Here is a 60,948-nt window from a genome sequence, read left to right as displayed (position 1 = left end):
GGCAGAAAGGACACATGGAAGCAGGTATGTAGCAGGTACTGAAAGCACTGGCAGCCACAGGCAGACAGGACACATGGAAGAAGGTATAGAGCAGGTACTACAAGCACTGGAGGCCACAGGCAGACAGGACACATGGAAGCAGGTATGGAGCAGGTACTAGAAGCACTGGAGGCCGCAGGCAGACAGGTCACATGGAAGCTGGGATGAAGCAGGTACTAGAAGCACTGGAGGCCACAGGCAGACAGGACGCATGGAAGCAGGTATGGAACAGGAACTAGAAGCACTGGAGGCTGCAGGCAGACAGGTCACATGGAAGCAGGTATGGAGCAGGTACTAGAAACACTGGAGGCCACAGGCAAACAGGACACATGGAAGCAGGTATGGAGCAAGTACTAGAAGCACTGGAGGCCAAAGGCAGAAAGGACACATGGAAGCAGGTATGGAGCAGGTACTAGAAGCACTGGAGGCCACAGGCAGACAGGACACATGGAAGCAGGTATGGAGCAGGTACTAAAAGCACTGGAGGCTGCAGGCAGACAGGACACATGGAAGCAGGTATAAAGCAGGTACTAAAAGCACTGGAGGCTGCAGGCTGACAGGACACATGGAATCAGGTATGGAGCAGGTACTAGAAGCACTGGAGGCTGCAGGCAAACAGGACATATGGAAGCAGGTATGGAGCAGGAACTAGAAGCATTGGAGGCCACAGGCAGACAGGACACATGGAAGCAGGTATGGAGCAGGAACTAGAAGCACTGGAGGCCACAGGCAGACAGGACACATGGAAGCAGGTATGGAGCAGGTACTAGAAACACTGGAGGCTGCAGGCAGACAGGACACATGGAAGCAGGTATAAAGCAGGTACTAAAAGCACTGGAGGCTGCAGGCTGACAGGACACATGGAAGCAGGTATGGAGCAGGTACTAGAAGCACTGCAGCCAGACAGAGCACATGGAAGCAGGTATGGAGTAGGTACTAGAAGCAATGGAGGGTTCTGGCCCACAACTACAAATTGGGAATTTTTCACTTTTATTCTTGGAGCAGCTCTCCAGCTAATATCAAACCACAGAAAAGGAGTCATCCTCATGGGACTTATGGGTGCATGTCCCCCTCTAACACATACTTTATTACACTCCTGGATGAGTTATCACTTCACATCTGTTAATAATCTCTGCAAAGCATCATAATGTTCACGGGGAAGAATCCAGAGAAATACAAGGTTACAAGTGACAATATCTGAATGTATATAACTCTACACCCCTCCAGTTATCTGCACACACCAGGCTATATGGTGACATTACACAAGTATCTATACACACTGCAGGTATATAGAGGATGACACGGCCTCAGTCTCCTCCCGGCCGCACACTGTGACTGTGACTGTTGTGCAAGTTTCATCATTAGAAGCAAAACTGAAAGTAAAGACAGACGAGAAAAACAAACTGCGAAAAGCAGAGGACGATGGAAAGAAGAGAGACAAAAAGAGGTAAGATATCCCAAAACTATATAGAAAACTATCCTATAACTATATAGTGATCATAAATAACTATATATAGAGGGATCCTATAACAATAGAGATGGATCCTATAACTATATAGAGGGATCACATAACTATATAGAATGGGATCCTATAACAATATAGAGGGATCCTACAACTGTATAGAGAGGGATCCTATAAAAATAGAGGGGGATCCTATAACTATATAGAGAGGGATCATATAACTATATAGATAGGGATCTTATAACAATAGAGAGGGATCCTATAACTATATAGAGGGATCATATAACTATATAGAGAGGGATCCTATAACAATACAGAGGATCCTACAAATGTATAGAGAGGGATCCTATAACTTAATATAGAGTGATCCTATAACTAGAGAGGGATCCTATAACTATATAGAGAGTGATCATATAACTGTATAGAGAGGGATCCTATAACTATATAGAGAGGGATCATATAACTATATACTGTAGATAGGGATCCTTTAACAATAGAGAGGGATCCTATAACTGTATAGAGAGGGATCCTATAACAATAGAGAGGGATCCTAGAACTAGAGAGGGATCATATAACTATATAGAGGGATTATATAACTATATAGAGAGGGATCCTATAACAATAAAGAGTGATCCTACAACTGTATAGAGAGGGATCCTATAAAAATAGAGAGGGATCCTATAACTATATAGAGAGAGATCATATAACTATATACTGTAGATAGGGATCCTTTAACAATAGAGAGGGATCCTATAACTGTATAGAGAGGGATCCCATAACAATAGAGAGGGATCCTATAACTATATAGAGGGATCATATAGCTATACAGAGAGGGATCCTATAACAATAGAGAGGATCCTACAACTGTATAGAGAGGGATCCTATAACTTAATATAGAGTGATCCTATAACTATATAGAGAGGGATCCTATAACAATAGAGAGGGATCCTATAACAATAGAGAGGGATCCTATAACTGTATAGAGAGGGATCCTATAACAATAGAGAGGGATCCTATAACTACATAGAGAGGGATCCTGTAACTGTATATAGAGGGATCCTATAACAATAGAGAGGGATCCTATAACTGTATAGAGAGGGATCCTATAACTATACAGAGGGATCCTATAACTATATAGAGTGGGATCCTATAACTATATAGAGAGATCCTGTATCTAGAGATAGTTGAGATTGCAGATTGCTCCTCTGATATTTGATGCTTTGGACTTTTTTGGCTTCGGATTTATGAACTTCAGAGCAGAAATCTCGTCGCCCAGATAATTCTCAGCAGCTCAACTCCATCTTTTATGTCTAGGTTGGGGTGAAGGATCTGAGATGATAAATTCGGAGAGTGAAGAAAAATCATCAGCAAAACATCCAAAACTCTCAGGTAAGACATGGGCTACATACGTGAGACACAGAAGATCGCTAAGGGTGAAGGTTCTCCTGGTGGAGAGCGGGAAGCTGCCGTCTTGCCATAGGACTTAGGATGAAAGCCAAACCAGAAGCTCCATTTGCAGACATGTTTCATGGTGTTTGCCCCTCATCAGTGCACAGCACTGTCCAAAAGCAGAAATGTTCCTCCTTAGATCCCTATCAGAAGCCTCTCATCCAGTCCTCTTGCTTTGCGCTGAGGAGGGACAAACACCCGAAACATATCTTCAGAACTGGAGTATTTGGTTTGGCTTCTTATTCTAAGCCACGTGACAAGACTCGTTAAATGGTCAATACTGACTTTTGGGAGAACTATATCCAATAGATGACGCTAGATCTCTAGAGCTATTAACCTCACACAGAATGGAGGAATGACCGAATCGCAGGGGATTGATGCTTCTTTAGGAGGAGCATAGTGACCGTGCCCGTCCTTGTCTTCTCAACCCCCAGATGTTACTCGCTGTGTGTCACCCACATGTTCACATTGCATCCACATTTCTTACTGGTTCTCAGCATGATGGAAAATGTAACCATCAGAAGAGACGGCCTCCTATTGGTCCTTGGTCCAGGTCTAATGGTCACCGTCTCATTGTAGGTGCCTGTCATGGAGGACGGGAAGATTATGGTATTCTTACATTATCAGTAGAGATTAAGGCATCTTTTAAAATGTGAGTTTGTAATCTTTGACAAATTGTTCCCCCAAACTTGATTTACTGTGAATCGAGGAAGCTGCGATTGCCCTGGAAAGACAAGTGTAACACTCTGAGGTCTCCTAGGACTGTATACAACCCCTTTAAAGCTTGCAAAAATATATATGACTATAGATAAAGGGACAGCAGCTGTTTATCACTGCTGTGCTATCACACGCCATCTGTACAGTTTCTTCAATGTTTTATGACTTTCTACCTTACTGCCGAGGTTTGAGCTGTAATGTCCATTCACTATCCAGAGTCACCATAAAAATGGCAGCTGCATTCCCAGCTTTGGCTTTTCTACAGGCTCTGACAGTCTTTCCTGACTTGCTGCACTATACCATGTGACAGCTGCAAGGCATTATGGGGAAGCTCATGTGGTCTCACCTGGGGTCATTTAATTCTTTTCTATGTATTGTGTAAGATAGCACGGGGCATTTGTAGCGATTCACACTAATTGGATCACAAATTGTTTGACTTTTCTGGGTCTGGAGAATATTCAAAATTTAGACTTGAATAAAATTTTCATTGAATCGATTAAGTCTCCTCTAATTATCAGTAATTTGGGGTATAGTGACTCTTCTGTGGGAATGGAGCAGATGCCTTGGCTTTCACCACCCAAACCCATCAATGGCTCCTCGGGGACACATCACCAGATCTATCATGTAACGGGAGAAGCAAACTTATACCGTGTCCCCGATCTCCCAGTCGTCTAGGCATCAAAATTTGGTTCTCACCAAGTTGCTCAAATCCTTACATTTGCCCAACTCTCCTCAACTCCAATAAAGTCCTAATCTCCTCTCACCCAAACCAACGGGCACCATTGTCACCGGATAATCAGCATCGTTCACTTCACCAGTCAGCGGTTTTATTGTTATGGCTGATGGTTTATATACACATTGCTTTGTGACGGTTGTTTTGTGGAACCCTAAACCTCCAAAATGTGAAAGGCCAGGATTATTCTTAGGTTTGACCGGTGATATCAGGCTTTCTGATTTTCTTCTTTTGTTTGTAGAACGTGGGATGGTGAAAATAGATGAAGACGATGATTTTGAAGATCTGACTCCAGAATGTTCTGAACGACCAGGTAGGAGATTTTTCACTTGGGATCCTGAGAGCGATGGTAACAGATCACACAGAGCCGTGGTAGGAAGCTTCCACCCGGGGGAGGGAAACCTACGTCTATTCATACAAGAGATATGGGGGATGCGCTTGGGACCACTCAGACTTTGATGTTACAGACAGTCGTTTCCTGATAGGTCATCTGCTCATTGTTTGGGGTCTGTGCCCTGTGACCCCCACAGATTGACTAAACAAAGGAGCTGACACTCCATACACATCTCTTCTTCTGACTGTTGTATCAGTGAAAAGTGTGGACCCTTGAGACATCTTTTCATGGAATTGTGTTCTGGGCACTTCAGTTCTATGTTATGAAGAGTGGCCTCCACCATGAAGGGCATTTCTAGCAGATGGCGGCCTCTCAGCTCTGTTTGGGGTGTTGCGCTGTTTTGTAAGGGGTGGGAAGGGGGTCATTATGCGCTAGACATGTTCCTGCTTGCTGGTTCCTCATGTGAAGAGTTGAATATGAAGAGGTGAAGTCTTCTGCCGCCATCATTTGTTATTTTTTTACTCACTGCTCTTGCAGACAGCAGAATTTTTGGTCTGAGTATGACACGACAAAACCTCAGATTGCACTCGGACCAATGTCAGTCTATGCGGCCGTGCAAATATCCAAATATTTCCTTAGACAAAGTCTGCCCGAAGGAAAAGTCGCTGAGTTTATATTCGTACATCGGATTGCACTCAGTCGTGCAATTCAACCAGTCCATGGAAAAAAAGCATCCATTCTTCACGCACTGATAGAATTGAGACGATGGAGACAGTTTTTTTTTTACAATTTCTCATCTGAAAAAATTGGATCCCACTGTGCTCAACTCTGATGAGGGTCTGATCAAAGTGTGATTATGAAACCAAAACGAAAAAGAATCATTTTTACAAAGTAAGCAGCGTATATTAATACAATCATAATACCTTTATTAGCTACAAGTAGGTATGTGGCGGCACAGAAGACGCTCACACAAATACATTAATGCATTCTAAAAAGTGTAATCTAAGGCAGCATGTACATATTGCATAAAGTACAAACAGTGTATACAAACATGATGTCAACATACACAACCTTCATTAAAGTACTATAGTACAAGAAATTCAAACCCCTACTGATAGGGCTGTAGTGCAAGACCAATATGTGTATCCACACCAGCAATGTATGTAAATTGGGCGCCCATAAAACATACAATGAAATGTGCTTAAGTATAGAAAAGCTGCATGTCCCAATGGGTTAGGTAGAGATAACTGTCATAAATATGTATAAATCCATGTATACCACAATGGAAAAGGAAACAGGCATTTTTGAATATTACATACCAATAGTGATGTAGTGCTGCTGGTGTGATGACAACCCTGACGCGCGTTTCGGAGCAAGCCTTCATCAAGGCACTGTTCAGACATCATCATCATTGCCCCCATTGGGCCTGTCAATCTACGTTCTTCATCAGTACTGTAGAGACACAGGGTATGTAGGTCATCTCTTATCCGCTGGCCCAGATGTCTTTAGGAAGACTGCATAGATCAGGCAGGACTCATACCACCGAACGCCCGCTCTCTTCCCGTGGGCAGAACACTACTCAGATAACAATGGGTGAGGGTAAAACAGGGTGGCAATAATTTATTGAACCACCAACACACAATAGCATAAAGAACAGTCTCAGCAAATACCCAAGATGGTGCAAATTACAGAGTTTCACCCTTCTGCTGACTTGCTGGGATTAGAGCTGCTTCCAGTGCCGAATACCCCCACCCGTGGCTCCCCCAGAGAGGAGTTAATGACAAGCATAGGAAGCTAACTGAGAGCAGTGAGGTATGTGGCCAGGTGACCTGATTGTCCCAACCTGGATTCTTCAAGGCATCTCTGGGGTTTCAGTGATGATCAATGAAGAAATCTTGTGTTCTTCCAGCCGGGGCCGTGGTCCCCTAAGCTGACTTCCTGGTGAGTCTTTTAGAACAGGGGAAAAGGTATCCTTGTATAGTTCACAACTGTCCTTTAACCAGCATCCAGAGGTCAAGAGAAAGATGTGATGAGGTTAACTTGCATTGTTTGATTATGTAATCTATTTCCATAGTCTTCCACTCCTGTCTTGCAAGTCAGCAAACTAGCTGGCCTGGACAATGTGTAATCAACATACCAGCAAACATCATTGTTCAATGACCTTTTATCATTGTCTTGCAACTATAGTAGACAATAAGTTGTAGAAGCTGATGCAAAACCTTAGCCATTCATCCATTCAGTAATATCAATTTAGCCTACCAGAAGAGTCAATACTCCAGACAACAGTTTATGATTCTGGGCCTACTGAATTTATCTCTGGCATAATTAAGAAGAAGTGCTGTGTCGTCACATGTACATCTTATGCGTTTGATACTGCTCCAATCAAGATTTTCAGAACTCAAAGGTTTTAGAGCATGTTTCATATCTGTCTCTAACATAAACTGTCCGTCTAGAGGCCTCGTGTTGTGAATTCTGTGGCTGAATTCACTCCTGTGGTCACAAGGGGTACTGCAGCTTCTGAGCTTCCTCCCTCAGGTGTTCCGGGGAGCTCGTTAGCTGCTTCATTATTTAACTCCACATGATTCTGTTTTCCTTGCTCCTGATCAATGTTCCAGTTTGGATCTGAGCTTCTGGATCTTTCCTGTGACCTGCTGCTCTGCTTGGATAAGTGCATTTTTGCTTTTTGTTGCTTAATTTTCTGTCCAGCTTGTCTTTTGTTTTGCTGGTAGCTCTGAGACGCAAAGGGTGTACCACCGTGCCGTTAGTCGGCACGGTGGGTCTTTTTGCCCCCTTTGCGTGGTTTTTGATTTAGGGTTTTTTGTAGACTGCAAAGTTCTCTTTACTATCTTCGCTCTGTTTAGAATATCGGGCCTCACTTTGCTGAATCTATTTCATCCCTACGTTTGTCTTTTCATCTCACTCACAGTCATTACATGTGGGGGGCTGCCTTTTCCTTTGGGGTATTTCTCTGAGGCAAGTCAGGCTTGTTTTTCTATCTTCAGGCTAGTCAGCTTCTCAGGCGGTGCCGAGTTGCATAGGTAGTATTTGAGGCGCAATCCACTGCCACCTTTAGTTGTGTTTAGGATAGGTTCAGGGATTGTGGTCTACAGAGATTCCACGTCTCAGAGCTCGTTCTTATATTTTTGGGTTACTGTCAGATCACTATATGTGCTCTGATCGCTGGTACACTGTTGGTCCTCTGTGTCACTGGATTGCGTTCATAACAGTATCAGGAGCCAATACTAATGATTCTCAATAGAGGGAAAAAAAAAGAAGTTCTGACATCATTTTTTTTTTTTTTTTTTTTCTATCAGCTCTGTGTTCAGTCCTTTTTTTTTTTTTTTTTCCCCTAGACATTTGGGTAATTCTGGACACAGGTTTGGACATGGATTTTCAGGGTCTGTGCTCTTCAATGGATAATCTTGTTATAAATGTACAAAAGATTCAAGATACTATTGATCAGAAATCTATGTTAGAGCCAAGAATTCCGATTCCTGATTTGTTTTTTGGTGATAGAGCTAAGTTTCTGAACTTCAAAAATAATTGTAAGCTATTTCTGGCCTTGAAACCTCATTCTTCTGGTAATCCTGTTCAACAAGTTTTGATAATTATTTCTTTTTTGCGCGGCGACCCGCAGGACTGGGCATTCTCTCTTGCACCAGGAGATTCTGCACTGAGTAGCGTCGATGCATTTTTTCTGGCGCTCGGATTGCTGTACGATGAGCCTAATTCAGTGGATCAGGCTGAGAAAAATTTGCTGGCTTTGTGCCAGGGTCAGGATGAGATAGAACTATATTGTCAGAAATTTAGAAAGTGGTCAGTACTCACTCAGTGGAATGAATCTGCGCTGGCAGCTTTGTTCAGAAAGGGTCTCTCTGAGGCTCTTAAGGATGTCATGGTGGGTTTTCCTATGCCTGCTGGTTTGAATGAGTCTATGTCTTTGGCCATTCAGATCGGTCGACGCTTGCGCGAGCGTAAATCTGTGCACCATTTGGCGGTATTGCCTAAGATTAAACCTGAGCCTATGCAGTGCGATAGGACTATGACCAGAGTTGAACGGCAGGAATACAGACGTCTGAATGGTCTGTGTTTCTACTGTGGTGATTCCACTCATGCTATTTCTGAGTGTCCTAAGCGCACTAAGCGGTCCGCTAGGTCTGCCGTCATTGGTACTGTACAGTCCAAATTCCTTCTGTCCGTTACCTTGATTTGCGCTTTGTCATCATATTCTGTCATAGCATTTGTGGATTCAGGCGCTGCCCTGAATCTGATGGATTTGGATTATGCTAAACGTTGTGGGTTTTTCTTGGAGCCTTTGCGGTGTCCTATTCCATTGAGAGGAATTGATGCTACACCTTTGGCCAAGAATAAACCTCAGTACTGGGCCCAGCTGACCATGTGTATGGCTCCTGCACATCAGGAAGTTATTCGCTTTCTGGTGTTGCATAATCTGCATGATGTGGTCGTGTTGGGGTTGCCATGGCTACAAACCCATAATCCAGTATTGGATTGGAATTCCATGTCGGTATCCAGCTGGGGTTGTCAGGGGGTACATGGTGATGTTCCATTTGTGTCAATTTCATCATCCATCCCTTCTGAGGTCCCAGAGTTCTTGTCTGATTATCAGGATGTATTTAAAGAGCCCAAGTCCGATGCCCTACCTCCGCATAGGGATTGTGATTGTGCTATCAATTTGATTCCTGGAAGTAAATTCCCTAAAGGTCGATTATTTAATTTATCCGTGCCTGAACACGCCGCTATGCGCAGTTATGTGAAGGAATCCCTGGAGAAGGGGCATATTCGCCCATCGTCATCACCAATGGGAGCAGGGTTCTTCTTTGTAGCCAAGAAGGATGGTTCGCTGAGACCGTGTATTGATTACCGCCTTCTTAATCAGATCACTGTTAAATTTCAGTATCCCTTGCCATTGTTATCTGACTTGTTTGCTCGGATTAAGGGGGCTAGTTGGTTCACTAAGATAGATCTTCGTGGTGCGTATAATCTGGTGAGAATCAGGCAAGGAGATGAATGGAAAACTGCATTTAATACGCCCGAGGGTCATTTTGAGTATCTAGTGATGCCGTTCGGACTTGCCAATGCTCCATCTGTGTTTCAGTCTTTTATGCATGACATCTTCCGTGAGTATCTGGATAAATTCCTGATTGTTTACTTGGATGACATTTTGATCTTCTCGGATGATTGGGAGTCTCATGTGAAGCAGGTCAGAACGGTTTTTCAGGTCCTGCGTGATAATTCCTTGTTTGTGAAGGGATCAAAGTGTCTCTTTGGTGTGCAGAAAGTTTCATTTTTGGGGTTCATCTTTTCCCCTTCTACTATCGAGATGGATCCGGTTAAGGTCCAGGCCATCCATGATTGGACTCAGCCGACATCTCTGAAAAGTCTGCAAAAGTTCCTGGGCTTTGCTAATTTTTATCGTCGCTTCATCGGTAATTTTTCTAGCATTGCCAAACCATTGACCGATTTGACCAAGAAGGGTGCTGATTTGGTTAATTGGTCTTCTGCTGCTGTGGAAGCTTTTCAGGAGTTGAAGCGTCGTTTTTGTTCTACCCCTGTGTTGTGTCAGCCAGATGTTTCTCTTCCGTTCCAGGTCGAGGTTGATGCTTCTGAGATTGGAGCAGGGGCGGTCTTGTCACAGAGAGGTGCTGGTTGCTCTGTGATGAGGCCGTGTGCTTTCTTTTCCAGGAAATTTTCGCCCGCTGAGCGTAATTATGATGTGGGCAACCGAGAGTTGCTGGCCATGAAGTGGGCATTCGAGGAATGGCGTCATTGGCTTGAAGGAGCTAAGCATCGCGTGGTGGTATTGACAGATCATAAGAACTTGACTTATCTCGAGTCTGCCAAGCGCTTGAATCCTAGACAGGCCCGTTGGTCGTTATTTTTTGCCCGCTTCGACTTTGTGATTTCGTACCTTCCGGGCTCTAAGAATGTGAAGGCGGATGCTCTGTCTAGGAGTTTTGTGCCCGACTCCCCGGGGGGTATCTGAGCCGGCAGGTATCCTCAAGGAAGGAGTAATTGTGTCTGCTATCTCCCCTGATTTGCGGAGGGTGCTACAGAAGTTTCAGGCTAATAAACCTGATCGTTGTCCAGCGGAGAAACTGTTCGTCCCTGATAGGTGGACTAATAAAGTTATCTCTGAACTTCATTGTTCGGTGTTGGCTGGTCATCCTGGAATCTTTGGTACCAGAGAGTTAGTGGCTAGATCCTTCTGGTGGCCATCTCTGTCACGGGATGTACGTGCTTTTGTGCAGTCCTGTGGGACTTGTGCTAGGGCTAAGCCCTGCTGTTCTCGTGCCAGTGGGTTGCTTTTGCCCTTGCCGGTCCCAAAGAGGCCTTGGACACATATTTCGATGGATTTCATTTCTGACCTTCCCGTTTCTCAGAAGATGTCAGTCATTTGGGTGGTCTGTGATCGCTTTTCTAAAATGGTCCATCTGGTGCCCTTGGTTAAATTGCCTTCCTCCTCTGATTTGGTGCCTTTGTTCTTCCAGCATGTGGTTCGTTTGCATGGCATTCCTGAGAATATTGTTTCTGACAGAGGTTCCCAGTTTGTTTCGAGGTTTTGGCGAGCCTTTTGTGGTAGGATGGGTATTGACCTATCTTTTTCCTCGGCTTTCCATCCTCAGACTAATGGCCAGACCGAACGAACCAATCAGACCTTGGAAACATATCTGAGATGTTTTGTTTCTGCAGACCAGGATGATTGGGTGTCCTTTTTGCCATTGGCTGAGTTCGCCCTTAATAATCGGGCCAGCTCGGCTACCTTGGTTTCTCCATTTTTTTGCAATTCTGGGTTCCATCCTCGTTTCTCGTCAGGACAGGTTGAGTCTTCGGACTGTCCTGGTGTGGATTCTGTGGTGGACAGGTTACAGCAGATCTGGACTCAGGTAGTGGACAATTTGACCTTGTCCCAGGAGAAGGCTCAACTTTTCGCTAATCGTAGACGCCGTGTGGGTCCCCGACTTCATGTTGGGGATCTGGTTTGGTTATCTTCTCGTCATATTCCTATGAAGGTTTCCTCTCCTAAGTTTAAGCCTCGTTTTATTGGTCCGTATAGGATTTCTAAGGTTCTCAATCCTGTGTCTTTTCGTCTGACCCTCCCAGACTCCTTTTCTATACATAATGTATTCCATAGGTCGTTGTTGCGGAGATACGTGGCACCTATGGTTCCATCTGTTGAGCCTCCTGCCCCGGTTTTGGTGGAGGGGGAATTGGAGTATATTGTGGAGAAGATTTTGGATTCTCGTGTTTCTAGACGGAAACTCCAGTATCTGGTTAAATGGAAGGGTTATGCTCAGGAAGATAATTCCTGGGTTTTTGCCTCCGATGTCCATGCTCCCGATCTTGTTCGTGCCTTTCATGTGGCTCATCCTGGTCGGCCTGGGGGCTCTGGTGAGGGTTCGGTGACCCCTCCTCAAGGGGGGGGTACTGTTGTGAATTCTGTGGCTGAATTCACTCCTGTGGTCACAAGGGGTACTGCAGCTTCTGAGCTTCCTCCCTCAGGTGTTCCGGGGAGCTCGTTAGCTGCTTCATTATTTAACTCCACATGATTCTGTTTTCCTTGCTCCTGATCAATGTTCCAGTTTGGATCTGAGCTTCTGGATCTTTCCTGTGGACTTCTGCCCTGCTTGGATAAGTGCATTTTTGCTTTTTGTTGCTTAATTTTCTGTCCAGCTTGTCTTTTGTTTTGCTGGTAGCTCTGAGACGCAAAGGGTGTACCACCGTGTCGTTAGTCGGCACGGTGGGTCTTTTTGCCCCCTTTGCGTGGTTTTTGATTTAGGGTTTTTTGTAGACTGCAAAGTTCTCTTTACTATCTTCGCTCTGTTTAGAATATCGGGCCTCACTTTGCTGAATCTATTTCATCCCTACGTTTGTCTTTTCATCTCACTCACAGTCATTACATGTGGGGGGCTGCCTTTTCCTTTGGGGTATTTCTCTGAGGCAAGTCAGGCTTGTTTTTCTATCTTCAGGCTAGTCAGCTTCTCAGGCGGTGCCGAGTTGCATAGGTAGTATTTGAGGCGCAATCCACAGCTGCCTTTAGTTGTGTTTAGGATAGGTTCAGGGATTGTGGTCTACAGAGATTCCACGTCTCAGAGCTCGTTCTTATATTTTTGGGTTACTGTCAGATCACTATATGTGCTCTGATCGCTGGTACACTGTTGGTCCTCTGTGTCACTGGATTGCGTTCATAACAGCCTCGTACCCTTCTACGATACACTAAGAAAAGACAGAGTAGAACAATCACTTGTGTATATTTGTATAAGATTTATCAGATAATATATTTCTATATTATAGAAACCGTTGTAGAAAATGTTATAGAAGATCCTCCGCTGCCAGGTAAAATATCTATAGATAAATAAAATAATTAATATACTGATTTTACAACTATAAAAGCAGAATTAGCCCAGAAACTTCTAGGAGCTGACATCTATTTTCTTTTATATCTTAGTTTCAGATGAAGGATCTGAGATGATGAATCTGAAGAATGAAGAAGAAACATCCGCAAATCAACCAAAACCTGAAGGTGGGAAATCAGCTACTTATGTGTTCCAGATGTAGCCATTCTTAATAGGACAAGGATTTCACTTTGATGACTTAAAAGGTTGTCCAGTACGAGAGATGGGCGGACACCTGGATGTTCGGGTTCGGCCGAACAGTTACAAAAAGTTCAGATTCGGGTACCAGATCAGAACCCGAATCCAAACCCGGACCCCATTCACTTGAATGGGGAACCCGAACATCCAGTGTTTGCCATGCTGTCATGTGATTGGCGGTGAAATCATCCTCGGCGGTCAGAGAGCCTCAGTTCCCATGCGGTCAAAAGACAGCGGGAACACTCAGCTGTGATCGGAGGTATACAGTTTACCTCCAGTCACCTGCAGTCACTGGTATCAGCTGATGGGACAACTGCTCCCATCATCCGACACCTGCTGCTGCTAATAACAGTTAGAGCAGGAGCGGCGAGTATTTATCAGCTGGCGTCTGCACTATAAATAAATATTTTTTTTTTTTAAATGGCGTGGGGTCCCCTGTATTTTTGATAATCAGCCAGTCAAAACTCACAGCTGGAGGCTGCAATCCTCAGCTGTCAGCTTCAACAAGGTTGGTTATCAAGAATAGTGGGGTCCCCATGCTGTTTTTTTTCAATTGCTAAAAGCGGTAGTAGTGGCAAGTGGGGTTTATATTTGTGGGGTTGATGTCACCTTTGTATTGTCAGGTGACATTAAGCCCACGGATTACTAGTGGAGTGGCGTCCATATGAAACTTCTCCATTACTAATCCTATAGTTGCATGGTAAATAAAGACACAGGCAGAATAAAGTCGTTTATTAGAGATAAGACTAAACACAGTTTAACTTTTTTGCTTTCCCTGCCGGGCTGAACTGACATGACTTTGGTGAGATCCCTGCTAGCACCGTGAGAAAAACTCAGATTGAGGGTTATGGAAGTCCATGGCATCTTATAGTTGTCTTTCTCACAGCCTATGAAACACACTCACATACTGCACTGCGCTCCTCTGCGATCACGTACTGTGTTGCTCTTTCCCCCACGCTTTCATACTGCACTGTTCTCTCCACTGCGCTCTCTTCTTCCCCCAGCAGGATATATGCTTCCTCTTCCTCCTTCATGGAGCTGAAATCCGGAAAGAGATCGGAAAGTCTCCTGAAGTGAGTGTCCCTCACTGCTGAGTATTTGGAGCAGTGTAGCAGGAAGTGGGTTTCGTCCTCTATGGCCTCCTGGTCACAGTGTTGGCACAGTCTTTCCTCCCTGGGCTTGTAGCTCTGCCTGTGTCGGCCACATTCGATGGCCAGACTGTGGGCGCTGAGTCTATATCGGCTCAGGATCTGGCGGTCTCTGGGGTCCGTGAGTTTCTCCAGATATGGGGCCAGTCTGTAGTCTCTCTGTAGGCTCCGGTACATGGTCAGTTTCTGTGAGCTGATGATCTCGTTCCTCCAGTCACTGACATACCTCTCCTGCCCCTCCTCTACCATCTTCCTGATTGTGACTTTTGTCAGGTTGTTTTGGTTGATGGTTCGGTCAGGTTGGGATTGAGTGAGCTGTTCTAGGGGTCCTGGATTGTGGGGACCACCTATATGTAGCATGGCTTTATGGTGATGGGAGCTTGTGTTGCTACTCTGTAGGTGATCCTGGAAGGATAGCACCCTCTTCAGGACTGCTAGGTGCAGTGGGAATCTGCCCAGCTCGGCAGGCAATGTTGGTGGTGCTCTGATGGACCTGGAGAAGGTGTTTACAGAATTCCAGGGGGAATATTTCTGTTAGACTGGAATCCCACATTGACCTGTCTGGGGATGTGTGAGGGCCCCAGACTTCACTGCTGTACAGGAGGATTGGGGTGATTATGGCATCGAAGATTTTTAGCCAGACCATCACTGGTAGCTTAGGATGGTAGAGTTTCCTATGGATGGTATAGAAGGTTTTGCAGGCCTTGTCTTTCAGGGTCTCTATGGCTTGTTTGAAGCTTCCTGACTGGTGAGTTTTCAGGCCCAGGTAGGTATATTTGTCCGTTCCTGTAAATGTACAGTTGTTTAGCACAAATGGAGAGTGCTGGTCCCATCTTGGCTTTCTCTTCTGTAACACCATGATATTGGTTTTGGGGGGTTGATTGGTAGTGGCCATGTGGAGTTGAATTTCTCCAAGATTTTCAGGTTGCCTCTGTTGTTAATGGCAATAGTAGGTCATCTGCTTACAGGAAGAATTTCACCTGGGCATCATACAGTGTGAGACTTGATGCCTCGGAGGATTCCAGAACAGTGGCCAGCTCATTGATGTAAATATTGAAGAGCGTTGGACTAAGCCTGCAGCTCTATCTGACTCCGCGGCTCTGCTGGAAATCAGCCGTTCTCCTGCTGTTCACACTCATGCTGCCGCGGTTCTCAGTGACATTTATCTATCTGAGAACTAGAAAAATCATCAACGAAAAAGCTCAAACTTATAGATAGTAAATTAGTTTATTATGTTATGTAGAAGTGAGGAACCATAGGAGGAGCACACTAATAATACCCCTGCCCCCCACCTATAGAGCCCCCTGATGTAACCAGCTGTGTCCCTGACATGTTACCATTGTAATTTTATTACGGGGGGATTATATGATGAGAGGGACCATGATCAGTAACTGTATTTTATGATCTTTTCTAGGATTTAATGAAGACTTTGATCTTGTCGACCCCACAATATCAGGTGAGTGCTTACTGTATATAGATCTGTCCTGATCGATTAACCCTTTGTGCAGTGTCGATCATGTTCTTCACTTTTCTCTATTTTTCAGATAATTGGAAATATGTAAATTGGCATAAATGTGTTTCGTCTTTGTGGGTAAGGTCTATTATTTATTATTTTTTAGGTTGGTGGGTGCTGTGTGGAGTTTAGGGATGTTACTACTTGAGATCCATCATTGTAATTTCCTTTTTACAGCATCACACACTTGCAAGATGTCATATGATGAACTTGTGCCCGTCTCATCACGTCCTTTACATATACTCGCCCTTATGACGTATGGATGATGTTTTTCCACATTGTCTAGTATTTTGTTTTTACACTGGACACAATGTTGCTCCTGTCACCTCTATAGCAGTATTTCACATGAGCCTGCCAGTGGACTATTTTCAGCATTCTTTGATGAATTAATTTTTTTTTAGTATTAGAAGAAAGATATTTAACCAGAAGGATCAGGAGTGTAGATAGAGGGGGTGCAGCGATTGTCCCTCAGCCAGGTGCTTGTGTTTTAGAGGCCAAAGGTCTCTGTATCACATACGATGGCCAAATATTATAATGGATAATGGATTGAGGATAACATTTAATAGTTCTGTTACTTTTGTTCTTTAAACCGCACTCCAAAGTCATATATTACCAGAATCAGTCTTCCAGTCGGCCTGTATATAAAAAACGATCAATAGTGGCAGCGAGTAGTTTTGTGGGTTATCATGGAGCTAGCAGTGACTGTGTCAGGGGGATATACACAAATCCCATGTGTGGGAATCAGAGGTGTATATACCCTATGCTCACTATTATTTTCCCCATAACCGGCCTTATTGGAAACAGCTGGTAATTGTGTAATTGTCCGGACAATAGGGGGAGGAGAGGGCTGTTCATGAAACAAAAATAACAGTGTTGGTGGATCAGTTACGTCCCCCCAGGCTATGATATTTGACAATTGGTGGCAGCAGTGGGACTCTGCGTGGTCTCTCTGGCGTCATCTCTTGAAAATTGGTGGCAGTGGTGGAATCTGTGTGACCCCTTCAGTGTCATCTCTTACCACTCATGATGCAGTACCAATGAAGTTTATGTCCTGATATGTTAATGGGAACATCCAATTCTGAGTAATGCTTCCTGTACTGGTGGTGCGTGAAGGAGGCTGGCTGACAGCTAAACCAGCCCCTTTGTCTAATTGGTCATCCATAGAGACAGTGGAGGCTACTGTCTTAGATATTCTCTTCACACGGAGACATGTTGAAACATTTTCTTCTTTACATCAATACCCAGTATTGATAAATGAAATATCCTCGCCCACTTTCCGTTCTGATGCTGTTACTTCTTACGAGTTGCAGGTTGTCACTAAGTCTCCGTACTCGTGTGACTGGATTAAGGACGCGCTGAAATCAGAAATCTTCAATGAGTATAAAAGTGATGAAAAGATTGAAATTTTTAAAATTGATGGAGATTGGAAATTCAGGAAAAGCGTCTCCTCCTGCTCTTGTGTCGTGTTCTGTTTTGAAAGTGACCAATGGGATTCAGAGTCATCGCGAGAAGTGGAGGAGTTGTCTTTTTATTACGGTAAATTAGCTTTGTGTCTAGTTTTGTATATCACAAGTATGACTGAAGCACTTGACACAGACTAGACATCCAGGGTAATGTGACCAGGCCGTTTCAGAAGTTGCTGTATCTGTATCAGAATAATGTGCTCCTATAATGTAAGACATTTCCATTTAGACTTGCGGCTTAGATTGAGTCTTTCTGAGTATTACTTTTTTCTCTTTGACTTTAAGGCCTGAAAAATGTTATAATTTTGCTGAGTGAAAAGACTCCAGACAATTGTCCTCCTCGACAAATCAACGGTCAACACAATTTTCCGGTTCTAAAGTTCTCAAAACAACAAATCGCCTGGTATAAAGACAATCTCAAGCTTTACAACACGAAGATGGAGAAAATGAAGACAATTTTAAAAGGTACCATGAGTCTAAGTCTAAAATACTTCCACAGAATAAGATTAGAGGTTGAGGTGTCACTCAACGCACATAGTGAATTTCAGCTTTTCTGCACTTTTGTTCCAGGTTCGGCTTCCTGGACGGTAAGAGACGACTCCTAATGCTGCTACATGGACAAACATGAGAAAAGTGATGGGGATTAGATGAGATGTCTACAAGAGGAGAAGAGAGAATGTCTACAGCTCCATAGACAATATTCTAAGTGTTGTCAGATGTCTCGATGTTAAGGAATACCTCCACCCAAATTATTAGGATGGTTGTGCATTTAATTAGAAAAATTGAATTGGAATTCAAAATTGGGAAAGTTCATCTCGTTTTGAAATTCTAAGATTGACATAAAAGTTCACAATGTTTTCACATGAATAGAGAAGAGCAAATGTTTTTACATCCGAATTCACCAACTTCACCAAATATTTCCAACAATTCATTTTGTGGCACAAGTATAGTGACGAAAAGCCTCCAATTGCCCTGAGAAGACATGTACAACATTCTGAGGTCTTCTAGGACTACATCCCACACATCTTAAGCTTTTTAGTGCAAATAGAGCCTTAGTAATGTCAAATTGACTTACACATATTTGACAATGGGTACACATTCTTCACAGCTGGTATACAGCTGACAATATTGGATGTGATTCTATAAGTGATGCACACATTAGGCACATTTAGAGCAGGATTTCAAGAAATAAGATTTCTCAATTGGCAAATTCTTACTTTAGAAAAAAAAGATAAATCTCATGGGTGATCATAAAGGATCTCAAGTTGACGTTTTTTATATCTCTCTTGTTTTACTCTTTTCTCTATGGTCTTTCTGATTTTACCAGGGCCATAAGGTTGGAATCTTTTCAAGATCTTCAGAAAGTGAATATGAATGGCTGAAGATGGAGCTGGAATCTGACTATTTCCGAGGTTCTGTAGAAAACGTCCAGTCTTATTATATTTCCAACAGGGGCTTCCAACAGTTCATGACTAACGTCTCTAATTGTACCTTTGGAATCTTGTATCACACCAAAAACCGAGGGAGGATCAATATCACGGATGTCACTGATTCTCTGTATGACGATGAGCTGGACTACATGTCCTCCATGATGAGTAAGTGGCAATGGCACAGACTTTTTACAGGGTCTTGTAGGACTTGTCCAACCCAAAAAATGATGCATACATTTGGGAAAAACATTAAGATGATAATATTGTTCCATTAGTGCAGGTTCTTCAATCCCCTCTGGTCACAGGCTTGCTCTGGTGCTCAACATATAAGAACGTTTCCTGTGTCGGCAGGTGGCCATTGCCTTGTGTGTTGACGTTGGTTGGTTGCTCATTTCCATCGCTTAGTCACCGACTCTTCTCGGTCAATACTTTTGTTGTGACAGAGGAGTCTGTCTTCGCTATAGCAATGAGCAGTAAGCCGGCTCCCTTCACACACAAACCTGACGATGTGCCAAAACACAAAGAACTCTCCTGTATGGAACGCAAGTTGGGAGCAGAGCGGCCGTCCTGAGGCCAGAGTGGATCGGCCACCAAACATAATCAAAGTATTGAAGTAAGTTGTTTCTAAACTTTGTTTTATTTATTTTTCATTACACAACCACCTTAAAGGGTCTGTAGTGTTTCTTGTTTCAGGCTTCATTAGATACTTGGTTCTCCACTGATTTATGTGGTATTTTTGGTTTTGGTTATTTAGTGTCTTAACGTATTGGTCTTAGATTGGGATTTGGTTCCTCGGTGTTTCGGTCTTCGGGGTGAAGATCACATCTGCAGTACAAATCTTCTCAGATGAAAATGTACAAATATGAATCAATTGTTACCATTCAATGAGGCATATTATGCTGAATCGTCTTGGATTTTTTACATTGTTTTTAGATAAAAATGTGATTGTGGTGGTCGATGACCTAAATGACGGTAATGATGAGGAGAAATTACGGATCTTAAGCAGTCAGCCGTCCATTAAAGAGAAAGCTCTAGACTTGTTCCTCTTCACCACAGAGGAGAAGAAACTTTTAGAGCCCCTGGTGAAGATGAGAAGCTCCATAAATGGAGGTAAGAGGATTAGTAATGATGAGGGTTATCCATTGAATGGGTTTTCCCGTGACCATAACACCTTTCTGTGGAATAAAACACGGCTTATTTTTGTAATTGGAAAAATTAAATCAAATGTGTAGTTTGCAGCATTCTTCAGATATAGCCGGTGTAATGACCTTGTTATTAGTCAGTAGCCAGCAATGAGGCTTAGGTAGAAGGTTTTGGTAAAGAAAATCCTTCATACCTATCTGATGATAAAGCATCAGCCCAGCGAGGACTCAGAAATCTGGAGGTTTTTTTAATCATTCATCAAATAACTTTTCTTGCTTTTCTTGTCAGAAACTAAAGGAACAATAAAATAAAATAAATGAAGTTTAGGTGAAAAATTAACTAAAGTTCTGGAGAACATTGGGGCTACAGACAAGGAGTCCATTGTTGTGGTCCCTGGTCCAGCTGATCCTCCCTCTGAATACTAGATGAACGTCGTTCGCTTTTGGCTTCTTCTATGAAGTTTATATTTTTATGCTTTTGACATTTTACATCTCAATATCTCATAAGAATTTCCTTTTGCCTCCTGCACCCTAGACAGCCGCTCGCCATGAGAGCAGAATTCCGCTACCGCGCCATGTAGGACGTTGTCACTCTGTAGAGATTAATGTACTCAATAAAGAAAAGTCTTTATTATTGAAATGTTCCCACAAAGTACTCAACGTTCATCTTCTTTGTCTCCGGTGACTGTGGATTGCACTAAAGATATCGCTATGCACAGACACCAGCTGATGACTACTCTCATCAGCGTCGCCTGCTATCGCTGCTATCAGTGAGACCAGGCGCTGGCTGATAAGAGTAGTAGTCATCAGCTGGTACTTGACTGGTGGTCACTTTGTCACCGCCAGTCACAGCTGCTGGTTCACAGAGTGACAGCGTGGGAATGTGTTGTGAATTCTGTGGCAGAGTTCACTCCTGTGGTCACAAGTGGTACTTCGGCTGATTCTCTCTGGGAGCTTCCGTTTGTGGAGGAAAGTGGTACTGCAGCTTCTGAGTTTCCTCCCTCAGGTGATCTGGTGAGCTCGTTAGCTGCTTCTCTACTTAACTCCACCTAATGCTTTGATCCATGCTTCCTGTCAATGTTCCAGTGTTGGACTTGTGTTTCTCTGGATCATTCCTGTGGCCTGCTGCTCTGCATAGCTAAGTGCTTCTTTGCTATTTGTTGCTTTTTTTTCTGTCCAGCTTGTCTATTTGTTTTGCTGGAAGCTCTGGGACGCAAAGGGTGTACCTCCGTGCCGTTAGTTCGGTACGGAGGGTCTTTTTGCCCCCTTTGCGTGGTTTTCTTTAGGGTTTTGTGTAGACCGCAAAGTTATCTTTCCTATCCTCGTTCTGTCTAGAATATCGGGCCTCACTTTGCTGAATCTATTTCATCCCTACGTTTGTCTTTTCATCTTACTCACAGTCATTATATGTGGGGGGCTACCTTTTCCTTTGGGGTATTTCTCTGAGGCAAGGTAGGCTTATTTTTCTATCTTCAGGCTAGTTAGTTTCTCAGGCTGTGCCGAGTTGCATAGGGAGCGTTAGGCGCAATCCACGGCTGCCTCTAGTTGTGTTTGGAGAGGATCAGGAATTGCGGTCTACAGAGTTCCCACGTCTCAGAGCTCGTTCTATTATTTTGGGTTATTGTCAGATCACTGTATGTGCTCTGATCGCTATGTACATTGTGTTACTGAATTGCCTATCATAACAGTACAGGAAGCCAAAAGTACTAATGATTCTCAAGAGAGGGAAAAAAGAAGTTCTGAGACCATTTTTTTTCCTTTGCACTGTGATTTGTCTTTTTTTTCCCCTAGAAATTTGGGTGGTTCAGGACACAGGTGTTACAATGGACATTAAAGGTCTGTCTTCATGTGTAGATCAGCTCACGGCAAGAGTTCAAGATATTCAAAATTTTGTGGTTCAGAATTCTTTGTTAGAACCGAGAATTCCTATTCCAGATTTGTTTTTTGGAGATAGAATTAAATTTCTGAGTTTCAAGAATAATTGAAACTGTTTCTGGCTTTGAAACCTCGTTCCGCTGGTGACCCTGCGCAACAGGTTAGGATCGTCATTTCTTTTTTGCGTGGCGACCCTCAGGACTGGGCATTTTCTCTTGCGTCAGGAGATCCTGCATTAAGTAATATCGATGCGTTTTTCCTGGCGCTTGGATTGCTGTACGATGAGCCTAATTCAGTAGATCAGGCAGAAAAAAATTTGCTGGCTCTTTGTCAGGCTCAGGATGAGATAGAGCTATATTGCCAGAAATTTAGAAAATGGTCCGTGCTCACTCAATGGAATGAATCTGCGCTTGCAGCCATTTTCAGAAAGGGTCTCTCTGAAGCCATTAACCCTCCGTCACATACAATATTCGGACTAACGAGTTCACATACAATGTGCCTGTCAGGCGCCTGCTGGAAAAATACCTATAATATCTAATGTTTGCAATTTCAGTGCTCTAAAAGTGATCAGTGACCTTCATAGGGATGTAATAAAAGAGACTACACATAATCAGTTGCAAAAAAAAAATTTACTTAACATAAAACTAATAACTATGAAATACAAACTTTTCAAAACTCCCGCCAAATAGTCCCCAGTTCGACTCTCTCAAAAAAATGTACAAAGAAAATTTTTGAACACAAACTTAATTTTAAGGTACCTTAAGTACTATTAAAAACATATTCAATCAGAAGTAGATGCTGAGGTTTCCCCAGAAAAGTCACACTTGCAGAGCAAATAGCAAGAATTACACACCATTTTTGCATGTGTCAGGCAAATTGCTTTATGACATTTGAGACATTCATAATTTGAAAGCCTTCTGGTTCCGCTTTCCGTTTGGCAGGTGGTGCATCTCCTTCTTTTGTGAGGTGGTGCAGATGGTGACTTTTCACCATCATCTTCTGGGCGGAACCTTTTGAGCTGAACTTGAAGGCGAGAGGGGATACCGATTGTTTTCACGCTTCTCCTGCGTAGCTCTCCAAGTACTAGTTCATGGGCCAATTTTTTCAGATACAATCGTCTACGGAGTGGTTCAAGCTTGTTTTCAAGATAAATTACTTGTGAATTTATACCACCCAAATTCAACATAGCAAAAAATATGACTATTGGCCAGCGTTTGATGTTTCTGCTGACGTTGAAAGTGGAGCACATCTGATCTGCTGTATCCACACCCCCTTTGGTGGCATTGTAAAATGTAATTATCTCCGGTTTTTTTTCTGCCCCAGTCCCAGGATCGATGGCAGCATCATCATGAAGTGTTGATAGAAGAAGTACGATTTTTTTGGCATGTGGTACATAGGAAACTAAAGCCTTTCCATTATGGAATGCAAACATACTGCTGTACTGTTGTCTCTCTTTCACACTTACAAACTGTGGCGGCAATTCCCTTTTGTTTTTTCTTACAGTTCCCACATATGACAGCTTCTGAATTTTCAGATAATCAATCAGATCACAACTTGTAAACCAATTGTCAGCTGTAATATTGCGACCCGATCCAAATAAGGGTTCAGCCAGTCTTTTTTTACAACATCAATGGGTTTGTTGCTCACACAGTAAGGACCTTCTGGTTGTTTTCCTGCATAAACTTCCAGGTTGTAAGTGTAGGTCTTACTGGCATCAACAAGGGCATAAATTTTTATTCCATATTTGTTTGGCTTTGATGGAATATATTGACGAAAGGCACATCTACCACGAAAACCAGGGAGCATTTCGTCAATAGTGAGATTCTCTCCAGGGTAATAACTTTGTTTACAGTTTACAACAAATCTTTGAAATATATCACGAATTGGAGCAAGTCGGTCATGTGTTTTGCGTTCGGTTCGGGTAGTTCTGTCATCAAACCGAAGGCAACGAATTAGAATCTTGAATCTGTTTATGGACATAACAAGGCTAAATTTTTCAACTCCATCCCCATCTTTACCCCAAAGTTCCTCCAAACTTTGTCTATTTGCCCTATAAGCTCCTGCAAGGTACAGTAATCCAAAAAAAGCATGCAGTTCTATTTAATCTGTGGGCTTGATGGTTCTGTTGCAGATGTACTTGTCCTTTATAATGTCTATATATTGGTTGGTATATGTGACAATAGAGTCCAGAATGTCATCTGTAAATATACTGTTCCAGCATTCAACTGCAGTTTTTGCATTACGTGCAGTTCCTATTACTGCAGGAAGGTGAGTAATAATGTTTAAAGGTTCCCTACGTTTTTTCTGGAATGGCTTCTTGTTCCATTTAGTATTTTTATCTTTTCCAATATAATATGATCCAACTTCTTCATCCTCACCACTGTCACCATCTTGCTCTGTTTCAGAATCCAGGACACATTCTTCCACCTCATCATGAGAATCAATCTCAATTTCCTCTCCTAAATCCTCATTCAGTGTGACGTCTCTATCATCTAACAGCATGTTTGTTACTTCCTCAACATCAAGTTGTTTGGATAAATTGTACATTTTCCTCTCCATTTCAGCAGATAATCTGAAGCAAGAGAAGGAATATGTTAGGGAACTACTGTATATGCCTGAGCAGCACACTTTCTTTTATAAAATCTCCCTTATTTCTATGAAATATCCTCACATTTTGTGCTATACATTCATAAAACAAGCTAAATAAACTATTGTGATGAATAAAAACATAAAATACCAACCTTACTGAATGTGACGTATTCACATACAATGAGCCTGAGAGATCTGTGCAGCTATATCCTCTCCCCTGAAGCTCTGAAATCCAACTGTGATATCAGGTTTCACAGACCTTCAAGAGACAGGAGACTACCTGGAGGGAGGGGGTTTCCTCACAATCTGGTGAGGAAGGAGAAATGAAAGTAAAAGAGAAGCGCCTGTCAGATCAGTTGTATGTGACGGAGGGTTAAGGATGTCATGGTGGGATTTCCTATGCCTGCTGGTCTGAATGAGTCTATGTCTTTGGCCATTCAGAGCGGTCGACGCTTGCGTGAGCGTAAATCTGTGCACCATTTGGCGGTATTACCTGAGATTAAACCTGAGCCTATGCAGTGCGATAGGACTATGACCAGAGTTGAAAGGCAAGAACACAGACGTCTGAATGGGCTGTGTTTCTACTGTGGTGATTCCACTCATGCTATCTCTGATTGTCCTAAGCGCACTAAGCGGTTCGCTAGGTCTGCCGCCATTGGTACTGTACAGTCAAAATTTCTTCTGTCCGTTACCTTGATATGCTCCTTGTCGTCGTATTCTGTCATGGCGTTTGTGGATTCAGGCGCTGCCCTGAATTTGATGGACTTGGATTATGCTAAACGTTGTGGGTTTTTCTTGGAGCCCTTGCAGTGTCCTATTCCATTGAGAGGAATTGATGCTACACCTTTGGCCAAGAATAAGCCTCAATACTGGACCCAGCTGACCATGTGCATGGCTCCTGCACATCAGGAGGTTATTCGCTTTCTGGTCTTGCATAATCTGCATGATGTGGTCGTGTTGGGGTTGCCATGGCTACAAGCCCATAATCCAGTATTGGATTGGAATTCCACGTTGGTGTCCAGCTGGGGTTGTCAGGGGGTACATGGTGATGTTCCATTTCTGTCAATTTCGTCATCCACCCCTTCTGAGGTTCCAGAGTTCTTGTCTGATTACCGGGATGTATTTGATGAGCCCAAGTCCGATGCCCTACCTCCGCATAGGGATTGTGATTGTGCTATCAATTTGATTCCTGGTAGTAAATTCCCTAAAGGTCGACTGTTTAATTTATCCGTGCCTGAGCACGCCGCTATGCACAGTTATGTGAAGGAATCCCTGGAGAAGGGGCATATTCGCCCGTCATCGTCGCCATTAGGAGCAGGGTTCTTTTTTGTAGCCAAGAAGAATGGTTCGCTGAGACCGTGTATAGATTACCGCCTTCTTAATAAGATCACTGTTAAATTTCAGTACCCCTTGCCATTGTTATCTGATTTGTTTGCTCGGATTAAGGGGGCTAGTTGGTTCACTAAGATAGATCTTCGTGGTGCGTATAATCTGGTGAGAATCAGACAAGGCGATGAATGGAAAACTGCATTTAATACGCCCGAGGGTCATTTTGAGTATCTAGTGATGCCGTTCGGACTTGCCAATGCTCCATCAGTGTTTCAATCCTTTATGCATGACATCTTCCGAGAGTACCTGTATAAATTCCTGATTGTGTACTTGGATGACATTTTGATCTTCTCGGATGATTGGGAGTCTCATGTGAAGCAGGTCAGAACGGTTTTTCAGGTCCTGCGTGCTAATTCTTTGTTTGTGAAGGGATCAAAGTGTCTCTTTGGTGTGCAGAAGGTTTCATTTTTGGGGTTCATCTTTTCCCCTTCTACTATCGAGATGGATCCGGTTAAGGTCCAAGCCATCCATGATTGGACTCAGCCGACATCTCTGAAAAGTCTGCAAAAGTTCCTGGGCTTTGCTAATTTTTATCGTCGCTTCATCTGCAATTTTTCTAGTGTTGCCAAACCATTGACCGATTTGACCAAGAAGGGTGCTGATTTGGTCAATTGGTCTTCTGCTGCTGTGGAAGCTTTTCAAGAGTTGAAGCGTCGTTTTTCTTCTGCCCCTGTGTTGTGTCAGCCAGATGTTTCTCTTCCGTTCCAGGTCGAGGTTGATGCTTCTGAGATTGGAGCGGGGGCTGTTTTGTCACAGAGAGGTTCTGGTTGCTCAGTGATGAAACCATGCGCTTTCTTTTCCAGGAAGTTTTCACCTGCTGAGCGAAATTATGATGTGGGCAACCGAGAGTTGCTGGCCATGAAGTGGGCATTCGAGGAGTGGCGTCATTGGCTTGAAGGAGCTAAGCATCGCGTGGTGGTATTGACTGATCATAAGAACTTGACTTATCTCGAGTCTGCCAAACGCTTGAATCCTAGACGAGCTCGTTGGTCGTTGTTTTTTGCCCGTTTTGACTTTGTGATTTCGTACCTTCCGGGCTCTAAAAATGTGAAGGCGGATGCTCTGTCTAGGAGTTTTGTGCCCGACTCTCCGGGTGTATCTGAGCCGGCGAGTATCCTCAAGGAAGGAGTAATTGTGTCTGCCATCTCCCCTGATTTGCGGCGGGTGCTGCAAAAATTTCAGGCTAATAAACCTGATCGTTGCCCAGCGGAGAGACTGTTTGTCCCTGATAGGTGGACGAATAGAGTTATCTCTGAACTTCATTGTTCGGTGTTGGCTGGTCATCCTGGAATCTTTGGTACCAGAGAGTTAGTGGCTAGATCCTTTTGGTGGCCGTCTCTGTCGCGTGATGTGCGTACTTTTGTGCAGTCCTGTGGGATTTGTGCTCGGGCTAAGCCCTGCTGTTCTCATGCCAGTGGGTTGCTTTTGCCCTTGCCGGTCCCGAAGAGGCCTTGGACACATATCTCTATGGATTTTATTTCTGACCTTCCCGTTTCTCAAAAGATGTCAGTCATTTGGGTGGTCTGTGATCGCTTTTCTAAGATGGTCCATCTGGTACCCTTGTCTAAATTGCCTTCCTCCTCTGATTTGGTGCCTTTGTTCTTCCAGCATGTGGTTCGTTTGCATGGCATTCCAGAGAATATTGTTTCTGACAGAGGTTCCCAGTTTGTTTCGAGGTTTTGGCGAGCCTTTTGTGGTAGGATAGGCATTGACTTGTCTTTTTCCTCGGCTTTCCACCCTCAGACTAATGGCCAGACCGAACGAACCAATCAGACCTTGGAAACATATCTGAGATGCTTTGTTTCTGCTGATCAGGATGACTGGGTGTCCTTTTTGCCTTTGGCTGAGTTCACCCTTAATAATCGGGCCAGCTCGGCTACCTTGGTTTCGCCGTTTTTCTGCAATTCTGGGTTCCATCCTCGTTTCTCTTCAGGACAGGTTGAGTCTTCGGACTGTCCTGGTGTGGATACTGTGGTGGACAGGTTGCAGCAGATCTGGACTCAGGTAGTGGACAATTTGACCTTGTCCCAGGAAAAGGCTCAACTTTTCGCTAATCGCAGACGCCGTGTGGGTCCCCGACTTCGTGTTGGGGATCTGGTTTGGTTATCTTCTCGTCATATTCCTATGAAGGTTTCCTCTCCTAAGTTTAAACCTCGTTTTATTGGTCCGTATAGGATTTCTGAGGTTCTTAATCCTGTGTCTTTTCGTCTGACCCTCCCAGATTCTTTTTCCATACATAACGTATTCCATAGGTCATTGTTGCAGAGATACGTGGCACCTATGGTTCCATCTGTTGAGCCTCCTGCCCCGGTTTTGGTGGAGGGGGAATTGGAGTATATTGTGGAGAAGATTTTGGATTCTCGTATTTCAAGACGGAAACTCCAGTATCTGGTTAAATGGAAGGGTTATGCTCAGGAAGATAATTCCTGGGTTTTGCCTCTGATGTCCATGCTCCCGATCTTGTTCGTGCCTTTCATGTGGCTCATCCTGGTCGGCCTGGGGGCTCTGGTGAGGGTTCGGTGACCCCTCCTCAAGGGGGGGTACTGTTGTGAATTCTGTGGCAGAGTTCACTCCTGTGGTTACAAGTGGTACTTCGGCTGATTCTCTCTGGGAGCTTCCGTTTGTGGAGGAAAGTGGTACTGCAGCTTCTGAGTTTCCTCCCTCAGGTGATCTGGTGAGCTCGTTAGCTGCTTCTCTACTTAACTCCACCTAATGCTTTGATCCATGCTTCCTGTCAATGTTCCAGTGTTGGACTTGTGTTTCTCTGGATCATTCCTGTGGCCTGCTGCTCTGCATAGCTAAGTGCTTCTTTGCTATTTGTTGCTATTTTTTCTGTCCAGCTTGTCTATTTGTTTTGCTGGAAGCTCTGGGACGCAAAGGGTGTACCTCCGTGCCGTTAGTTCGGTACGGAGGGTCTTTTTGCCCCCTTTGCGTGGTTTTCTTTAGGGTTTTGTGTAGACCGCAAAGTTATCTTTCCTATCCTCATTCTGTCTAGAATATCGGGCCTCACTTTGCTGAATCTATTTCATCCCTACGTTTGTCTTTTCATCTTACTCACAGTCATTATATGTGGGGGGCTACCTTTTCCTTTGGGGTATTTCTCTGAGGCAAGGTAGGCTTATTTTTCTATCTTCAGGCTAGTTAGTTTCTCAGGCTGTGCCGAGTTGCATAGGGAGCGTTAGGCGCAATCCACGGCTGCCTCTAGTTGTGTTTGGAGAGGATCAGGAATTGCGGTCTACAGAGTTCCCACGTCTCAGAGCTCGTTCTATTATTTTGGGTTATTGTCAGATCACTGTATGTGCTCTGATCGCTATGTACATTGTGTTACTGAATTGCCTATTATAACAGGAATGTGTAGCTCTCCGCAATACCCAGCGACTGTTACCAGCGGTGACTTCAGTAAGGTTACCGCCGATCAGAGCTGCTGTTTACCACGCTGTCATACAGAGGACACCGTGGGAACCACCTGCTGTTCAGGCCTGATATTCAAGTAAATGGGGTTCGGATTGGGGATCAATTTCAGGTACTGTTCTGTTACCCAAACCAAAATTTCTTTTAAAGTTCGGCAGAACCCGACGGACCCGAATATCCATGAATCCTCCCGTCTCTAGCAGCAGCCTCATCATCTCACTTCTCAGAGGACTTGAAGGATGATTTGTACAATGTAACAGAAACCCGACCGCAGTTTGAATAGCAAAACTGGGGATTTACATAACTATCAACCAGAGAAAGAACAACAATAGATTTCACTGAATCCTCAGGTTTTACATATGGAAATCACTTGTGACTGTGAATTATAAGTCTGTGAACATGAAAGCTACAACATCTGCATGCACAATAAGAGCTGGCCGTGGTGATCATCACATCAGAAGCTGAAGATTTACAGAAAAGTGAAAGCCTCTCATTCCATCATCAGATACCATAAGCCGCTGTGATACATGACTGACCTGGATATCTGACTCGTTACTTGTATCAGTTCTCAAGCACAACATACAATAATAAAAACCATGTAAGAAATAATGACTAAAGGGATACATGTTTGTCAGCAGCCCAGGTGGCATCTCTCTCATCTATTCCCAAAGAATAAAGCTGCCTTATCAATTTTACCACACGTGAAACGGCATAAAAAAAAACCAAAACAATTCCTGAATTGCTTGATCTTGTTCATTCTGCCTCCCGAAAATGGGACTAGAAAGCAATCAAAAATGTCATGTGTTCGAAATTTGTACAAATAAAAACATTAACTTGTCCCGCAACAAACAAACCCAAAAATGACTCTGTCTGCAGGAATATAGTAAAATTATGGCTCTTAGAAAACGGTGATGCAAATGCTTGTTTTTACAATAAAAAGTGTTTTATATCGTGTGACCGCACCCAAACACAAAAACCGATATAAATCTGATATCGCTGTAATGGCGCCAACCCAAAGAATAAAGTCACCTAATTGCTTATTCCGCATGAGGAACAGCATAAAAAAAAACAAATAAAACATTCTTCACCTACTGTTGATTTGTTCATTCTGCCTCCCAAAGATCACAGTAAGGCTTGGTTCACATTTATCCTGTGCTCTGCACTGAGCTCTTATAACGGGGTTTTCGTGTAAATCTCTGAAATATGTGATTCAGACAGAACCCCCAACAGATTTCCTATAATGAGTTAGATGGAGACACTGTAGTTGCTGATCTGGTGGTGTTTGTCTTTTTAACAGTGTATAAAAGTGCGGTCAGACATAGGTTTGTGCACCTCTGAAAAAAGGGCACCCCTGAACAGAGGCCAGACGCAGTCTAGAGTAAGTCTGTTGCCGCATTTTAGTGAATGGATCCCTCGTGGGTTTCATCTGAATCATGTAATTTGGAGATTTAGCTTGACACCTCAATATAAGTGCTCAGCATAGAGCACAGAACAAAAGTGGTCCAAAATGTTACGTAAAATGTTCTCAACAAAAGCCTCAACTCAAGTCACAAAAAAAGCAAGTTCCCACTCAGGTCCATAATCTGTTAACATAAATATAGGGGGCTTCCACATTGCTGGTAGTACAAAGGCTCCAGAAAAGTGCTATGTATCCTTGCCTCTCAAAAGAAAACCAGTGAATCCTGCGTTTCCCAGTGGCCCCTCCCTTCTGAGCCCCAGTGTGCCTAAACCACATTTAGTGTCCACATGGCTGGCATTTCTGTAGTGATGAGAACCCACCTGATTAAAAGGGTCCATGTCTCCAGAAGCATGAGCTGGTGTCATGTATGGGCACTACAATGTAGTGGGCACAACAACGTGTGGGCACTACAAAGAATGGACAGTGCAATGTAATGGGCACTACACTGGCAGATTTGCAATTTTCAACCACTTCTGCTTGTTTCTGGAAAATGCCAATGGAGTCAAAATCGTAAGTACATCTGTAGGTAAATTTATGGAAGGATGTAATTCCAAAGTGGGGTCACGTGAGGGGAGGATTCTGCTGTTCTGGCGCTTAGGGGCTCTGTATATGGAGTCAGCAAACTATTCTAGCAAAATTTGTTTTCCCAGAGTAAAATACAGCTCTGGCATAAATTAAGAGACCACGAGATCAAATCCCTGTCATGGACCGCCCAATCTCCAGACCTGAACCCCACTGAAAACCTCTGAAATGTAATCAGGAGGATGATGGAGAGTCACAAGCCATCAAACAAAGAAGAACTTCTTACATTATTGTACCAGGAGTGACATAAGGTCACCCAGGAGCCGTGTGAGAGACTGGTGGAAAGCTGCCAAGACGCAGGAAAGCTGGGATTAACAATCATGGTTATTCCACACAATATTGATTTCTGACCTCTTCCTCAGGTAAAACATTAGTATTGTTGTTTCTAAATGATTATGAACTTGTTTTTTTTTTGCATTATTTGAGGTCTGCAGCAATGCATTTTTTTTGTTATTTTGACCATTTCTCATTTTCAGAAAATAAATAAAAAATTTATTGCTTGGAACTTCGGAGACATGTTGTCAGTTGTTTATAGAATAAAAGAACAATTTACATTTTACTCAAAAATATAAAGAGAAAAATCAGAGAAAGTGGACATTTTGCAGTGTGTTAGGGGTCGAGTTCCTGCCTCTGCACAGAGTGAATCTCAGGCCATCTCCGCTGCGGTCTCCCATTCTTCTCCTGCCGCAGTGGAGTCTGCTCAGCGGAGACATTGATCCCAGCGTCTCGCTCAGTCTGACTCTGTGCTAAGAGTTACTGCTGCATTTCCTGCTTCTGCCATTGAAGTCAGTACTGGGCAGCGGCGAGCAGACGCTTCTGGGACTAAGTCCTGCTTTTCACGTTCTGAACATGCCCAGAGTGAGATCTCTCAGTGGAGATAAAGGGACACATGATCAGATACTGCAGCTAAGGCCATTGGTCCTTCTTGGAAGGTCCTTTAAGTGCTAGGTCTAAATCCTGCTTTGCACATACTGAGCATGCCCAGGGCAAGATCTCTCAGTGGAGATTTAGGGTCACATGCTCAGGTATGGCAGTCTCTCATTGGTCCTTCTTGGAAGGTCTTTTACTTGCTGCAGCTATATAAGGCTCGCATGGCTGCACGGCCATGCGCTAGTATCAAATGTGTTTTGGCTTATGCCAGTGGATACTATACCACTCAGTTCTTATGTGGTGTGAAGCTGTTAGCATTGGGACTGTACACTCAGGCAGGCAGCTAGCGTCTGTGGGGGCAATTAGCCTAGTTAGGGTATTTAGTTATTGTGTACAGCGTGACTCTGTGAGGCAACAGAGTTCGCTACCAGTTCAAATGGGGTGAAGCCTAACCCACGTGTGAGCTCAGAGTCCATCCGCTATTACTTAGCAGCAGATATCTCTGCACGGTGGACACCGGGCTGCGAACACACCTTGTAGCTACCTACTCATTACTTGGTGCGTTCCGCTAGCCCCAACACAGTGGTCTCTTCATTTTTGCCAGAGCTGTAGATCTCCGTCCCTCCCGAGTCTCGCCAAGCAGCAATGTTTAGTCACATATGAGGTATTGCCATGTTCTGCAGAAATTCTGGAACAAATCTGGTGCCATATTTTCCATTTCCTCATGTGACAATGTAAAATCTGGGGCTAAAACAAAATGTTTCACTGCCCAATGATATAAAATTCAGTGACATACTTGTGGGGTCAATATGAGCACTGCATCCCTAGATTAATTAATTGAGAGGTGTAGTTTGTAAAATGGGGTCACTTATGGGGGGTTCTACTGTTTAGTCACATCAGGCACATTATGTATTTTGCAATAGCAACATGACGCCCGAAGACCATTCCAAAAAAAATATGATTTTTCTTTTCTCAGCCAAACGTTACAAAATTCTGTGAAGCACCCAGGGGTTCAAGGTGCCCACCACAAATCTAGATGCATTCCTTGAGGGGTCTAGTATCCAAAATTGGGTCAGTTGGGGAGGTTTCTACTGTTTTAGCACATCAGGGGCTCTCCAAACACGACATTGTGTCCACTTTCGATTCCAGCCATTTTTGCATTCAAAAAGTCAAACAGTGATCCATCCCTTCTGAGCCCTGCCATGAGTCCAAACAGTAGTTTTCCCCAACATGTTGGGAATCGGCGTACTGAGCAGAAATTGCACAACAAATTGTTATGTGCATTTTCTCCTGTTGCCCTTGTTAAAATGGAAAATGTGAGGCTAAATTAACATTTTTGTGGGAAAAATATGATTTTTTATTTTGTCGGCTCAATGTTATAAAATTTTGTGAAGCACCTGGGGATTTAAAATGCTCACCACACATCTAACTGAATTCCTTGAGGGGTCACTATTTAGTCATGTGAGGGGCTCTCCAAATGTGACATAGTGTGCACTATCTATCCCAGACAGTTTTGTGCTCCAAAATTCAAATGCTTCGCCTTGCTGAGCACTGAAACAGCAGGTATCCATTACATATAAGGTATCAACGTACTCCGGAGAAATTGCACAACAAATTATATGGTACATTTTTTCCTGTTAACCTTGTGAAAACACAAAATATGGGTGAAAACACAAAATATGGGGTTAAAACAAAAGTTTTGTGGGAAAAATGTGATTTTTTATTTTCTCAGCCCAACGTTATGAGATTTTGTGAAGTACCTGGGGGTTCAAGGTGCTCACCACACATCTAGATGCATTCCTTGAGGGGTCTAATTCCGAAAATGGGGTCAGTTGTGGGGGTTTCTACTGTTTAGGCATATTAGGGGCTCTCCAAACACGACATGGCGTTCGCTCACGATTCCAGCCATTTTTGCTTTCAAAAAGTCAACCGGTGCTCATTAGTGATGAGCGAGTATACTTGTAGCTCGGGTTATCCCGAGTATTTCGGCGTGCTCGGAGATTTAGTTTGAGTCCCCACAGCTGTATGATTTGCGGCTGCTGGGACAGCCTGAATACATGTTAGGATTCCCTAACAAAAAGACATTCCCACATGTATTCAGGCTGTCTAGCAGCGACAAATCATACAGCTGTGGGGACTCAAACTGAATCTCCGAGCACGCCAAAATACTCGGAGAACACCCGAGCGTGCTCGGGAAAACCTGGGCAACGAGTACACTCGCTCATCACTAGTGCTCATCCCTTCCGAGCCCTGCCATGCATCCATAGTTTTCCCCAATATATTGGGTATTGGCGTACTGAGCAGAAATTCCACAACAGATTATATGGTGCATTTTCTCATGTTACCCTTGTAAAAATGCAAGATTTGGGGCTTAAGTAACATTTTTGTCATAAAAAGGAAATGTTTATTTTTGAATTCCACATTGCTTTGATTCCTGTGAAACACCAGAAGGGTTAATAAACTTCTTGAATGTGGTTTTGAGCACCTTGATGGGTGCAAATTTTAGAATGGTGTCACTTTTGGGTATTTTCTGTCATATAGGCCCCTCAAAGTCACTTCAAATGTGACGTGGTCAATAAAAATTGGTTTTGTAAATTTTGTTTGAAAAATGAGAAATCACTGATGAACTTTTAACCCTTCCTAACAAAAAAAAATATGTTTCAAGAATTGTGCTGATGTAAAGTAGACACGTGGGAAATGTTATTTGTTAGCTATTTTCTGTGATGTAGCTCCTTGAGTTTGAAATTGCAAAATTTTCAAAATTGTCTCCAAAATTTCTGATATTTTTACAAGTAAGCTAAAAAAAAATATTCTCCTGAATTTACCACTGTCATAAAGTGCAATATGTCACGAAAACACAATCTCAGAATCATCGGGATCCGTTGAAGCTCCGGAGTTATGACCTCATAAAGTGAAAGCGGTCAGAATTGTAAAAATTGGGCTGGTCAGGAAGGAGAAAACAAGGCTGGGGTGTGAAGGGGTTAATAAAGAAAATGTCATGAAAAGATTTCCCAAATAAAATAACACATGAAACACAAAAATCTGATTTAAACAAAGTGTGATTTTCTCATGACACATTCCCTTTAATGATGTCTGTTTGGCACCCACTGCCCAAGAGAAATCTGATCACAAGCAAACCTCCCTCTCAATACTGAAATGTAACACCTGATTATTTTGCATTTCCTGCTGGCTGATTCTGAAAAGGATTCATAAACTGAAGGGTCTTCACCATACCACATCGAAAAAAGCTCAGGTCCCTGGCATGATGGTATCAACATCATGGGTTTTCATCTTAGTCATCAATTTCATCTCTTTGGTTTCAGGAATCGTTTTGAATCTCGGCATTGTCATAGTTCACATCAAAAACTGGACGCAGCATGTGACGGCTGGTGGGTGTGACAAGGTGGTCCTCGCCATGGCTTCAGTCAATGCTCTCCTCCAGGTCTTACTTATCTATGGAGGATTATTATTTTCACAGGCTCTTCTTCTTCTCCTCGATATCCCCCTTTCACCATATATTTTCACATTCGTATCTCTCATTGATATTTGTTTTTGGAACACCTCTTGGCTCTCCATCTGTTACTGCTTAAAACTGGTCAACTATTCCCAACAAATGTTACTATGGATGAAGTCAAGATTGTCCTCTGCTGTGAATGTGCTTCTCCTGGGGTCAACCTTGGGATCAATTCTCGTTAATCTGCCCCTTCTATGGACAACTACACAGATAAATCTACATTTCAATGGAAGCTCGAATGTCATTGACTATAGATTTGATTTCCACTTGTCCTTCTTACTTGTGAAGATCATTTTTGGGACTTCTTTGCCCTTTCTTTTGACATTTTTATGCATTCTGCTCTGTGTAAAATCTCTCCTTAGACACATCTGGAAGATTCAGAAGAACTCGTCTGATATCAAATATTCTCACCTTCAGGGACATATTTGTGCCATCAGGACAATGATTCTGCTGTTATTCCTGGATTTGATGTTCTGCGTTGCAGTCATGAGGGTGAAGTTAGTTTATCTGAACATTGGAAATTTCCCGGCAACTATTACCTGGATAATTATCCTGCTGCATCCTTCTCTTCAATCTGTGATTCTAGTCAGTGGCAATCCAAAGTTACAGAAACACTTCTTTTGTCAAAGACAAAAACCTTCAGGACCTTCAAGTGCGTAAGACATTAATCCTTCCTATTTACAATATTAATGGGTGGATCACAAAGAATAAAACCCTGCACGTGGTGAAAGACAGATGCTCACTTTTTTTATTAAAAGTTAACTTTATCCACTATGGATCATGCCCGAGGGTGTCCACAAGACTTCTGTTGGGTGCATGACATTGATGACTTCCATGTCCTGTAGGCCGGAGATGGAGACTCCTTCAAGAATTTAGTTTTTGACCCGTCTTTATCCAATGGTGTAGCATTTAGTATATCCTGGGAATGGTTTCTCTATTGGGGTTTCTTCAGACATTTCAATACCTGACATTTTTGACAGTCCCAATATTAACTTTATTTTGTGAATATTTTTTTATTGCATTTTCAACAATTTTTGGATTGCTATTTGATTATTCTCAGTTCTGTATTCTTGTCTTTACTTCATTACTTGTCTCCATGTCTTGTTTACAAGTCATGACTTCATGTTTTGTTTTCTTGTCTTGTTTCCATGTATTTTCTCTATATGCCGACAGATTTTCTCCATGTTTTCTCGTCATGTGTTCTTGTCATTTCTTGACACCTTGTCTTGCGTTCATATTTTACAACACCCTTTTGTGAGCTCAAGGGTAGTATTGTACCGAAATAGCACTAGCCTCTCAATTAATTCATGCACATGGAGCATTGACTTTGTATTGAACTTAGAGACCTCATTCAGCTTCCTATAGTCATTGCAAATCTACACTGTTCTGACGACAGGCCTCTGTTCCAATGTAGCAACTCTCGGCACTGTTGCTTTTGGGCACGTGACCGTGTCTCTGCCACCTTAACATCTGCCATGTCAGCTTCAGGCTTAACCACCAAACACGGAGCCTCCACTGACTCCCTATCTTGCCATGGCTTAATCAGATTGATTAACTGGTAGGGCTTCCTTCTTCCTGGTTGGTGGACTTTATAGTTGACATCTCCAACCTTTTAAACTATTTCATAGGAGCCCTGCCACTTGGCCACTTGGCCACCGTAGGTACTAGCACCAGTACTCGATCCCCAGAGTCAAAGTGTCTCACCCTCGCCGACCTATTGTACATCCTCGACTGTGCATCTTGTGCTTTGAGGAGGTGTTCTCTCACAATGGGCATCACCTCAGCAATCCTTTCTTGCATCTGGGCCACATGCTCTATTACACTCCGGTAGGCTGTAGACTTCACCTTCCTTGTCTCCTTTGCTATGTTGAGAAGCCCAATGGGGTGCTGGCCATACAATAGTTCAAAGGGGGAGAATCCAGTAGAGGCCTGTGGGACTTCTCTGATGGAGAATAGAAGGTACGGCAGTAGACAGACTCAGCCCTGTCTGGCGGCCATCTTAGAATGTACATACTCCATATCTTTGCTCTCATCTTGTGTCCATGTCATGTCAATGACTCCCACTGGTATGGTCGGCTATAGCACCTGAGGGATTTGCTGACCAAACCACCATCCGAAGTTGGGTGAGGCTGTTCCAAAATATTTTATCATGTATACCATATATTTGTATATGGCTTAGGGAACCAATAGATATATATTCCATCCAGCTTGGTTTTGGAAAAAATTATGGTTTTGAATTGATATGGGTCACCACTGAGACCTAATACAATAGGAATACACTTATTGAATTCTGAAGATGACATGGATGATTTGTGCAATTAGAGATGTCTAATGGTTGCTTAGGTGAGTGAAACCTTCAATATATGTTTTCTCATGTAAAATATTGTTTTTACAGGCTGCAATATACTGCATTGGTATACAGAATTGAGTTTTATTGAAACGTTAAATGCCACATTTGATTGGTTATTTGCAGCCTCAGCACCTTAGTATTCCTAATTAAGAATTGATTAATATGCTATTCTTTTTGTGCGACGATGGGTCATCAGTCACGAGTCACGACGTGTTGCTTTAGGACATAGACTGATAAATAAATGATCATATATGTGATTGGTCAAATTCGGCATCTGTGCCTAATAGAAATAGTTGCCATCGTTGACTAAGTTATCCTGTAAAGTAGAAGGTTATAATCCATTCCGCTTCGGGTAAAAGCCTCATTCGCAAACCTTGTAACAGTTTGACTGATAGGAGTCAGTACTTTTGCTTATTATTCTCTTTATGTTTTTCTGTCCTGCACCTTGCACTTTGATATTTAGTTCTAGTTATAAATAATTAAGGCTTATATTTTAATATATGACGTTCACAGCTGTATCACTAACAGTCCCCAGTGAATTTACACACCGTGATTCAGATCTGAGAAATCAAATTCACCATTTTTGTGATTCACATATCCAGCAAAGTGGCAGCTAGAGCTGGTTGCTATTTTGCTAGATTGTAGAGGGCCGGGAAAGCGGTTATAAAAAAATATAGTCAACTAATCACTCGCCTGTCCTGCTTCTGCAGTTCTCTGGCCGGCCCTATATTGACTGTTTCCAGTATTTGTCTCTTTTGGTCTTCATGGCCGGCGTTGTCCTTTTCCATGTCTTCCTTCACTCTATGTTGGGGCTTCCGGCACTGAGTAGACCTCAGATAATGCATGGTGTGAATTCATAATGTCATAATATCAGGAAGTCATGTCATGTGTCACCCAAGAAGTGAAGGAGGACAAGGAAGAATGAAGAACAGAAGAGACTGGAGCCATTGGTAGAGAGCGTAGGACCAGGTGTTGAGCTGCGGTGGCCCAACAGGTGAATCGAGACGTACTATACATTTTTCTTTCATTTTTGAAGCCCTATGTATATTATGCTCTGGGTTCTGGGAAAAGCACAGAGCATAACAAGGCACATCTGACTGCCATTGCCTACATTTATTGTTGTTTACATTTTCTGGCCAAATTCGAGCAAACTGCCCGATTCATCACTAATAGGCAAGTTCTCTCAGAGGATCCTTAACTATTATATGCAACTTCTTACCCTTCTTATCCTTCTTATTACACCTCTGTCAGTACTAGTCATTGTCATTGTTGTAGACCTAGTAGGAATATTGCTGGGATTAGAATCAGCCTCATCATCTCACTTCTCAGACTTGAAGGATGATTTGTACAATGTAACAGAAACCCAACCACAGTTTGAATAGCAAAACTGCGGATTTACATAACTATCAACTGCAGACAAGAACGCAAAGTGAAGACTTAGCTGAACCCTCAGGTTTTACATATGGAAACCACTCGTGACTGTGAATTATGAGGACATGAATATAAAAGCTACAACATCTGCACATAATCCTCCACTGATACACACAGTGCTGGCCGTGGTGATCACCAGATCAGAACCAAAGCTGAAATATGTAGAAAAGTGAAAGCATCCCATTACATCCTCAGATAACATATGTGGCTGTGATACATAGTAACATAGTAACATAGTTAGTAAGGCCGAAAAAAGACATTTGTCCATCCAGTTCAGCCTATATTCCATCATAATAAATCCCCAGATCTACGTCCTTCTACAGAACCTAATAATTGTATGATACAATATTGTTCTGCTCCAGGAAGACATCCAGGCCTCTCTTGAACCCCTCGACTGAGTTCGCCATCACCACCTCCTCAGGCAAGCGATTCCAGATTCTCACTGCCCTAACAGTAAAGAATCCTCTTCTATGTTGGTGGAAAAACCTTCTCTCCTCCAGACGCAAAGAATGCCCCCTTGTGCCCGTCACCTTCCTTGGTATAAACAGATCCTCAGCGAGATATTTGTATTGTCCCCTTATATACTTATACATGGTTATTAGATCGCCCCTCAGTCGTCTTTTTTCTAGACTAAATAATCCTAATTTCGCTAATCTATCTGGGTATTGTAGTTCTCCCATCCCCTTTATTAATTTTGTTGTCCTCCTTTGTACTCTCTCTAGTTCCATTATATCCTTCCTGAGCACCGGTGCCCAAAACTGGACACAGTACTCCATGTGCGGTCTAACTAGGGATTTGTACAGAGGCAGTATAATGCTCTCATCATGTGTATCCAGACCTCTTTTAATGCACCCCATGATCCTGTTTGCCTTGGCAGCTGCTGCCTGGCACTGGCTGCTCCAGGTAAGTTTATCATTAACTAGGATCCCCAAGTCCTTCTCCCTGTCAGATTTACCCAGTGGTTTCCCATTCAGTGTGTAATGGTGATATTGATTCCTTCTTCCCATGTGTATAACCTTACATTTATCATTGTTAAACCTCATCTGCCACCTTTCAGCCCAAGTTGGCAGATGAGGTTTAACAATGATAAATGTAAGGTTATAAATTGGACGTGTCCTGGGAACCATGATCTCCTGGATAACGATCATGCTGTATCCTTCTCTGCAATCTGTGATTCTCATTCCTGGCAATCCAAAGCTACAGAAACATTTGTGATGTCAAAGACAAAAATCTCCAGGACCTTCTAATGCGTAAGATATTAATCTGATTATTTTACGTAGAATATTGCAGGCTGGATCCCAAAGAATAAACCCAACTATCGGCTGAGATTAGTAATCTTCAGGCTGGGGATCAGGTAACTGGGCATAGAATAGATTTTATAGAGGGTCAGGAAAAGAGATAAAAACAAATGTTTCTCACCATAGTCTGCTTTCCAGACTCTTTTTTTCCACCTTCTAAATTTCGCAACATCCTCTTTAGCCTTCTATATATTGTTTGGGGCTTCCGACACCCGTTATGGCGTCTTGTCACGTGTTTTCACAGCGCAGGCCTCGGACCTCATGACGTATGTTGTGTTGTGAGAGGCCTACTTGTCCATGAAAGTCCTGACGGATGCTGCACAATGAGGAAAGGCGGAAAGAAGGACTGGATGATGCAGAGAACCAGACAGTGAGTGCTGGTGGTGGCGGTGGGGGACAGGTGGGCGGTGAGGTGAGTAGATCGTTTTTCTTTCTTTCACCATCTGCTTATTATGCTCTGAGGTTTAGCGAAGAAATAAAGTTGCACTCTGTAGCGCTAAAGCATGTAAATACGAAATATATGAAATATGAATAGCCCTAGTGCTCTAGATAATAATACAACATGGAGGCGCTTAGCAGTAAATTTGGCCAATTCATGCAGCCCAGCAGCCAATGATAATGCGATCTCCGGTTTGCTGGGAACCTGCCTAATGTGAATCCTCTCTTAGGTTAAAACCTGAATTTATGGGTAGGTAGGATCCATATCAATAAAAACTGCCTCAGGATGGAGGGCGGAGGATAGAGGGCTGATATACAAATAACAAAAAACTGATGGGCACTTCCAAATCAGAAAACTGGTGGTGAGTCTGCAAGATGCCCAAGCGAGGTAGTCATGGGCGAGCCTTGGTCCCCACGCGCTCTGGCATCCTACAGACAAGGGGGTCCCAGCCCCAGTGTGCTGCTAAGTATGTGGAGGGCAGAAAATAATCCAGGACACACATGGTTCATAAAAACAAACTGTTACTATGTGAATGGCAGTCCGTGCAATATTTACAAGCAGATACAAAGGATACGGCCCAACGGGTTGTCATCTTTCCCACAAGTACCGGGTACAACTTCAGCCCTGGTTCTCGGGATAGGTGGCACATCCCCCTTCCTGGCTTTCCTACACTTTGGGGATCTTCCTCACCTCTAACGGTATATACGGATGGCAGTATCTTCCGCCCCATGTAGTCTGAGTCCATCTTTTAATGTAGCTTCACAGGCTGTGTGCCAAATTCAAGTGATCTCCCAAATACAGATCTCCAGCAGCGATCCACTGCACGCTCCTGGTCATCCACGACCTGTAACCCTTACACTGATGACACCACTTTTTCACTCACGGGGATTTCAGTGCACAGTGTTTCTACTGATGAACATCTCATGGGAGATTTTTCCTTTTCTCATAATTATCTCCTGGATGTTTGGAACAACAATGCGTGTGTGAAAACATGAGCGTCTAGATTACATGGGCCGCGGATCTCAAGTGACATCATGATGACACGGGGGGACGCACATCGGGACATCAATCAGCCCCAGTTTAGGCTCGTTCACCACCTCAGATGGGCCTCCTTCATGTTTTATACTGCTCTGGTAAAATGAAAGCTGAACTCTGATTGGTTGCTGTGGTAAAATGAAAGCTGAGCTCTGATTGGTTGCTATAGTAAAATGAAAAGTGAGCTCTGATTGGTTGTTCTGGTAAAATGAAAGCTGAGCTCTGATTGGTTGCTGTGGTAAAATGAAAGGTGAGCTCTAATTGGTTGCTATAGTAAAAAGAAAAGTGAGCTCTGATTGGTTGCTCTGGTAAAATGAAAGCTGAGCTCTGATTGAGTAAAATAAAAGCTTAGTTCTAATTTGTTGTGATAGTAGGTGAAAGCTGAGCTCTGATTGGTCACTATGGACAACCCTGTTTTACTGTAATATGAGGGAAACGTTGTGCTGTGAAGACAGTGCCGTAGATGTCAGATGTCGCCCCATTTCATTTCTCACTCTGTTTTATCATTATAGAAGAGTTTGCGGGTTTCTCCGTCCACAACTGACAGTAACCGGACATTAGAAGGACTTATAGCTGGAATTACTCAATGGATTTCTAGGTATAATCCTACAATATAACATTCTGCTTCAATGACAATAAATTATGCCACAAACCAACAGAGAATTTCCAGGAGGGTTGTCGCCTAATGGAGGGATCTCATGAGAGTTGTAGGGAAGAAATTACTGAGCTGTTTTGTTGTTTCAGTACAATCAGTGTTTTATCATCAGGAGATTATCACAGCAGGACTAGGTGTCTCCTGCCTCCTGGTCTGGCCGCGCCCCCAGCACTGATTGGCAGCTCTCTGTCACTATACAATGCACACAGGAAGTCGCCATGTGGGCAGGGTTATACACGGCTCAGCATTCTGAGCTCTGCTACATCTGTGACTTTATCACCACTGCTGCACCCAGTAAACTAGCGACACAAGGCTGGAATCAGGGTCTCTGCCCTGACATCATGCTGCTGTCAGATTAGAGAAAAAAAAACCTGCTGACAGATTCGTTTTAAAATAATGGTAACATGACTAATGCTCCATTCCTATGACTACAGATTTCCCTAAAAGCATTTTTGGATGAATATTTCTGATTGTCTCTTATCATCTAAGCGTAGTCCTCACTGTGCCCCTATAGCGATGTGTTTATACCCCGGATATTCTCTGCATCCCTCAGAAGTCACTATCCCCGGTATCATTCTTCCCATACTACTTCTTTCTCTTCAATTACACTTGAATATTATTGTAGAATTCCATTTTTTGTTATTTAATATCCACATTTTACAAACGAGATGACAAAATCAGCGCGGGTCCTAAATTGTTCCCATTTTTATTTTGTTTTTATTCATGTCCATTTACCACGGTCTCTTTTCTCCGTGTATTTCTGCTTTACATTTTATAGACATTGTAATGTAGTGTCATGTATGTATCATGTATGTGTCATGTATAACAATAAACCTAACTATCATGTCTGCATTATCTCATATAATAATATAGCAGTAAATGATCTACTTCTAAAGTCTCAGAAAACCCAATATGAGTGCAGTCCCACGGTGGGAAACAGCAAAATATCCTCCAAAAAGTAAGGCACAGTTTGGGATTACCAGGTATGGGAACAAGGACATCTCTGAAGATGTGTCAGTTGTGGAGCCGGAATCCCGCGCCTGCGCCGTGCACTCCCTCCACAATCCGCACTTTTTTCTCCCCTCTATGGCCACTGCATTCAGGGATCTTCCGCGCAGGCGCCGGTGACTTCCCCTCCAATGACGTAAGGATACGTCATCAATGTAACAGTAGCGAACAACCTCTTTAAAAATATTGAGCTGGAAGAATAAAACTAACCAGTATTCAACCATCAATGCATCATACAACACAAAATGGGTAAGATTTATCAATAATGTCCAGTTCTTAGAGAGGGCACACCTAAGAAGACAGTCTTATATTCTGCCAAATGTATAAAAACGGATTTTAAGGATTTGGATACGTTTTTCATCTTTAGCCTCTTTGGCTTACTTTGAACCTGAAAGTTGTCACAAACTTTTTGGATTATTTTTTGTGTCATGGTCCCGCTTGCTAAGTGACTCCCCTTCTGAATAATACATGCCCCCTTGTTAAAAATGCTTATTTCGCACATTTATTTAATCAGGACTATTCACCAGGTGCTTACTCTTAAAGAAAAATGCCATGGTATTCTCATAAAAAGTATAGTGGTTTATTGAATTGTCCACAGAAAAACCACATTGCAGCAAAACATAAAAGTAGATGAAATAGTTACGAACAGATTGTCCATGTGTAAATATCAGCGCTTGTTACTCATCTTTCCCAAGGTTCTGAATGGTAAAACCCGTCTGTTTGTGTGAAGTCCGAAATCATCATGGCTATCAGCTGTTCATGGCTATCAGCTGTTGCTTCTTGGTGTGTCTTGTCTCATGTCCATGGAGAATGATGGTGAAGATAGGAGGTGGCAGCCCCCACGTGACAAAAAGCCCCCCACCCTCCTAAGAGATGTTATTTATATGTCCCACAGACCACGTGTTCTCTGTATATGGTGATAACTTATACTCTGAGCTACATACACAGAAATAGCTTTCTGTAATGTCAGCAAGAAGCAATGTGCTCAGTACAGAATAAGAATAATTCAATTAATTAATATTTAACACCCCTTGTCAGACAAGGCCCAGAAAATGTCTAAAACACATAATTAATGCAATAAACGTCTATTGCCTTGCACTGATGAGGGGAAAATATCTCAAAACATGAGTCTGTCAATGGAGCGTCTGGTCTGGCTTCTCCTTATCCCAAGTCTCGTTAACGGGACGATAATGCCTTTTAGGATTGTCACATCCAATAGGTGGTGTTATAGGTCTAGTCCTCCTCCAATCTGAAGAAGCAGTTTGTATAATTAGGTACCTTCTGATCACTTTTGCATCTAAACCTTTGCAGAGCAGCATCCTTGACTCCATTATTTAGTACTCCATATACAATTCTTCATCCTAATGGATCCATTTATTCCAGAGGTTCCTTGCACTGACAAATGTATCGCTAGTTTTGCTGAGTATAACAATTCTTGAGATTCTAAATTGATAAAATGACCACCACAAGAGCAATTACCATACAAGCGGCTCACATTGCTCCATCACTAGTGCTACGTAACAACTTGACAAAGTCATGATAACATAAGATCTCCTTCCACGCATCTTTAAGTCTGGGATTGCCAAGAATCATTAGGATAGACTGAACAGGGGCGAAGGACAACATCAGCATGAGCGTTAACCAAAATCCTGACTCAACTTGTACAACAATAGAAAAATAAAAAATCAATATCAGAGCGTAAAAAGCCAGGTAGAAAAAAAGGAAATAGGTCATTCTACAAACCACCCTCTCATATGGCGTCAAGCGTCTTTTGTCCACTGTTTCCATACCTCTCTTCATCTTCAGACTGTCTCGTTTCAGGGTCCATACAGTGCAGATGGTGGAGATCAGTATTATCACAACAGGTATGGAAGAAGTTGCCACAGCAGCGTTGATAAGTCCTACTTTGTTCTCTGCTAGCACCGTCATGACAGATGGAGGACTATCCGTGATGTTTCGAGATCTGCTCAGATGAGGAAGGAGCAGTAAACTTCTAACGAAGCTGATGGTGAGGGACACAACCTCAAGGATCAACAGCATCCAAGGAACAATGGAGCTGATGTGGAACTTCACCCAGGAAAGAAGTCTGACCTGGGATATCTTGATAAAATAGAAGAATCCCAGGCCGGCGGAAAGCCACGCACAAGAGCCGACGCTGTAGAGTAGTAAGATGATGTACACGTAAGACAGGACATATGTGTATGAGGCGTGACGACCAATATACACATCCATGATGCCCGCAGCTATCAGAACGCTGTAATTCACATTCGAGGCGCAAATGCACAACACAATTTTATTACTGTCATTCATGTTTTTCTCTCTGTAGAAGTCAGAGAAGATGATTGATATAATAAATACATTAAAAAATGTTCCTGCAGTTAACTCCAGGGATAAAACAATGACGAAGGACAAGACGTCAATATCCATCGTAATATTATCAACTGTCTCTCTTGGCTCAAAAATGTTTTTCTCCAGAATAATCAGAATTGTCTCATATTATTGTATGACCCAGTGACAATCCGCATGTGATCATATCCATGTATCCATTCTGCTCATGTATCTCAGCTTTGCGGAGTCTTACCTTCATCCGTATCCTCCTCACAAAAGTTCTGTAGAGGGAAGGGTCATGGTGATTGGTACTTTTTATCTCTCTGACAAGATAAATGACGGAAGACCACAATTTGCGTTCATGCAAATACCTTCCATCTACAATTTCCACTGACATACGGTATATCTGTATCAAGGAGGATAGAAAGGAAAGGTTATGCAAACCGTAGAGTCACTCTCACCTTTTCCATAGTAAAGTCCGTCGCCATCAGTCTGGTTTTTACATAGAATTGTTCCTATAAATATGTAACATACGGGGCCCGATTTATCAACACTGCCATAGTTGACGCTGGTCTTGATGAGGAGATGCTGGAGTCACGCGTATGCTTCTTCATGAATCAGGAGCATCAGATGAGTGGCCTACGCCTCAGTGGGCGCCTCACCACAAATCTTACTCCAGTTCTTAAAATTAAGACTTAAGTCATAAATTTGACAAGCAATGGTCGCCATGCCCCCATCCCAGTTCTGCCTACTTTTTTGGAGCTGGGCAAAGATTGCGTGAGAACGCCAAAAATCACAACATTTTAGCACAGCTTCGAATTTAACCAATATTAGGTAAACTTTTAAAAACTTTTCTTAAAAACGAGTCATAATGAAAGGATGACGCCAAATAGTGCACAGAAAATGATGGCTAATAGCAAAAAAGAATTACATGATCTGGCATTGGATAATCAGATTCTGAGCAGTCATCCTAAGGGTGGTCCGAGTGGCTAGAAAACTAATGATGGCCAAGATCTAGATTGACCCAACTGTGAGATAAGGAAAATAGTCATGAACTTTGCTTTTATCCTAAGTATAAAACACTGGTTAAAATTAACAGGCCGACCACGGCAGAATACGGAGAGTCGGGTTGTGTTCCAAATACTAACTACAGTGACAGTGAATGTGAGACTTATAGATTCTGAAAGATGTTTGTCCTGAAAATCTAAATACAATTTTGAAAAGATGGAATCAAAGATGAAGCTTCTTTGGTTAGGTTTGTGTTAGGGGTCAAGTTCCCGCCTCTGCACAGGGGGAATCTCGGGCCATCTCCGCTGCGGTCTCCCATTCTTCTCCTGCCGCAGTGCAGCCTGCTCAGTGGAGACGTCAGTCCCAGCGTCTCGCTCAGTCTGACTCTGTGCAAAGGGTTACTGCTGCTTTTCCAGCTTCTGCCATTGAAGCCAGTGTTGGGCAGTGGCGAGCAGATGCTTTTGGGACTAAGTCCTGCTTTTCCCCTTCTGAGCATGCCCAGGGTAAGATCTCTCATTGGAGATCGAGGGTCACATGCTCAGATACTGCAGCAAGACCCATTGGTTCTCCAGGAAGGTCCTGAAGTTCCTCAGGCTCTGTGGCAGCCTCTCATTGGTCCTTCTAGGAAGGTCCTGTACGTGCTGCAGCTATATAAGGTTCGCATGGCCGCACGACAATGCACTAGTATCAATTTATGTGTGAGCTCAGCGCCAGTGTGGTCATGTTTGTATGCAGTCAGGGACCCAGCTGAAATAAGCCCCTAGAATGCTGGCACCTCCGGCAAGGAGTTTCATGTTTGCATTTGACTGCATGACCACCATCTGCTCTACTAAGTGGCTGTGTTCCTCTGTGAGCCAAACAGGGCACAGCGTTATCGTTGCATAGGAGAGCAGCAACCACCAGGAAACAGGAAGTCAGATGTCCGGCAGCGGTGCGCTCTTTACTATAGAAGGTGGGGCAACTCTTAGGGTTCTGCAGTGCAGTCAAAAATATATTGGTGAGTTATTTATGTATTGGACATTTCCTGGGAACACCTGCTGGGATAATTATCACTCTGTATCCTCCTCTGCAGTCCACAATTCTAAATAATAGCAGCCCAATGGTAAAGTGAACCTGTGACATTGTACCCGCAGTACGATCTGTGAACAGCACGATACAGCGAAGGAGAAGCTGAGCGGAAATGTTGCAACATTTCAGAGCGTAATATACTATATTAATAATATCTAATTTCTGCTGCGGAGAGTTTGGGCACCATGAAATAATGGACAGGTTACCTTTAAATTAAACAACAGTCAATACAAAAGAGACAGGCCACCATCATAGGAGAAAAGGCAAAAAAAAGTTATATTAATGTCTTTATAAGTCCATACACTGCACTCTTCAATTTGGGATTTCCTAGGATTAGGAGCAAAGCCTGAGAAGTTGGATACAGCAAAATTATCATCCATAAAAAAGACAATACAGGTGAATTAATGACAACTGAGTCTGAAAGGGATAGAACTGATACAACAAAGAATGACAAGTCTAAGAGAGCCCGTATGACCATTGTCCTGACCGCTTGGTAATGTCCTTGTAGTTGGTCAGATGATAGGCTAGAGTCACTGGACCCGATCCTCCAGATGTGTCTCACCAAAGTAGTGACACTAAACCCAATAGAGACACAAGTCACACAGAAAGGAAGAATAAAGCCAATCAGTATGCAGAAGATTACGTAGTACTGGTGAAAGATAATTCTTTTACCGGACAAGTTTTGGTATTCAGTTGTATTTTGATAACTTTGCAGCATGGTTGTCCAGGGTAATTGAAAATGAAAGGTGGCCGAGACCAAGACTGACCCAGCCAAGATATAACGAAGGAAAGCAATAAACTTTGTTTTTATCCAAAGTAAAACCCGGTGTTTGGAATTAACCAGCCGAACAAAGCAGAACATGGAGAGCCAGGTGGTGTTCCAGACATTCACATTAATGAAAGTCATTTCGAAAGCTAAAAGAAATAAAAGAAGGTCTTCATTCAACAAATAATAATCGAAAGTCTCACAAATGCTATCAAAGATCAAGCTTCCTTGGAAGAGGATGTTTATGAGTCCAATGCTAATGAGAATTTTCTTGTAGTTCCCTGATGTAGTAGTGTCTCTCCGGAATCTCAAATTCAGGGCAACAATAGCAGAGTTAAGGAAAATCCCACTGACCCCAGTGATCATCGTGAGAATAAATCGTGCAATCTTCAGTTGTGGCCTCATGATCTTCAGACTGTGATCAATCCTCAGCCACAATGAAAATCTTGAGTATTCTCAGTAAGAAGAAGACTGCAGATCTGTGTCTAATGCTTCTAATCATTGCAAGCAAATCTACCTACAGTCTGAATTTCATAGCTGGATGATATCTGATCAGGGTTCTGTGTTCCAGTCCTCGATCACCTGATACTTGTTCATTTCCCTGCAGGTCAGTCTCCATCTGCTGAAATTTTCCACAATATATTTTAAAATATAAAATGTCAGTGTGCGATCAGACAATGGGACAAAATTCATAAATGATATGTTAAAAAGAAAATCTACAAATTACATTATTTCACCATTATGTTGTCTTATTCCCAAAAATCAATTAAAAGGGCTGCTACTAGGTGTGCGCCTTCTGTCGGCATTTCTGTTATTTTGTCAAGTGTAATCTTTCTCTAGCAGCACTGACCATGAAATTATAGGATGTGGAGATGGAGCTCTCTATGTGAAGGTAGGACAGGAAGTGAAGATGATCTTCATCTCTCTATAGGAAGTGGGATGGTTCTTTCCTCTCTACAGGAAGTGGGGTTAGATCATTTTCTCCCATCAGGAAGTGAGAAAAGGTTTTTGTTTCTCTACAGGAAGTGGGGAGGATCTTTGTCTCTCTACAGGAAGTGGGGAGAATATTCATCTCTCTACAGGAAGTGGTGAGGATCATTGTCTCTCTACAGGAAGTGGGGAGGATCGTTGTCTCTATACAGGAAGTGAGGAGGATCTTTGTCTCTCTATGGGAACTGGGGAGGATCTTTGTCTCTCCACAGGGAGTGGGGAGGATCTTTGTCTCTCCACAGGGAGTGGGGAGGATCTTTGTCTCTCCACAGGGAGTGGGGAGGATCTTTGTCTCTCCACAGGGAGTGGGGAGGATCTTTGTCTCTCCACAGGAAGTGGGGAGGATCTTTGTCTCTCTATGGGAAGTGGGAAGCATCTTTGTCTCTCTACAGAAAGTGAGGAGGATCTTTGTCTTTCTACAGGAAGTGGGGAGGATCTTTGTCTCTCTACAGGAAGTGAGGAGGATCTTTGTCTCTCCACAGGAAGTGGGGAGGATCTTTGTCTCTCTACAGGAAGTGAGGAGGATCTTTGTCTCTCCACAGGAAGTGGGGAGGATCTTTGTCTCTCTACAGGAAGTGAGGAGGATCATTGTCTCTCTACAGGTAGTGGGGAGGGTCTTTGTCTCTCCACAGGAAGTGAGGAGGATCTTTGTCTCTTTATAGTAAATTAGGAGGATCTTTGTCTCTCTACAGGAAGTGGAAAGGATCTTTATCTCTCCACAGGAAGTGGGGAGGATCTTTGCCTCTCTACAGGAAGTGGGGAGGATCTTTGTCTCTCAAAGGAAGTGACGAGGACCTTTATTTCTCCATAGGAAGTGGGGAGGATCTTTGTCTCTCTACAGGGAGTGAGGAGGATCTTTGCCTCTCTACAGGAAGTGGGGAGGATCTTTGTCTCTCTGCAGGAAGTGACGAGGACCTTTATGTCTCCATAGGAAGTGGGGAGGATCTTTGTCTCTCCACAGGAAGTGAGGAGGATCTTTGTCTATTTATAGTAAGTGAGGAGGATCTTTGTCTCTCTACAGGAAGTGGAAAGGATCTTTATCTCTCCAAAGGAAGTGGGGAGGATCTTTGCCTCTCTACAGGAAGTGAGGAGGATCTTTGTCTCTCCACAAGAAGTGGGGAGGATCTTTGCCTCTCTACAGGAAGTGGGGAGGATCTTTGTCTCTCTGCAGGAAGTGACGAGGACCTTTATGTCTCCATAGGAAGTGGGGAGGATTTTTCTCTCTATAGCATGTGGGATGGATCTTTGTCTTTATATAGGAAGTGGGGTTAGATCATTAGATAGGGGTTTTGTCTCTCTGCTGCCCTCCTATCAAGCCACATACAGTGAAGGAACTAATTATTTGATCCCTTGCTGATTTTGTAAGTTTGCCCACTGAAAAAGACATGAACAGTCTATAACTTTAAGAGTAGGTTAATTTTAACATTGAGAGATATTGTTAGGGGTCGAGTTCCCGCCTCTGCACAGGGGGAATCTCGGGCCATCTCCGCTGCGGTCTCCCATTCTTCTCCTGCCGCAGTGGAGCCTGCTCAGCGGAGACGTCGATCCCAGCGTCTCGCTCAGTCTGACTCTGTGCTAAGAGTTACTGCTGCATTTCCTGCTTTTGCCATTGAAGTCAGTGCTGGGCAGCGGCGAGCGGACGCTTCTGGGGCTAAATCCTGCTTTTCACATTCTGAGCATGCCCAGAGTAAGATCTCTCAGTGGAGATCTGGGGTCACATGCTCAGGTACTGCAGCTCTCCATTGGTCCTTCTTTCAAAGGTCCTAAACGTGCTGCAGCTATGTAAGGCTCGCACATATATGTGCTTTGCGCCAGTGTGGTTATGTATGAGTGTGTTCAGGGACCCGGCTGAAATAAGCCCCTAGAATACCGGCTTCTCCGGTGAGGAGATTGCATGTTGCATAACCACTGACTGCTATCAGCTTGGCAGTAAGCTTGTGCTCCTGTGAGGCTAACAGGGCGCAGTGCTTACCTTTTACGGCTACTCTGTGGAGTAACAGAGCTAGCCTATACCGCCTAACAGTGCCGCCATTCGCTAGCAGCAGGTTCCACCTGCACGGTGGACGCGAACGCACCATTTATAATAAATATCTCTATTTTCTCGGTATGTTCCGCTAGCCCTAACAGATATATCAAAAATAAAATCCAGAAAATCACATTGTATAAATTATATACATTTGCATTTTGCAGCGAGAAATAAGTATTTGATCCCCTACCAACCATTAAGAGTTCTGGCTCCTACAGACCAGTTAGAAGCTCCTCATCAACTCATTACCTGCATTAAAGACAGCTGTCTTACATAGTCACCTTTATTAAAGACTCCTGTCCACAGACTCAGCTAATCAATAAGACTCTAACCTCTACAACATGGGCAAGACCAAAAAGCTTTCTAAGGATGTCAGAGACAAGATCATAGACCTGCACAAAGCTTAAATGGGCTACAAAACCATACATAAGGTGATGGGTGAGAAGGAGACAACTGTTGGTGCAATTGTAGGAAAATGGAAGAAATACAAAATGACTGTCAATCGACATCGATCTGGGGCACAATGCAAAATCTCACCTTGGGTATCCTTGATCAAGAGGAAGGTGAGAGATCAGCCTAAAACTACACGGGGGGAACTTGTTAATGATCTTAAGGCAGCTGGAACCACAGTCACCAAGAAAACCATTGCTAACACAATACACCGTAAAGATTTAAAATCCTGCAGTGCCCATAAGGTCCCCTGCTCATGAAAGCACATGTGCAGGCCCGTCTGAAGTTTGCCAATGAACACATGGATGATTCTGTGAATAATTGGGAGAAGGTTCTGTGGTCAGATGAGACAAAAATTGAGCTATTTGGCATTAACTCAACTCGCTGTGTTTGGAGGAAGAGAAGTGCTGCCTATGACCCAAAGAACTCCATCCCCACTGTTAAGCATGGAGGTGGAAACATTATGTTTTTGGAGTGTTTCTCTGCTAAGGGCACATGACTACTTCACCGCATCACTGGGAGAATGGATGGAGCCATGTGCCTCCATCCATAGAGACCTCTCCATTACTAAGCCGTGGGCTTGATGTCACCTGACAATACAAAGGTGACATCAACCTCACAAATATGAACCCCGCTTGCCACCGATTGTTTTTAGGCTGGGGAGGACTATATTATTAGCTCCTTACCAGTCTGAGAATAGCAACCCCCAGCTGTGAGCTTTAGGAAGGCTGGTTGTCAATAATGGGGGAAAACTCACGCCATTTTTTAAATTATTTAATTAAATAATTTAAAAAACTGCATGGGGACCGTTCTATTCTTGATAACCAACGTTGCTGAAACTGACAGCTGTGGGTTGCAGTCCCCATCCGGGAGTTTTGCTTGGTTGGTTAAAGAAAATAGGGGAGAACCCACGCCAGGTTTTTCATTCATTCATTTATTTATTTATTTATATTGCAGACGATGGCTGAAGAACACCCCAATCATCCGCTCCTGCTGTCACTGTTATTAGCGGCAGCAGGTGTCAGATGATGGGAGTAATAGTCCCAAAAGCCCCTGCCTACTGTCATCCTTCTGACTTTAATATAAGCCGGGGCAGGGGAGAATGATGAGAGCTGTCTTCAGCACCCACCGCCGGGGAACAGCGCTTACTGTGGCGCTTCTTCCCTGGCAGCCGTTAGTGTGGTACTCATGCGGCACACAGGCAGCACATGGTTGCCACAAGTGTGGCGCATGTATTATACACATGGACACGGATATCTCTGGTACCCTTTTTTCCGGTACTGGAAATAAATGGACATGTGAAAGAGACCTAACGCACAATGTTATGTGCCTTGAGGAAATCACCTGGCCCTTGTATAAAAGCTGTTATAGTGTCGGCCATTACTACCTCTTGTGGTTGGCATTCTGACTGTAAAGAACCCTTTCCTATTTATGTGCCGGAATTGCCTTTCTTCCACCTATGATGAGTGTCTTCTAGTCCATAGTATGGTCTTTGGATGGAGTAAGTCATGCACCGTCCTTTGTATTAACCACACACATATTTATACATATTAATGAGATCTTAAAAACGATGTAGGATACCTGTCTTTGGAAGATACCTGACGCGTTGTATCCATGGGCTGGTGCCTCCGTAGATCGGCTTTTCTCCTACCTCATGCTCTTTGACCACACCAGTGGAATCCCTCTTCAGCTGGCTTCCCGAGGAGAAGCAGTCCCTGTTTTTCAGGTTCTCAATAGTTTTGTGCCTTTCCTAGCGCAACCTGCATGGTGAGGACTTCATAACTGAGTGTTTTCCCTCATTCTACCACTCATTTACTACCTCCGTGAAGCTCCTGTCTCTTTTTATCTTTTCTTCGAACAATCATACTTTACCAACTTGGGCTCCACATGAACATTAACAATAACGTTTAGTAGAAACGTTTATGAATTATTTTTTAGACTGCAGAAATTGTGGGTAAACACAGAATATATGTCAGTCACATCGATGATATTGAAGGTACATTGCTTCAGTCATTTCTTATGGACATCATTGTGCTGCTTTGAAGAAACAGTAAAAACAAAGTACAAACAGAAACGAGATATTGTCCAGATTTGCATCAATTATGTGTTCTGCTGATTTTTTCTGCTGGCGCCCGCCACTCCTTCATCCATCATCCTCCTGGAACCATCTTTCATGCCATCATGCTGCTGTCGGTAAAGATCATCAAGGCAATCATTTTAGTCTTGACACTGATATCTGGACTCTCAATGAACTCATCAATAATCACCGAATACTGCAGAACCTGGAGCCAGAAGCATCAACCTGCTGGTTACATTGTCTTCTCCACAACGGTAACTCATCTCCTTCTTCAGTGCTCCATCACTCTCGATGGTTCCCTGTATCTTTTTTTTAGCTACGTGAGGTTTGTACAAGAAGTCTACATCTTGGACTTGATAATTCTGTATTTCCTGATAGAACTGAGTTTCTGGCATGCCACCTGGCTCTCCGTCTACTACTGCCTGAAACTGGTCAACCTTCCCAACCAGTTCTTCATCCAGATGAAGCTATGGTTCTCTCCATGTGTTCCTCTGCTTCTCTTAGGATCCCTCATAGGCTCCCTTGTAATTAACATACCACTTCTCTGGACTCTACAGATAACCTTCCATCCCAATATGACTGATCATACGCTTGAAATTCATTACCCACATATAATCTTTAACTTGATGTTTGGTTGCTTCTTCCCCTTTCTTATAACTTTCACATCGATTGTGCTCAGCATCCGTTCCCTCCTGAGTCATATCATGAAGATGAAAAATGGCGAGAATAACTTCAGGAGGCCTCAGCTAAAGGCTCATGGTGGAGCAGTGAAAACCATGGCCACGCGCCTGATTCTAGACTTGATTCTTTGCTTGGTGTCTGTGGGTTTATTAATGGCAAAGTTACGTGTGGACATAGTGGTGGACATGCTCTGCTGGCTATTTCTAATGTTATATTCTACCTTCCAGTCCATTATATTCATTGTAGGAAATCCAAAACTGAAGACAAACATATTTCCTTGCAGCAGGACGATGAGGAGACATTGAAGAAGGGAATAGAAAATGTGTTTTATGTTCTTTTACTAGACGACATTTTACATAATTTCCATATTACGCTGCCTCTCTACTGTAAGTATGAAATAATGTTACATACTAGCAGAGAAAGTAAAAACAACACAAATTATCTTATGTATCTCATAGCCACTCCTTGTTCTCAACGTATGAAGCAGATCTCTCACCAGATTTCATATAGACTGAATACATTATTAGACTGATCTCTTAGTGCTGAAGAGGCTGGTATATTTACTGTGAAAATCCATGTCAGAATGGGTGTGTCATCCTGATATTAAGATAAGCATTTTATGAGCCTAGGTATAGAATGAAATAACTCATATGTCATGAGATTGAACAGCTGTCAGTCAGGCTGGGAGAGTGGGTGAGAGGAGACTGAACAGCTGTCAGTCAGGCTGGGAGAGTGGGTGAGAGCAGATTGAACGGCTGTCAGTCAGGCTGGGAGAGTGGGTGAGACGAGACTGAACAGCTGTTAGGCTGGGAGAGTGGGTGAGAGGAGACTGAACAGCTATCAGTCAGGCTGGGGGAGTGGGTGGGAGGAGACTGAACAGCTGTCAGTCAGGCTGGGAGAGTGGTTGAGAGCAGACTGAACAGCTGTCAGTCAGGCTGGGAGAGTGGGTGAGAGGAGACTGAACAGCTGTCAGTCAGGCTGGGAGAGTGGGTGGGAGGAGACTGAACAGCTGTCAGTCAGGCTGGGAGAGTGGGTGGGAGGAGACTGAACAGCTGTCAGTCAGGCTGGGAGAGTGGTTGAGAGCAGACTGAACAGCTGTCAGTCAGGCTGGGAGAGTGGGTGAGAGGAGACTGAACAGCTGTCAGTCAGGCTGGGAGAGTGGGTGGGAGGAGACTGAACAGCTGTCAGTCAGGCTGGGAGAGTGGGTGAGAGGAGACTGAACAGCTGTCAGTCAGGCTGGGAGAGTGGGTGAGAGGAGACTGAACAGCTGTCAGTCAGGCTGGGAGAGTGGTTGAGAGCAGACTGAACAGCTGTCAGTCAGGCTGGGAGAGTGGGTGAGAGGAGACTGAACAGCTGTCAGTCAGGCTGGGAGAGTGGGTGGGAGGAGACTGAACAGCTGTCAGTCAGGCTGGGAGAGTGGGTGAGAGGAGACTGAACAGCTGTCAGTCAGGCTGGGAGAGTGGTTGAGAGCAGACTGAACAGCTGTCAGTCAGGCTGGGAGAGTGGTTGAGAGGAGACTGAACAGCTGTCAGTCAGGCTGGGAGAGTGGGTGAGAGGAGACTGAACAGCTGTCAGTCAGGCTGGGAGAGTGGGTGAGAGGAATATACACTTAAAGAGAGCACCTCATATACCAAAGACTATTTACCAATCGAGAAAACGAAGGAGTCATTTTCCAATATAACAACCTTTATTTCTATTATCATAAAAAATGACAGATTTACAATAACACTTTTTAATATATATATAAACGAGTACACCTCAGATGGTTTTACCCATCTGTTGAAAGTTTTGCAGAAATAGAAAGAATGGAATCACACATCAATAAGCAACATGGCCATCACATTAACGTTCTATAGAAGGCCTATAGTTATCTTTTACTGGTCACCATAAAAATGTTAGCGGTAAAATGAAATCTAATTTGTCCATGAAGCCTAATGCTAATTGGATCATTTGGATAAGGTGCAGGTATGTCACCACAAAAATCCTATAGCTTATAACGTTCAATGAAAGTGACTATTGCACCTAACCCCTTCACATATATCCATATAATGGCTCCATGAATTTCTCAAACCATCATCACAATATACCTGCAGTCATGGTGCCCTCAATAGGGTTGAGCGACTTTTACTTTTATAGGATCGGGTCGGGTTTCACGAAACCCGACTTTTTCAAAAGTCGGGTCGAGTGAAATCGGCCGATCCTATAAAAAAGTCGGGGTCGGCCGAAACACGAAACCCAATGCAGTGCATTGGGTTTCCAATGGTTCCCAAGGTCTGAAGGAGAGGAAACTCTCCTTCAGGCCCTGCGATCCATATTTAAGTGTATACCTATTAGGTATATACTTACCCTCGGACGCGCCCTGCTTCATTCCGGCAGCCTTCCTTCCTAAGAATCAGCGCTTGAAGGACCTTCGGTGACGTTGCGGCTTCTGATTGGTCTTTCACGAGCTGATTCTAAGGAAGGAAGGCTCCCGGTTAGTACCAGGGCGCGTCAGAGGGTGAGTATAGCAATATTTTTTATTTTAATTCTTTACTGGAGGGAGCCCAAGAACGGAATTCACAACAGACTTCATTTCACTAAGTGTTACATGGTCTGTCAATATACATACACCTTTTCTGAAAGACCACAGAGGCTGCAATACCATTAAGCAAGAGGCACCACTAACCAACAACACCATAAAGACCAAGGAGATCTCCAAACAAGTCAGAAACAAGGTTGTTGTGATGTACAAGTCATGGTTGGGTTATAAAAAAAAATCTAAATATCTGATGATAACCAGAGCACTATCAAATCCATTATCATCAATCATCTAATGAAAAGAACATGGTGCCACAAAAAAACATGCCACCAAAATCGTCAGCCGGGACAAGGGAGGCTGACTGTCAGCCCTGTCTGAGAGAGGGGCAGCCCAGAGACTAAATGCAACCCTAAAGGAGATGCAGAATTTTCAAGCAGAGACTGGAGTATCTGTCCATTTGACCACAATAAAGCTTACTATTTGCCACATGGGGTTTTTTTTGCCTTCCTCTGGATCAGCATGTTAGGGCACGTTAGGTTAGGCTATGGGTTGAACTAGATGGACTTAAAGTCTTCCTTCATAGTAACATAGTAACATAGTTAGTAAGGCCGAAAAAAGACATTTGTCCATCCAGTTCAGCCTATATTCCATCACAATAAATCCCCAGATCTACGTCCTTCTACAGAACCTAATAATTGTATGATACAATATTGTTCTGCTCCAGGAAGACATCCAGGCCTCTCTTGAACCCCTCGACTGAGTTCGCCATCACCACCTCCTCAGGCAAGCAATTCCAGATTCTCACTGCCCTAACAGTAAAGAATCCTCTTCTATGTTGGTGGAAAAACCTTCTCTCCTCCAGACGCAAAGAATGCCCCCTTGTACCCGTCACCTTCCTTGGTATAAACAGATCCTCAGCGAGATATTTGTATTGTCCCCTTATATACTTATACATGGTTATTAGATCGCCCCTCAGTCGTCTTTTTTCTAGACTAAATAATCCTAATTTCGCTAATCTATCTAGGTATTGTAGTTCTCCCATCCCCTTTATTAATTTTGTTGCCCTCCTTTGTACTCTCTCTAGTTCCATTATATCCTTCCTGAGCACCGGTGCCCAAAACTGGACACAGTACTCCATGTGCGGTCTAACTAGGGATTTGTACAGAGGCAGTATAATGCTCTCATCATGTGTATCCAGACCTCTTTTAATGCACCCCATGATCCTGTTTGCCTTGGCAGCTGCTGCCTGGCACTGGCTGCTCCAGGTAAGTTTATCATTAACTAGGATCCCCAAGTCCTTCTCCCTGTCAGATTTACCCAGTGGTTTCCCGTTCAGTGTGTAATGGTGACATTGATTCCTTCTTCCCATGTGTATAACCTTACATTTATCATTGTTAAACCTCATCTGCCACCTTTCAGCCCAAGTTTCCAACTTATCCAGATCCATCTGTAGCAGAATACTATCTTCTCTTGTATTAACTGCTTTACATAGTTTTGTATCATCTGCAAATATCGATATTTTACTGTGTAAACCTTCTACCAGATCATTAATGAATATGTTGAAGAGAACAGGTCCCAATACTGACCCCTGCGGTACCCCACTGGTCACAGCGACCCAGTTAGAGACTATACCATTTATAACCACCCTCTGCTTTCTATCACTAAGCCAGTTACTAACCCATTTACACACATTTTCCCCCAGACCAAGCATTCTCATTTTGTGTACCAACCTCTTGTGCGGCACGGTATCAAACGCTTTGGAAAAATCGAGATATACCACGTCCAATGACTCACCGTGGTCCAGTCTATAGCTTACCTCTTCATAAAAACTGATTAGATTGGTTTGACAGGAGCGATTTCTCATAAACCCATGCTGATATGGAGTTAAACAGTTATTCTCATTGAGATAATCCAGAATAACATCCCTCAGAAACCCTTCAAATATTTTACCAACAATAGAGGTTAGACTTACTGGCCTATAATTTCCAGGTTCACTTTTAGAGCCCTTTTTGAATATTGGCACCACATTTGCTATGCGCCAGTCCTGCGGAACAGACCCTGTCGCTATAGAGTCACTAAAAATAAGAAATAATGGTTTATCTATTACATTACTTAGTTCTCTTAGTACTCGTGGGTGTATGCCATCCGGACCCGGAGATTTATCTATTTTAATCTTATTTAGCCGGTTTCGCACCTCTTCTTGGGTTAGATTGGTGACCCTTAGTATAGGGTTTTCATTGTTTCTTGGGATTTCACCTAGCATTTCATTTTCCACCGTGAATACCGTGGAGAAGAAGGTGTTTAATATGTTAGCTTTTTCCTCGTCATCTACAACCATTCTTTCCTCACTATTTTTTAAGGGGCCTACATTTTCAGTTTTTATTCTTTTACTATTGATATAGTTGAAGAACAGTTTGGGATTAGTTTTACTCTCCTTAGCAATGTGCTTCTCTGTTTCCTTTTTGGCAGCTTTAATTAGTTTTTTAGATAAAGTATTTTTCTCCCTATAGTTTTTTAGAGCTTCAATGGTGCCATCCTGCTTTAGTAGTGCAAATGCTTTCTTTTTACTGTTAATTGCCTGTCTTACTTCTTTGTTTAGCCACATTGGGTTTTTCCTATTTCTAGTCCTTTTATTCCCACAAGGTATAAACCGCTTACACTGCCTATTTAGGATGTTCTTAAACATTTCCCATTTATTATCTGTATTCTCATTTCTGAGGATATTGTCCCAGTCTACCAGATTAAGGGCATCTCTAAGCTGTTCAAACTTTGCCTTCCTAAAGTTCAATGTTTTTGTGACTCCCTGACAAGTCCCCCTAGTGAAAGACAGGTGAAACTGCACAATATTGTGGTCGCTATTTCCTAAATGCCCAACCACCTGCAGATTTGTTATTCTGTCAGGTCTATTAGATAGTATTAGGTCTAAAAGTGCTGCTCCTCTGGTTGGATTCTGCACCAATTGTGAAAGATAATTTTTCTTGGTTATTAGCAGAAACCTGTTGCCTTTATGGGTTTCACAGGTTTCTGTTTCCCAGTTAATATCCGGGTAGTTAAAGTCCCCCATAACCAGGACCTCATTATGGGTTGCA

General features: G+C 43.2%; 4 protein-coding genes across 7 annotated transcripts; 2 read left to right on the top strand and 2 right to left on the bottom strand.

The window, feature by feature from the left end:
- Positions 1-1,356: 1,356 nt before the first annotated feature.
- Positions 1,357-30,578, top strand: LOC138645670 (uncharacterized). 4 transcript variants are annotated; one of them, XM_069735125.1, is made up of 13 exons: positions 1,357-1,486; positions 2,816-2,890; positions 4,642-4,713; positions 13,048-13,089; positions 13,202-13,276; positions 15,909-15,950; positions 16,039-16,085; positions 17,318-17,543; positions 17,756-17,935; positions 18,041-18,057; positions 18,795-19,065; positions 19,834-20,010; positions 29,457-30,574. In XM_069735125.1, exons 1-13 carry the CDS (start codon positions 1,462-1,464, stop codon positions 29,504-29,506), a joined length of 1,299 nt encoding a protein of 432 aa, XP_069591226.1. In that variant the 5' UTR covers positions 1,357-1,461; the 3' UTR covers positions 29,507-30,574. The 4 variants fall into 4 exon arrangements, with proteins under 4 accessions (XP_069591226.1, XP_069591227.1, XP_069591228.1 ...); XM_069735126.1 differs by having other exon boundaries at positions 18,798-19,065; positions 29,457-30,571; XM_069735127.1 differs by lacking the exon at positions 29,457-30,574 and adding an exon at positions 20,332-20,697.
- A 14,860-nt stretch (positions 30,579-45,438) lies between these two features.
- Positions 45,439-46,374, bottom strand: LOC138646232 (taste receptor type 2 member 39-like). Its single transcript, XM_069735697.1, has one exon. The coding sequence runs from the start codon at positions 46,372-46,374 to the stop codon at positions 45,439-45,441; it is 936 nt and encodes a 311-aa protein (XP_069591798.1).
- Positions 46,375-48,625: 2,251 nt separating this feature from the next.
- Positions 48,626-49,522, bottom strand: LOC138646231 (taste receptor type 2 member 41-like). The gene has a single exon (XM_069735696.1). The coding sequence runs from the start codon at positions 49,520-49,522 to the stop codon at positions 48,626-48,628; it is 897 nt and encodes a 298-aa protein (XP_069591797.1).
- Positions 49,523-54,610: 5,088 nt separating this feature from the next.
- On the top strand, positions 54,611-55,646 carry LOC138646230 (taste receptor type 2 member 4-like). Its single transcript, XM_069735695.1, has one exon. It carries the CDS (start codon positions 54,765-54,767, stop codon positions 55,644-55,646), a length of 882 nt encoding a protein of 293 aa, XP_069591796.1. The 5' UTR covers positions 54,611-54,764.
- The last annotated feature ends 5,302 nt before the right edge of the window (positions 55,647-60,948 follow it).

Source organism: Ranitomeya imitator, chromosome 7 (assembly GCF_032444005.1).
Source record: "Ranitomeya imitator isolate aRanImi1 chromosome 7, aRanImi1.pri, whole genome shotgun sequence".
Taxonomy (NCBI): Eukaryota; Metazoa; Chordata; class Amphibia; order Anura; family Dendrobatidae; genus Ranitomeya; species Ranitomeya imitator.
This window is presented reverse-complemented; position numbering and strand designations above follow the sequence as displayed.

Bases quoted from the DNA above. Each gene is read 5' to 3' on its own strand.
- LOC138646232 (XM_069735697.1), bottom strand. From the start codon at position 46,374: ATGGATATTGACGTCTTGTCCTTCGTCATTGTTTTATCCCTGGAGTTA.
- LOC138645670 (XM_069735125.1), top strand. From the start codon at position 1,462: ATGGAAAGAAGAGAGACAAAAAGAG. The intron at 1,487-2,815 runs GTAAGATATCCC...TTTTATGTCTAG, and splicing joins AAGAAGAGAGACAAAAAGAG to GTTGGGGTGAAGGATCTGAG. The intron at 20,011-29,456 runs GTAAGAGGATTA...TTTCTTTTAAAG, and splicing joins GAGAAGCTCCATAAATGGAG to TTCGGCAGAACCCGACGGAC.
- LOC138646230 (XM_069735695.1), top strand. From the start codon at position 54,765: ATGCTGCTGTCGGTAAAGATCATCAAGGCAATCATTTTAGTCTTGACA.
- LOC138646231 (XM_069735696.1), bottom strand. From the start codon at position 49,522: ATGAGGCCACAACTGAAGATTGCACGATTTATTCTCACGATGATCACT.